Below are 72,089 nucleotides of genomic sequence, written 5' to 3'. Positions count from 1 at the left end.
AAAATTCTGAAAAGCTTTAGAAGCCGAGCGTGGCACCCATTATCAGTTGCTCTTGTTTAACTTCCTTATGTATGTTGAATATCATCTAAATAGAAACAAAATAGCCTATGATATTTTTTTTTCAGCTCCCTTACAGCTGTCAAATAATGAGGCCTGTAGATCGCTTGAACAGGACTTTAGAAAGGAGAAATTGATAGGTATGTGTTTATGTGTTAAGCCTTTTTTTTACTCTAAAAGTTAGAATTTCAATACAATCTATGATAAGAAAGTTAAAATGTGACAGCATTAGAAGCATTCTTTTTTCCTCAATTTGTGTAAAGGACATGACCTTCCATTTTAGGGATAAATATGGAACAACTGAGATGTTGGATATTAATAGATATACTTCAATTTTAAGTTAATCTGTCTCTGATGTGTGCTGAATTACAGCTTCATGTCTAATAGCAACTACACAGATGCAAACGAAAGTAATAATGCATGAGGGCATAATAGGAATGAAGTTATTGATTTCTTTGTTAATTAGGCAAATTACATGCGAAGAAAATAGGACGTGAACCTCCAGTTCAGCATTTCAACATAATGAAAAAGCAAACAAATAAGCAGAAAATAAATAGATTACAGCTACTTTCAATATTTATTTTCATATCCACACGTAATCATATTTAATAGATAGTTTCACTCGATGCTAAATGTTGTGATATATCATAAAAGTGTCTATATTTGTTAGCATGTTTACACATACTGCTTTGCAGGACAATGTGTACAGGTACACATCCGTAACTTGAGGGAGCCTTTGGCCGCTAGAAAAGTTAGGGAACTTGACAATGGACATGTTGAAAATCTGAGAAGAAGTTTTTTAAGCTCTGGGGTTCAACAAACGAAACTTCTGGCAGGACTTCTAGTTAAGGGGGGCCCAGATGATTTGCTTATACCAGGAAACGCAGAAGTGGAGGTGCTGGGAGGCAATCACACTCGAGCAGCAATCGAGTCCCTGTTCTCCAGTGGGATGATGGGAGGAACTGTTCTGGTGACATTATTTGAAAACCTTACTGATGAGGAGGCCTTGCTGATTGGAGTTAGCCACAATCAACAAGATGAAGAAGCCAAATTCATGTCATTCATAGACAAGGTGTTGATAATAAAAACCATCAAGACGATATCAAAACAATGGTCATCATCTGCAATGAAAATCTTTGGGTTCAAGGTAAATCACTCTATTTGTATGTATGAATAGTTTACATATTATTATATTATGATTTATAACATAATGCTTGAAATATGAGTTATTATAAACAATCGATCATTAACAGGCTAATGATATTAATTTTTAATGATAGGATCACAAATTATGTAATTTCATTGCTGTTGTCAGTTTTGCATTTAGAAGTTTCTTAATTCAATCTTTAGTTTTGATATTATTTGAATTAATCATCAATACAATTAATATTTTCTACAGTCACTTGCCGAGACTAGGAACAAGCTCAGGACAATGGCTGCTGTGGCAGATCTGGACCAGGAACTGTTCAAGAAGATTGTGGAACTCGCTCGTGCATATAAAGGGGTGACACCAATCAAACAGACTGCGTTCACAGCATTTGTTACCAAGTCTGTTGAAGAGCAGAGCAAACTTCTTACCTCCTGGGAACGTGAAGGGTTTGAACAATTCAAAAAAGAAATGTAAGTTCACGTGTTTTATAACTTTTTATTGAGGAGCTGACGTTTTGCAAATCATCTAACATTTTTTATATAAGAACTTAAGTTGGCTAGTTATACTGTAGCATTCATACTGTAGTGTTTGTGATTTAATAAAGACACTTACCCCGTTATAGTTGCAATTCTTTCATTTATTCTGTTACTTCAGCCGAAGTGATGCGAATCATGATTTATCTGTGGACAGTTGTTAAATTAGTAAAAAAAAACACACTGAAACTTTAAATTTAAGTTAACTATGTTTAAATTGTTATGTTCAAGCAAGTTACACATAATTGATTAATATATGGCTTGTTGTACTTTTTAATCTAATAAGGTAAACTGGATGTTTGGTGCAACTGCTGTTTTGAGTAACTGGACCCAGATTGATATTTTAAGGATCAACATTCTAAGAATTCATGTTGTTTTTTTGTGCCTTGTGTGATTTTAAAACTAAACACCTTTATTATAAGGTCTATTAAGTATCACATGAATAAAAGGATAATGAATGGATAAACATGACGTACTTAGCATGACTTATTTTAGGGCTCGACCTTGACATATAAAATGTTAATTTGATTTAATAAGGTGAATTCTTTAAACCCAACTTAGATTTTAATGAATACTTTTTGCACTTGCAGGAGAATTACAGGCACAAAGAAGAAAATATGTCCAGAGGTAAAAATGATATTCGTTGAAATGTCATATAAGTGCCATTCATCATAAATATTAAATGTTGTAAAAATATAATAACTTATCATATCATTGCTCCTGAGAACATACCTTGACAAAAGTATTCACAAAGTTTTGACATAACATAAATCTGTAAGAAACCACAATTAACATCAGTTCAGACAAGTGCACAAATGATTTCTTTGCACATATTTTATAAAAACCACTTGGTCAGACATAATGTTTACCTCACTGTATTTATTTTTTGTCCTCAACCTTACAAAATTCAGGAAATGAAACGGTCAAATATTCATAGAAACAATCATTTACTGAGAGCAGCAAATTTTCTTAGATAGTTTAACTTGTCCTCATTGCAAATACAACCATTATAGTGAGGAATAGCAGTGTTACTGAAATGATTCTCTACACGAAACCTTTTACCCTTATTAAATTGTAATGAAATTATGGTCACTTTTCTTTGTGAATAATTTCTAATTTTTTATGATGTTTTATTTTATTTTATTTAAGGAAAACGAAGCTGATGACAACCGAGATGATGATGAGACTGAACATGATGGTGGATGCAGTGCTGCTGATCATGCAAAGCAGGAAGAAATAGAAAGCCTTAAGGTGATTTAATGTCCAATAACCAAAGTATAATCATATAGGGTTTTAGCCAGACTAAGAACATGCCAATGGGAGGGGAACACTGAAAAATCGTAGTTTGAAAAAAATGTGTTCATTGTAGTTAATATATTGCGCTGTTTCATTTTTAGTACCTTCGTTCAAGCATCCATTTAGCTTATATTTCATGAGGTATGATCCTTATACAACTGTCCGATGCTAATACTAACTTCATCAGTTTGTTACTCTATCAGATTATTAATAGTTGTTAAACAGATGTTGGATGTGTGTGTATTTTCAATAATATTGTCAAATGAAAGAGGGACAAAAAAGGGTGGGGTATATTTAAGTGCATAAAAAAGGTGGGACAAAACAATGGAAGGGCCCCTCCCCTGCCATTCTGCCTTTGCTAAATCCCTAGATTTACAAAATATTTGACCTGTTATGGCAGCTATGAAAGACTAAGCAGAAAGATGGAGACTCTTGAGTCTCAACTGGTGATACAATAATTAAAATAATGTTTGATGATATTTCCTTTGAAATGTTTATATTAATAACGATTTTCCCTTTGGAAAATACAATATAAAAACAATACTGTTAACACACTTTGTTACACTATGATATAGAATATTGGACTTTTGGTTCATGTAGAGATTATTATTTTCTTTTTAGAAACAAATGGATGTTTTGAGGAAGAAGTTGAAGGATGCTGAGGAAGAAAACGTTCAACTTAAGGTAATAGAGATATTTTATCTGCAGGCTAACTAATAGTGCTATAAAGGATCTTACACCATCACATTGCATTGTCAAGGGTTAAAACATGATGAAGAGAAATACATGTATAATAATATACATCCTTTAATTTTGTTAACAAGTTGTCAGGTCACTTGAAGTGACTCACTTCTACTTACTATATAAGAAAAAACTTTACATAACGAATGACCATGAATCTCGCATATACAATTACATGAAACTTTATATACAAATTGCAGGGGAAATGCTTGTAATAATGTCACCATTTTGTCATTATATTAAGCACAATCAATAAAGTGCAATAACATTTACATCATCTTTATTTGAGTCATGCATGGCTTTTGCTACAAAAAAAGGGTATTTTACAGTGTGCAAGTAATATGTTTTTTCTATTCCAGGTTACAAAGTGATGTTCATTGAAGACAAGATTCAACATGAGGTTGAACTTAATGGGCTTCGACCATTTGGAAAACAACTTGATTGAACAAAATTATTTCTGAAAATTTGTTAATAGTTTGTAAATTTACAAAGTGTTGGAATAACCAAAGTTGTGCTTTTAATTTACAAATTATGGATTTGTTAAGAACCTTTGAATTTATCAAGTATTACTGTTTTTTTTTTAATTGTTAAAAATCTATGAATTTACTAAGTATTTCTGAAATTGTTTAATAATGCGTCAATTTACGAAGTATGGTTTTGTTGAGAAACTTTGTATTTACCAAGATTTCTGAAAAAATTTAATAGTGCGAAGTATGCTTTTGTTCAAAATCTATGAATTTACCAAGTATTTCTGGAAGTTTTTAATAGTGGGTAAATTTATGAAGTATGGTTTTGTTAAGAATATATGAATAAACAAGTATTTATGAAAAAAATTTATAGTGCGTAAATTTACAAAGTATGTTTTATGAATTCACCAAGTATTTCTGGGTTTTTTTAAGTGCGTAAATTTACGAAGTATGTTTTGTTAAGAATCTATGAATTCATTAAGTATTTCTGAATTTTTTTAAGAGTGCATATTGAGTAAATTTACGAAGTATGTTTTTGTTATGAATATAAGAATTAACCCTTTACCACTTAGATACGTATTTTTACGCATTTGTTATCCATAAGAAAGTTAAATTTAATTCAAGAACTTTCTTACTAAAGTTTTAAAGGCTTCCTTTCCGACCCTTAGATACTGAGGATCAGCATTGAACAGAATAAAACCTGAACAGACTGCAAGGTACTGGCAGGCTATTCTGGTTTAATGCTTTTTGCACATAGCCATTTTCACTTTGCTTCTGAGAGGGAAAGGGTTAAACAAGTATTTCTGAAATTTTTTAATAGTGCGTAAATTTACGAAGTATGTTTTTGTTAAGAATCAATGAATTCACTAAGTATTTCTGAAATTTTTTAATAGTGCGTAAATTTACGAAGTATGTTTTGTTGAATCTATGAATTCACCAAGTATTTCTGAAATTTTTTAATAGTGCGTAAATTTACGAAGTATGTTTTTGTTAAGAATCTATGAATTCACCAAGTATTTCTTTTTTTTTAAAGTGCAAATTCACAAAGTATGTTATCTATGAATTCACCAAGTGTGTCTGAAATTTGTTAATAGTGCGTAAATTTACGAAGTATGTTTTTGTTTAAAAAAATTCAGAAATACATTCTTATCATACCCCCCCAGAAATACTTGGTGAGTTCATAGAAATAGTGCGTATATTTACTAAGTATGTTTTTGTTCAGAATCTATGAATTTACCAAAATTTATGAGAAGTTTTTAATAGTGCGTAAATTTACGAAGTATGGTTTTGTTCAGAATCTCTGAACAAGTATTTCTTTTTTTTTTTAAGTTCGTAAATTTACTAAGTATGTTTTTGTTAAAAATCCCAATAATAGTGCGTAAATTTACGAAGTATGGTTTTGTTAAGAAAATATGAATTGACCACATATTTCTGAAAATTGTTAATAGTGCATAAATTTACGAAGTAAGATTTGGTTGAGAGTATTTCTGAAAAGTTTTACTAGTTCGTAAATTTACGAAGTATGTTATTTTTAAAGAATATGAATTTACCAATTATGTCTGCAAAGTTTTAATAGTGTGTAAATTTACGAAGTATGGTTTTATAGAAGAATATGAATTTACCAAGTATTTCTGAAAAGGTTAAATAGTGCGTAAATTTACGAAGTATGTTTTGAATAGATTCTTAACAAAACATTCTTCGAAAATTCACCAAGTATTATTGAAATTTTTTAATAGTGCGTAAATTTACGAAGTATGTTTTGTTAAGAATAAATTCACCCCAAGTATTTCTGAACGTTTTAAATAGTGCGTAAATTTACGCAGTATGTTTTTGTTCAGAATCTATGAATTTACCAAGTATTTCTGAAAGTTTTTAATAGTGCGTAAATTTACGAAGTATGGTTTTGTTAAGAATCTATGAACAGGTTTTTTTTAATAGTGAGTAAATTTACGAAGTATTTTTTGGTTAAGAATCTATGAATTTACCAAGTATTTCTGAAAATATATAATAGTGCGTAAATTTACGAAGTATGGTTTTGTTAAGAAAATATGAATTAACCTCATATTTCTGAAAGTTTTTAATAGTGCGTAAATTTACGAAGTATGTTTTTGTTCAGAATCTATGAATTTACCAAGTATTTCTGAAAGTTTTTAATAGTGCGTAAATTTACGAAGTATGGTTTTGTTAAGAATTTATGAACAGTTTTTTTTTAATAGTGCGTAAATTTACGAAGTATTTTTTGGTTAAGAATCTATGAATTTACCAAGTATTTCTGAAAATATATAATAGTGCGTAAATTTACGAAGTATGGTTTTGTTAAGAAAATATGAATTAACCTCATATTTCTGAAAATTTTTAATAGTGCGTAAATTTACGAAGTAAGATTTGGTTGAGAGTATTTCTGAAAAGTTTTACTAGTTCGTAAATTTACGAACTATGATTTTTCTCCCTTAAAATGTTCGTAAATTTACGAATAATTTCTTAGTTGATGTCAAATGTGTTCTTTTTGCATTAAAAATGTTCGTAAATTTACGCACTTTTTTAGGAAATATACAAGTTTGGTAATTCCTGTTCATGCATTTTGATTCAAGGTTCAATTTGTGTGCAATAAAAGTGAGAAAAAAACACCTGTTTTTCTTCATTTTGCAACGAAAAAAGGGAATATCAAAGGATATTCCCTCATAGAATTCCGATGCGTTATAAGCAATCCTCGTAGTGTCACACAATTTAACGACAGGGACATAACTTTCCAAATTATTCAATCGTTTCGAATTGCAACGAATTATAATTTTCAGGTTTTCGGATCGTCAAATGATGCATTTAATGGATATTTTAGAGCATGGTAAATGTTCCTTATTACTGTTTCCTCACAAATATCATAACTTCAACGAGAATTTGCGAATCTGAAACAAATTGTTTCAATTTTTTCAATTTACCAAAACGAGAAAAGGTCCCTTTAAACAATAATACAATTGTATATTTGCTGATCATGTACTGACCGCAGCTTCAGTAAAGTGTGCAGGTATGTCAGCAAACAAGTAGCAGGAGCCTTCAAATGCCATCCAGCCATCTGGACAATCGGTTCCCTCGGAGGCTGTTGACATTATTCGTTGTGTATGCCAAATATGCCATATATGGTAAAAATTAAAATTTCTTTATTTCGCTAAATGTTTGCATGATTTACAACAATTTGCAAACATAAACACAATTAGTGTATACCCGATCGTAACAATTAGCAATCGTACTATATTGCTTTTAAATAAATTCTCTAAAGACTAGCTCGGTCGGTGCAGTTCTCAAATGTCAATGAACAAATCCTGATTTTGAATCACGAGCACTACACAAATTTAAGCTATGGTGCTTGATTCAAATCTGTGTTAATTTTAAATGTGTGTAACCCCGGATGAATAGTTTTTTCTTGCTATATTGCTCTCTTTTGGAATAATATTGTGTGAAAAAACGTTCTATTTTGATTCAGATGGTCATAAGTTCTCTTATAACGGTTTGTAAACCGTATGTACAGTTAATTAAAAGTACATTACACTTTAAAAATAAGCACACGGTATGTCTGCATACATCTTAAGGAAATTTGATTTTTTCTGACTTTGTAAGATAATTGATTTGAAATAACGAATGATAAAATGAAATAAGGTTATATTATAGCTATTGGATAATACAATAAAACTTATTTTATTTCTATGTATCTAATCGTTTGTATAATTTTTGCAAGATTTTACAAGGTGTTGATACGGGGACAAGATTAATGAAATTGCAAAATACCCATAAACAATGGACATCGATAATTTTTGGTTTTAAACATTTACACGCTATTTCAAATACTTTTATTTTTTTACAAAAATGATTAGCCATATTGTTAAAATCATTACTTTTATCTTTTATGCAAAAACTAAATCATACACTACGAAAAAACAATAACATATTGTTTACCTGCCAAAAAAGCGAATAGAATAACAAGACCGTGTTGTTTCGACATTATCCCTTCTATATAATGAAGTTCGCGAACTGATAAGAGTCCTAGCGTGAAATAACGCGTACAAGTGTCCCGATGCAAAGACAAGTGATTTTTATTACGCCTTTCCATTACATACCATTTAAGCAGACTTGTCCACAAACATTTTCTGAATATTGACATGCATGTCGCGGCACTTTCGACTTTGACTGAAATGTTGCTTAAGTTATACACACAGATTGGACGAACATTATATTTTAATAAACATTTAGAGCAAATAAATAGAAGAGAGCAATACATACCAAGTGCAAAATATACGCATTTATTGAGTTATTTGAACATACGAGACTAATTTCAATGTACAAGATGGCGTTCGGAACACAGGTCAGGCAGAATTTAAATCTCGCATACAAAATCAAGCATTACAAAAAAGGCATACCACACGAACATGTTGTTTTAAACACGACCTGAGCAACACAGAAATCAATTATAAAAACAATGTTTTATGTATGTCTTATGTTTTCTAATTTTTATTTTTAATCTTAAACTGCTATTTAAATTGCTTTTCCTTATTCAAATATACGGTTAAAGCATGAAAACATTGTATTAAATCAAGACGCCGCATAAGCCGAAACATCGTCAGGATATTTAAAAGAAGCAAATATTAAACAACAAATGGACTTGGGCGTACGAAGTCTCGCACATTATCAAAGCATTTCATTGATATTGTTACGTGCCATGGTGAACACTACTGAGTATGTACAAGTAGTTTATGGTCTTATTTATCAATGTTTAAATAGTGAAATGTCTTCCCTAATTTCAACTTCATGAAATTTACAAATGTCAGACACTTGTGGGAGATCTTTCTTATCGTTCGTATCATGAAACTACGAGGTCAGTTCAACTTTAACGTTCATATACATTTGCTTAAAATAGAAAAACCTTTTCTTTTAATAACACAATATATAGACGTAGTACAATAAATGTTTATATTTTAGTAAGATTGCACACGGACCTAGCGTAGGATAATCAATTCGATTAAATGTAATTTAATTCATTTACAATATTAGCACTTTTTAACCTGAATTTTCGGCATGTTCTTATGTTTTGTTTATTATTTTTAAAAAGAAGTGTATTATGTGTGGGAAACTGATCAGTCCTTTAGTTGAATGGTTTAAACGGAGTCGCAGATGAGACATGCGTGAGTACTTTGTGAGGTGATAAAGAGACAACCATGTGAAATTTTACCAAGTAACAGAAATAATACAAACCATGAGATGGCCACACATGAGTGTAATTAATTGTTGAACGAGCATTAAGTTGAATATATATAGATTTGTAACTTATTATTCATTAAATGTTGTAAGTTTTTGGAGCTTAATACTTCCAAATCGATAAAGCAATTAAATGGATACTAACAACATCGTTTGTAGGTTCCCCAACAATTAATAATCAATGCCTGACTTATTTTCCCCTGAACAAAGCTGCCACGGCTCTGATGGGATGATAATATGGTTGTCATGTCTGTTACAAAGGTCTATTTAATATATGCATGTTTATATATATCACCCTCTATCATTATATATCCCTTAATATAGACACATATAAAATGCTTAACGTTCACACATAGGTGGCAAAATTTGAATATTGGTGCATTCATTAAAAAATAATCATTAATAGCTTTTTTGATAAAATATTAAGTCCGCTTGTATTCGAACGCACGCCTGTAAAGCTTGCACATGTGTAAACAAATATGGCATAATAACCTAATTGGTATCGAAAGTGCATATGTGGATGGACATGGTCCTCAATGTCTTTATGGGAATTATATTCGTAACTAGATTTCTTTTATGTTCGTTTTGTACAAGATGTTTTCGGATTATTATATTTGTGTCGCGGTTTTAATCGCTAGTTAAATTGGTCATGACTACGAAAGCTTTTTAAACGCATATTAATGAATAGCCTGCCCTAATTCTACAAAACAATTAATTCTAAGACAGACCGGGTTCAGTGCGTCAGTCTACTACTTTTTTAAACGTTGTCTTTTATCCGCAGCTTCAATTCACACGCGATTATTGAATTAGGCGTATAGTATTCACACTAAATTTGTTTTTAAACTTAACGTTTACTCTTCTTTGAGGTTTACAAATGTACCAATACACGAAATAAATCCATCATGTCAATCTCCACGCAGAGTTTTCGTTCCTTGCTCTCACATACGTGAATGTAATGTAACCGTCGTGAAAGAGATTGTCATCATGTCAAATTTTGTAGCAGAAAAATAGACGTAAATCTGTCAGTACACGAAACACGTTACTCTTAAAAACCCGTTTCAATGTGAAGCATACATAATTATAACATGAAACCGTTATTATCAAACCTTTACAAATTGATTTGTTTACATTATTTTGTTCCATAGAGCCTTCACGTGCGTGTACTAAATGAGTGTCTAAATAATTGCCCGCCTGTGTATACTCTTTATATTTTTGGCGAATGTCGGTCAAAATATACTACTTGTATACACACAAATAAGTAAATATTGATCTTGAAATTGGTTTTAAGCTAAAACATTAAACATCATAAAAATATAATTATCCAGGTCTGTAATATTTAACATATCAGCATACTGAAACGTTGTATATATGTCGTGATTTGTTATAAGCGTTACGTAAGAGTTATTTAAATAAACTTCCTGATAGATATCAAACTTCCTGATTAATGGTTGAAAGATTATCAATGCAGTACGTTTTATTAATTCACAAAAGCCTCATTGTATATCGTTGAAATACTCAGTTCTAAGACATATATCAGTATAAGCGGATATGATATTATAATAAGTGATTTTTTATATGAAATAAATTACTTTGTGATTGAATAATTGTATTTAAGCGCATTGAAAAAATATGGCAACAATTGATGCATTTGTCATTGTGGTTATTTGTGGAGCCATCGCGGTTAAAGGTAATAGTTTTGTTCAAATCATTATAATATTGTCGACAAAATCAACGCTATAAAGATCATGCTATAACACGTGTAACATTATTTCTTATTTTCTCATCGATAACCTTCTACCTTTAAATTGTGTATTTCATTGTAGGTCAATCAACGTGTTCCGATAAGTGTACAAAATGCTCAGGGCAAATGTGCGAACGCTGCATTGATAGTTACTATCCCAGTGGTAAGGACTGTTTGCAGTGACAGCTTCAACTGCAGGACATGTGACACGGCTGGTGTGTGTACATCATGTAAGACAGATTTCTTTAGTGCAATATGTTACAACCCATGTGGATCAGGATTCATCAATGGTACGTGTGATTTTCATGCAGGCCAATTGTCAGTGTAAAGACGGGTTTTATTCATCGTATTGCAGTCAGGCTTGCTCGGATAGATGTCAAGATGTGTGTGATAAAACGAGTGGTCTGTGCAGGTGTACACCCGGTTTCTATGGACTAGCATGTAACAGATGTATGAGTACTTGTGCCGAATGTACCAATTCAACGTCGTGCTGTGTATGTCCAGCCGGCAAATATAGAGAAACGTGCAATATGGACTGTGCTACAAAGTGCAGTAACGAAGCATGTGACATGAACACTGGCAAATGTGAGAAATCATGCACTGTCAAATGCCAGAATTGTATAGATGACTACAGTTGCACGAATTGTGTTAACGGATATTATGGAACAACATGTGAACATATGTGTCCTATTAATTGTGAACTAGGTTGTTACATGAGAACAGGTGGGTGTCACAATTGTTCCATAAGCTGGTATGGTGAGCAGTGTAATAAAAGCTGTCCTACCAAATGTAGACATGGATGTGCTAAGTTTTCAGGTAAATGTGAAGAATGTTATACTGATTACTATGGTGACCGCTGTGAATTTAGTTGTTTGGAATGCAACGGTGAATGTGTGCAGGAAAGTGGTACGTGCAATGAATGTTACCCTGGACGTTATGGACTGTTTTGTGAACACGCATTTCCTTTAAGTTGCCTGGATAATATGTGTGATAAAACAAACGGTCATTGCTTCGAATGCATACATGGATTCTCTGGTGAGCTATGCAATGTGTCTTTATGTCCTGCTAATTGTTTGAGTTGTATCGGCTTAAAGTGCAATATGACCGGCAGAATATGTACTAGAGAAGGTGTGTGTATTAACGGATGTGTTACAGACTTCATAGGACCGTCATGTGACAGAACGTGCCCCACACACTGTGCACAAGTGCCGAATGGAAGCAGGTGCTCTAGCGACGGAGTATGTAACAATGGATGTACGCTTCATTATTATGGCAGTTGGTGTGAGAACGTGTGTCCAGCATAGTGTCTATCGGTTGGTACCGGACACAGATGCGTTGATAATGGAACATGTAAGGAAGGCTGTATTGCAGGGTACTCAGGAGAAAGATGCGGTAGGATTAAACAAATTGATATTATGCATTGACCGTTAATAAATAGTGTGTAGCCCCTTTTTAGAAAAAAAGATGTATAATGAGGACCTCCGCGTCCAGAATTACCATGTCCGCCCTCTAGCTCGAAAATTATAAATCTCATCATTAAACTAGATAATAATAGATGTGAGCTTAGTGCGTCGACCGAGTGTGTTCACCAGCCAGGTGGCATTTTGAATATTGACCATTGAATTATAAACATTGTAAAACGTGACCAAATTAATAGCTCGCCCTCTCTCTAACTCAACGAGTTTAAATTGGACCTGCACCAGCATGACACTTGTTGATAAGAGTAGTACCTTTAATATCTCGCCCAGCTAGGTCGCCTAAAGCACTTCTGAATTTTTACCCAATGAATTAAAAAATCATGACCAAGTTAAGCTTGTCTGCTCTGTTACGATTTTGTTACCATTATATCTCTTCCAGAATCGATAAATAGAAAGAGTGTTTGAAAAACTTCTTAAGAATGTCCCATAATTAAACAGAATGCGCAATGAACAATTCCAAACGAACACTTTATTTGTTTTCATCGTTTTAGAATTAACGTTCGCATTATATACGTGGGCATTAAATCTCGAGCACAATTGATAACCGACCATATCACCTGAATAACTTTTGAATAATAACAATTTCATTACAAAACAATAATACCATTTAACGTAAGACAAAAAGTTATAATTCTGAATTTTATAAAAAGGCAAATTAACTGTTCCAACAGGGCAACGAGATGACTCACTTCCCCCGGACGACTGTAAATCTGCTAGTACAGCAGGAATCGTGGCAGGTTCGTTTTTGGTGGTGTGGCCCTAACAGTTGCATGTGGGGTGATCGCACTTGTAGTGTGGATGAAGAGGTATATGTTGTGTTATATTCTTTATAAGCCCTTATTATATAAAAGCAAAGACAGTGCACACTTTTCAAATCAATGTTTTATTTTCAAATATTAATATTGACTTTTGAACATATTGCATTTATACAATTTTTGTTCTGTTGGGTTTCTACCATATTTGTCACTCATATGTGTATAAATATGAGATATAAGCATTGATATTAATTTCAGGAAGAAACCTACAAATACTAATGAATATTATAATACACAGACATTTGGAGCCGGTAAGATATATAAATAATAAATGTTAAAGTTTGAGAGGTAGCCATTTTGTCATTTGGTGTTTTATTTATTTAAATTTGTTTAAACATGACAAGAGATCATTGCATTATTTTACGGAAATGCTAATAATTTAAAATCACACATAGCAAACACTCAAAACTGTAATAATTTGGGGTTGAAATCTGTTTACCTAGAAAGTTTTAACAATCTTTATTGCATCCAATATATGAAAACAAAATGGCTATTACGTAAAATTTATAATGTAATTTGTTTTCTATCTTTACTTAAAATGTTTTTCGAGCATTATTTATTTCCAATCACATCTCATATGAATATACCTGCGGTATATTTGAGCCAGATGCCAAAATTCAAGTATTATTGCCAAATATTTATATAAAGACCATTCCATTTTTGGTGATATAAGTGTTATTCATGGTGTCATGTGTTTTATCTATCGGATTAAAATCAATAAATTCACATTTCTTTTCATCGCAGCCAGATATTTAGTTTGTAATTAATAAAGTAATGAAATCCAATTTCATGCAATAAAAACTGGATAGTAATTGTGTATGTTAAGAGCATGCACACACTACAGAGGCATTTAATCATTAATCAACACGCGCCTTCCGTTCATAGGCAATAAAGCTTCCAATCCTGACAAACCTAGAGCAGATACCGAGTCTAACTACACAACTTTGGGCGGCAATCCGGAAGAAAAACATACCTATTCCAGTTTGGACCAATGATATTCGTGAAAAATGTTACTGTATTTTGTGTCATCTTCAAATTGACATAAACGAAACACCCCGTGAATCAATACAAACGCAAAAAAAATAATCTCAGTGTGGCGTTCATCTACAGATTCAATTTTATTTTGTATACATCTTCCTAATTTGGTCGTTAAGTTGTTAAAGTTTTATTTAGATCTAATTGCTACAAAACGCACAATGCGTGAAATTAAAAGAATTGTTGTACAATCCACTACTACTCAAACATGTTTAGCTTTAAACGTTATCAAATCGGTATTAAGCACGTTGATTGGGGTTTTAACAATATGAATATCGTCAAGACAACACAGCGGATACATGTATGTTTTTTATGTTCACACAATTTTACAATTACGCAACTTACCGTTTCAATGCAAAATGTGACTCTGGTAAAGCTTTTGATAAAAATACAAAAACAATATTTTACTAATCGTTTACGGTCGATACTTTTCTGAAAATGTTTCACAATTTACGCCAAATTTATACCCTTTAATATTTGGAATAACGCCTCGAAGATAAAGAACGCATATATGTTCTTCTTGACTATGAATGTTCCAAATTTTGATTGCATATCGCCAAGGCATGCTTTGTTCCGATGTTTTAGTTCATGCTATGAATATGATAATTATAATTTATATGTGTTTTTAGTACGTATCTTATGGAATATTATTACATATTTCTTCTTTGTTTAGAGTTATAATTTTTGTTGGAGCTTATCCAAGAGGCAGGTAAACTTAATTTATATTGTCCATGTACGAAGCTGACTGAACAACACAGAACTTATATCTACAAAAATACAACTCCAAAGATATCATCAAGGAAGAAAAGTCACCAAAAGAAAACCCTATTTTGAGACCGATGGACCGATTGCTTACACCTGAGAAGACAAAACAGATGACAACACATTACTATACAACACAATTATATTTAATTGACTTGATACATAAACTGCAATTACATTTTGCTGAAACATTAAACAATTTAAGTCCAATCAAACTAAAACGTAGTTTCTTGCTACGTTGTACTTGTATATTATAAGCAAACATTCTCGAACTAAGTAGGGCAATGTTGTATACACTTGTCGTTGTAGTGGTAATGGCAAACATCTATCATTAAACATTTCATTCGTAGCCGGTTTATTTAAAATATATTGTGTTACTAAATCAGTGTTAATATTGACTCGGCGGATTGCATCTGATGTAAAAATCGATATTCATATTTAAACTTTGATTCCAACTCTAATGAACGATAATAATCATAACTATTTAATGTATTACAAGTGAATATTAGAAGAACAAATCGTACTATAATAATCAGTATTGTTTAAATACATGAATTTAATACAAGCGAATATAAAGAATAAAAAACTATAATCAAAAATATGATTTTTTATTTCGTTTTCCAACCTTAAACGTGTTCGTGTAAGAAATATATTTTATAACTGACATGCTCTATATACATTTAGTTTATTAATGAAACTATAATGTATATAATTGCGTTATGTGTTTGCATTACGAGACTTGAGTCTTGATAGAAGATTATTTTCTCACGAATGGTACAGCATTGTATGCAACTAATGAAACATGTAAATGCTGTCCCATATCGCCCTGGTAATTTATATGAATGGGAAAAAATAGCACCGTGCTTCAAAGAAAACACAGCACATCAACGTAGCTCATAACTATGAATGCACTGTGTTGTCCATGGTTTTTAATATAACCTTCCTATGTCAACAAAACACATCTCTACAAATAGCACTTCTAATGCAAATGTTTAATAATTCGTAAGAAACGGATCGTGATATCAACTTTGAGTTGTATATGTCGTTATTTGAGATCACAGTCTACCTGGCTGTTTTTCAATCATTCAAATACAAAGCTAATGCAAGTATATAACTGGTTACCAGGTTCAAAGAAAGTTTGACCATTATCGATATTTTTTTGCAAATTTTTGAAGTGCATTCAGATAACTAAATCAGTTCAATTATTTGATTTAAAAAGACATGTGTGCTATACAATGATTTTCGGCTGTTGGATAATCTTAACAGCTTTGTACTATAATACCAGCTCGTAACGCACGTGTAAAGCATGTATATAAAAAGTATCCTAATTGAACGTATTCAGAATCTGACACGTTCTGTCATTTTATATCATACTTTATAAAAGATATTATGCAACAATATTAGTCGGCGAGAGATTAGAGAGCTTACACACGCAATTCCTAGATGAGTTTAATAAGGCATGGTACTAATGAACAACGTTCTTTGTTGTCACATGCTTTTAAAGAAGCAATTAAAATTTAATATTTAGGTTAATGCTATGATAATATCCTGACAGATGCTAACAAAGCGTGACGTCTCTTTACGTAGAAACGTCATTTCAATGAACTAAACTAACGCACTTTGCCAGTTGTGCAAAAAGTAGCCATTATACGCTCAAAATCTATATTACACATGTTCATTAAAAATATTCATGTTCATTAAAAAAAAAAATTTGGCATGTGATAAAACTAACATCATAAACCAATTAAGTTGTATTAAACATTTATGTAATTTGTATCAAACGGTTGTATAGGCGCGACCAACTACTACGTGTACCTTTTATAACAACTTAAACGCACCCTTATTCCGGAATAGTTGAACCACCTAGTAAACTGGCTTTAATCATAATTGGTATTCGATGAGATGAGCGTGCCAATATTTCCTTAGAGCAATATGTAAACATTCGTGATACAGAGAAACATGATACGATTGTTGATTTGGAGCAATGTTAAAATGCGCTTAATTTTTCAAGGATTAATTATGTTAGAAAACAGTATTACGTTATGTGATTGTGTGACCTTGTTATTAAGAGTGATATTGCTAGTTTACATGTTATTCATCAAATGATGGATCGATTCGGATATAATGTTTAGGATATATTAACCAATGATTTTAGAGTTCATCAAACAAATGTGTACGAAATCCGTACATTTATAATCGATACCCTATCTAATGAGTAATTCTTCGTAAAAAAAGGCGACTTAGTGGGCAAACACCTGTACTATGTCTTACATTAATAATACTGTTTCAGGAAATAAAGGCTTCCATCTAATTCTGATGTTTATGTGTTTCGTTTTTAATGTTAATAATCTTTATATTTGAAAAATTACTAACGCGTGCTTTGTTTTGTATGATAAGTTACCAACTACCCATGTACCATATGTTATATCCAAGTAATGCATACTATTACTATTTTTAAATATGTTATATGTTAGTAATATGTAAATTTTACTTGTCATGAACGTTGTATTATGTAAACATACCTTAAATAAACGGATGTGTATTTTGTTTCATATTATCAAATATTCCTCTAAAGTCAGAATTGTATGTTCCGTTCTCCGCCTTAATGATTTACTATACACAACATGGATTTTAATGCCCAAACAGTGTTTTTGTGCAATGATTTTTTTTATTTGTGTAACTCCCCCAACGTCAGTTTATATTATAATTGTTACTACATGTATATGGGATAGGGACTTGTAAAGTGTAGCGTAAGCAAGATACATGTGTATTAATATGATTAAAGTTTATATCCACGCACTTAAAATATGACAATCGTGTATACACCTTTTATTATGGCCTTGATATCGACATTTAACAGAACATGCGTATTTGCCAAGTTAGCTAATCGAACTGTGATATTGAAATTAAGATGAAAGGCGCATTGATCAACATAATAATTTGACAGGAAGACCAGGATCTCTGGCGAAACATATTATTCGTCCTATTTACGAAGTAAGGTTACTTTTACGTTGTAAGTTAAAATATAGACAACTAACGCAATACATGACCCGACGGACGACATTGAGGTGATACATTCGTCGACAATAAGTAGTTACAGAAAAAAATCCTTCGTAATAAAAGACAGTTTTGTATAATTTAAAAAATATCCCACGATTTAATACGATTGACCTCCATATCTGATAACAACGATCTGGCAGGAGTACAATTACAATGTTTTTAATCTGTGAGATAATCGTGATATTTGAACATACGCATTACATAAATTACTGCAACGTCGATATGGGGAGACGTTTCTAAATGATGCATCACGGTGTATCACGGTGTTTTAAAATACTTTTATTTTTCACGATGTTTCTTAAGATCACACTAGTTGCATAAAACAGTATCTTGATATTTGGTATTTAAAAAATATATGTTCGAACCAATCGGTAAAAACTAAATTAATATATCTATTCATTCCACCGTAATCTATATTAATAGCATAAACATAAACTATAGTATTTTTAGTTACTATTCAGGACTCAATGAAACAATCATGCCTGTAAGACACGTATTGTCTCACGATTTTGAAATATTAGCAGACATTTTACACTTATGCATTAATGGTAAGAGCATGGTGCCTGTATGCATCGTGTAATAAGAGTGTCCTTTTGTATTTGAATTTATCCGACAGCTGAAGAAAGGTTTACACAGCGATGACACGATGACACATATATAGTAATTATATTTATCCTACAACCCGGTCCTACAATGTCGATTTAATTTTTATCGCACACACAAATTAAATTAATTGAATCGAGCAGTGCAAAGTAATATCAACATGATTTGTGATCTGCCACGCAGAATAGTCTTCAACAATTCAATGAAATAGCATAGTAACTAGACAAAATACCGCCATAAGCCTACACTTTAATTTAATAAGCATTACACATGTTACACACTCACGTAAAAACAGACGGTTTTGTTTTAATTGTAATACTTGTTTCCCCTAAGCAAACAAACAAAGATGGCTGCCATTTTTCAACTAACAAATGCCTACCCCTACGCAAAGCATGATGCAGCATTTATCACTGTCAATATTGTAAAATATAGTCTATACACAATTCCTACTTTGACTTACTTTTTACTAACTAGAATATACAAGTCAAACCTCTACTGGTTTCACCAGATATACATATTTTAAGTTCTACCGCAAATACATATCTTCCGGGTGAGCGATTTGTACTAGGGTGTTTAAAAATCGAAAATTATGCATGTTAATAAATATCTTTATATGACGCTGTGAAATGTCTAGCAAAATATTGTTTAAAAATTTAAATATTCGCGTAATATATGACAAAGCAACTACGTCTTATCTTAAACACAATACTGTACTACCATCACATAAGTTATATGTAAAGAACAAGCTATCGCAAAATATTAATATTATTTGATTTGCACATGTGCATAGATGTATATATATTAAAATAAAGGTCCGTTTTACTCGGTGTATTCACAATTATGAGACGTGATTTCGTATCATGTTCATTTGAGCATATTCAAATAAGCATTTGAATATATATGAATTCTTCGGTACTTGTTTTTCTTATATAAATGCCAGGATGGTTTTCAGTATAGGCATATACAGTGTTTTGCAAACGTGGCATGTACATGCATCGATACATAAACATGTATACATGTATACATGAATTCGCCACTTTATATTAAACAAGTTAGTGTGATGGAGTATGAATAACAACTGTGACACACGTATTTATTTTATCATTATTTTCACATTTTACACATACGCAAAATAATGTGTTTATAAATGTATATTGTTATTTAGCAATTTAACGTATGAATCCTTTTATCGCACTCCTATTAAATGTCCTGTGTGCGACAAGTTGCAGTATGGAATCTGGAATGTGTCATAGTTGTGCTATTGGACTATTCGGTGAAAATTGTGACAAATACTGTGTAAGTAAATGCAAAGATGGATGTGACATGTATTCTAGTGAATGTAATGAATGTTACACGGGATATTATGGAGATATATGTGAGCACATATGCCCACAACAGTGTTCGAACAAGAAGTGTTATCAAACAACCGGCTACTGTTATGTATGTTCACCGGGATATACCGGCGTGAAATGTGAGAATAGAACATGTCCGTATAACTGTTTAAATTGCAGTGGCCAACTTTGTACAAATTGCACAAGTTGATTTTATGGTGAGTTTTGCCAGATTGCATGCAGTACAAACTGTTCCCAAGATGGTTGCATTATGAGTACCGGTAATTTTTTAAATTGTAAGATTTCCAGTTTATACAGTGGTACTTGCAATGAAACATATAGCTCCAACTGCCTTGCCAATATATGTGATCGCAATACCGGTGAATGTGCAAATGGAAGCTTGAACAATACTTTCGGGAATAAATGTGATAATCCCTGTCCTGCAAACTGTGTACGCATTGGAATATAAATTGCATGTTCAAGAAAAGGAACGTTTACCTATGGATGTGTGAACAACTACTACGGGCCTTTGTGTAGCATGCCTTGTTCCCGCCACTGCGAAGGTATTATGACTAGCAGCGATGGCACTTGTATTAACGGCTGCAAGCAAGGATACGGCGGTACACAGTGCAGTGCCGAAGTCGCCTCTGGCAACAGATGTTCTGATAATGGTTCTTGGTCTGCAGGCTGCATTGATAAATATTCTAGAGAAAGATGTGGTATGTGTACTTATATATTTATAGGAGGTAATAATGAAAATATAACACTTGCACATTCCATCCCTGACACAATTGTCTCCACGTTGCGACTTAAACCTGTAATCTGCATTTTACAGTACAAATACACTGTACCTGTAAATGGCTTGTTTTATAGGGTATTTTATAGGGTAATGCACATATTCTAGCATTTTATTTGCACTGTACTATGGAGTATTGCAGTATTTAGAGAACTCGAACCGGGTTATATTAATTAAGTTTGGTTTATATGCAACAGTTTTGTTTAGTTTCTTCTCTTTACATGGTAGTTTGTACATTTTGTCTGCATCACGAAACGTTTTCTTCCACTGTCTTGTATCCCGTTGTTTAAACTAACACTGAACACACAAATATGTAATTACCCGAGACAATAATAATTTTACACAAAGTTCTTCATTAACAATTTTTGTTAGAATATTTTTTGTTTTTTAGAAGATGTAGCGATATCTTCAGCTATTTTCCTGTGGTGTAAATTGCAAGGACAAAAATTTAAATCTTTATACCAATGGAATATTTGTAATTTTACTTACTTCTTTTTATACACTCTAAACACAATTTAGCATAATAAAAAAAGTTTGAACAGTCGTCAGTCAGACAATTATGTTCCTCAGTCTTTTTGTAGCAGTATTTAATCTTATTTTTTTATTTAACTCTTTTCTGTGATATTCGAAAATTGATGGAGGCAAAGTTAATAACTAAACCAATTCAAATCAAAAACGTTTCAGCGTTTTTGTTTTGAATACAGGGATTAAGACTTTAAAGTATTAAACAGATACAGCGCTTTATCAAAACAGAAAAAAACACATTATAACAGATTGTTCAGTTAATTTCCATTTTTAGAACGCTCTATTTAATGTTAAACTATACAATGTTTTCTGCATAAGATATATAATGGTTTTTAAAAACTAATTATACAAAGCAGATATCTCAAATATGGCTCTAACGACGCCGAGGAAGGAAAATAACCGTCATTTAATGTTAACTCCTTAAAATTTAGTCATGTCTTATATTGACTCCGTGTACCCAACATATAAACCAAAGATGCCTGTGGATAACGTGGACAATGCAGGAAACTCTCTTGAAAACAAAAATGGAATCCCAGTTCTTGTCTTCGCAGGCTCAGTTGGCGGATTGTTGGTGGTGATTGTCATCGGTGTGGTCATAGTGGTCGTGAACAAGAGACAGGGGAAGATTATTTAATACAACTTATTTGAAATCCTAGGCACATTATTGTAGATCATACCATTTAATTACACTACCTCGTTATATATCTTGAAAATGGTAGTGGGAATCAAATAAAAAAATATTAACACTAAACCAATAATTGTATTATAAGATGTTCATTTGTTTAATTTCAATTTATGTTACACATTTCAACGTTCTCCCATAACTCCTCGATCGATAGTGTTTTGTTTAGTTTGGAAAATAGAAAGTAAAGTAATTTTTAAACACGTACCTCGATATTCAATTATAAATGAGGTAGAGTAAACACACGCACGTTCAGCAAGTTAAATAAGAGATTATACAACAAATCATTAAAATACACATAATGCGGGTCGTTACAGATTTCTACATTTCCTTAGATCACCTTAAAATTATCCATCGTCGGATTACATTTATGCGTATATTAACCCATCCATGGTTCAAATCAGGGTTTTTTCTATTGGATATACATCTAAAACAGTATTTAATAATGCTCAAAGTCCAGTTTATATTACGACGTCGTTCACGGTATGAGCCGTATTCAAGCCTGCCCCCTACCCTTAACTGTATCGTATCTGTTAATCTGTTGTTTTCTTTACCTTTAACACTTTTTGTAGCAAAAGGGATTTCGTGTTTGTGTTAATATCAACACACTACAATGATTCAAACATTTACATCGATCTATTTTGTAAAAATTATCGTAACAAATATTGCGTATTACATTATTTTCAGAAGACAACACACAGATGCGAATGAAAATTATAATATGCCAACGTTTGGAACTGGTAAGACTTTAACAACATGTAAAATTTAAAAAGTCTTTGTGTACCATCTGCTCGTATTTTGAATATCTAACTTTGTAATTGAAACTCTTTCGTTAACATAAGACACCATAATGAAGTGTATATGCTGTAAATATTAAGATACTAAAATGTCTGCTATTTCATAATTAAATAATTTTACATTCTCCGTTAAAATCAAAAGTGATGCTTCATAAATATTTTTCAGGTCTTTAATGGCCTAACTTGAAATGATCATTTCTGAGGGGCAAAATAAGACAGATCAATCGCTTAAACTCGGTTTAGGCAGCACATTTATAATTTCAAAAATTTATCTTTACAAATTGTGTAAAACATTTTTTATCTACTGGCAATTCTGTTTCAAAAATGTCAATTCAAGCCGTTTCCCAATTTGTTTTTGACCAGTTACAAGATTTGACTATCTTCATGTATTCATGTAATGCAGAGGCACCACAATCTTTCAACCGACATGTATCTCACGTGAATTCTCATTAGTAGGTGACACGAATCCCAACCAACCCCAAACGAATGCTGAGTCAAACTTCACAACTCTGGGAGTAAACCAGGAAGAAAAACATTTGTATTCCAGTCTCAACAAAAGCCGTCTGTAAATGTTGGTGTTACCCGATCGACACTTGTAAATTTGAAGCGATTCTCCCATCTTCAAAAAGACATCGTGAGCTTCGAAATTTCAAAAGAACATCCGTGCAAAAACAGTATTGTTTAAGCCTGCTCAGAATTGTAAATTCCTACACAAAATTTAGCACAATTAGTTGTTCAACGGGCTTTTCAAGATAAACCTCTATTAGTCAACAATAGCCTAGCATTCGCTATGCCTAATTATTCGCGAAGATTTCGTTATGCTCAATTATTTGGAAACCCTTTTGCTTATAAACGGGCTGTGCTTAAGTGTAAAAATATCGTTTCTATCATTAACTGATACTCTATTATATATTTACTATATATTTAGCAAAAATGTCATACTATGAAACACATGCTTAATTTACAATAATGTGTAAGCTTTGTGCGTGCGTTTACAACATTTGGAATTGCACAACTCCAGAATAGCATACTATGCTATTGTTTTAATTGTATTTTTCTTACTATTGACGTTACAGCTCTAGTGCATGTTTACTACTATTAAATGAAATCAGGTGCTGTAATAGATTGCCACATGGTACCATAACTGTTAATATGCTTACGTGTTTAATAAGAAAGCTAAGTGTTATATACTACAAGTAATAAAAGTAAAAAATATAGTTCTATGGTGTCGTTGTTTTTTGTGTATTGCATATAGATATATATACTTCGTTTTATAGTGTAACCAAAGATTGCCCGACTCTTAAATACAGAACAAATGAGCACACATAGGAGATGCCCTAATGTTTGATTCATGGACATTTTTAATCAATTTCATTTACAACAATATTTTTCGATATATGTATTCCTTTATCATTTTAGTGATTCCGTTGCTTTTTCGAGCATAAATGCATGGTCAGCTAATCTGAGGAAACACTGAAATTACGATTTAATATTGTTTTAAGAAATACCTGTTAGGGTCTATCCAGCGCTTTAGTACCATCACAACTGGAATATCAAATGGTTCTCGCTGAAGGCCCGCCATATTTAACAATTACACATATTGACCACTGTGCTGCAAGTCTTAGCTAACATGACAAACAGACTCTCTCTTTGTCTCTTAAATGCCCATAAGCTGTTTAAGTCTCAAGGGACATTTTGTTTTTCATTTTGAATCTCCTAAATTTGTTTGGCTGTTCAGCTTCGTTTTGCTTCATATATATTAGGTACTTTTTAAATAGTAGGATTATCAATCCGAATTTCAAACCATTGTTTTTTTCCAAATTCAAAACAATGTCTTAAACGATTGATGGCAGGCTATACTTTAACTTTGGTTTCATCCAGGCGTCTTCTGATAATATGACCGTTAGTTATTGTTAACCACTGACGGAATCAACTAGGCTTGGATCGGGTCAGATCGTCGACGAGTAGGTCTTTCGAGTTGTGTATCGTGTTATTTCTAAAATTTGACCCAGCAATTGTATAAATATGGCAAGAAATGTACATTTCCAGAAAGAAAATTTATTTCGTCGTTTAATAAGACCAATTTCATGGAAATCGCTGTTAAATTGATGAAGTAATGGCAATTGAAAGCGATGCTGCTGTTGTTCGGGTCATTTCGAGTTGAATACCTGGTTATATATATATTTTACAGTGAATTTCTTATTTAGAAAGGTTGGTTTTTTGTTATAATTTAATTATTGTTAATTCAAAATGATGTTTGTACTAACTATTATCATAGCCACACGCTAACCAACTGTGTTAAACAGTATGGGCTCGTGTGCACCAACAAGTATTGCAGTCATGTTCTGGACGTACTCGTTGGACTTGTGTTCCGTGAAGGAGATGCGGATCAATCTTTGGGGACATTTGTGTTCAAATGCATGTATGCTGGGTTCCTTGTCGTGAAGCCTCCAAGTCTCGCAGCCGTAGAGTAGAATGGAGAGTACGTGGGACATATAGAGCATGTTCTTGGTGGGGATGCTAATATAACTGCTTATTCACAACCTGCTTAGTCTGACCATTGCTGCGGTCGGCATGGTAATTCTTATTCGGACCTCATCGGAACTGGTACCATCCTTGGACAGGGTTGCGCCCAAGTATTTTAAGATGGTCACTTGTTCAAGCTTCCCGCCTTTCATGGTGTTTTTTTAACTGTGTTTTGTTGTGCTGTTCACCTTGATCTTCGACTTCCTGTGCTGATCTCCATCCCGTATGCTAGTGCTCTGTCATAGAGTCTGTTTGTGAGATCTTGTTAAGTGCTGGTACCACCCATGAGGTCAATATCATCAACGAATCTAAATTTTTGAAATGGATAGGTTTGGTGGTCATGGATAGTCTCTTGCATTACCTTCTCAAGCACAAAGTTCAACAGGACGGGAGCGAGCATTCATAACTTTCGGACGACCAGTATGTCCTGAAGAAATCCCCCTGCTGTCCGTTGAGAAATACTTTGCTAACGGCGTTTCCACACATTTCTTGAATGTTTTGCACCAGCCCTTCGTCAATGTTGAATCCTCTTATAACATACCATTGGCCATTATGCTAATCGCCATCGAAAAATGTCTTAAAGTCATCCGTAGCATGACTTTACTGGGATGGCTGATGAGGCTGATGTTGCGGTAATTCTCGCACAATTCTCTGGGTATGACCAGTGATATGGTCCACTCTTTGGGTAACGCCTTCTCCTCCAAGATCGTTTGGCAATGTACCGTCATTAATGCAGCAGTGGCCTTTCATCTATTCTCAATCAGATAGGAAGGGGCGTAGTTTTTACTCTCTTAAGACTATGCACTGCCTCCTCCACCTCTGCCTCAATTATGGACGGACTTTCGACATCCGCTTCTGGTTTGGGATCGTTCTGAAGGAATATTGATTCTGGTTGAGGCGGATAGTTGTAGATGTCACTGAAGTATTCATTCCACTTGTTTAGGACTGCGTAACTCTCGGTAATGCGATTCCCGTCAACGTGTGATATGACACTGGCATTGGGCTTACTGGTCTTCGTGAGGGTCTTGATGATGCCTAGCTGCTGCTGCTTGCGGTCATCTTTTTGGTCTCTTTCAACTTCGTCCTTAACTACAAAGACTATACAAGTTCTATTAATAATCATAGTCATGGTCCCCAATAAAGACATCCTCAATGTCCAATGCAACTGAAACGGCAATGTTGGACCAGACGCATACGAAGAGTGGTCAGGGACAGTAGGTAGATTTGATTTAGGAGAGACTAACGACTAAAGATTAAGACTCTGTGAGTTCGCCAGAAACTTCCAACTCACCCTTGCCAACACGCTGCATCAACACAAACCGTCTAGATCAGCGACCTGCCGTGCTCCAACCGGGCAAGTACACAATTAGATCGATTTCATATTGCCGCCGTAACGATTCAAGTCCAGCCTCAACAATGCGAACACAATAACGTTTCCTGGCGCAGACATCGACAGTGACCATAGCTTAGTTCTCTGCGCCATCAAGCTGAAGTTGAAGAGCAAGCGAAACACGGAGAACCCTCGCTTTAGATTTGACTTGGAGAAATTGAACGATCCAGTGATACATGTAGCAGACCTATTTCAAGCACAGATAGTTGGCCAGTTTGCAGCCTTGAACATCTTAGACAATTACATTGACACCATAACCAACAACATCAAGGATGTCCTACTTTCATCGGCCGAAGAAGTGCTTGGGAGAGAAAGAGAATTAAAAAGGGAGAGAAAGAGAATTAAAAAGCCATTGTTGTCGACCTAAATCATGGACCTTTGTTGCAAAACAAGGAAGCTGAGGCATGAGAATTACCGGTACACCAGACGGTATGGCAAATAACCAAAACGAGAACATGGAGGTTAGAAAGAAGAGCTGTATTTACATATGTCCTTGTGTTTTGTAAAGGTCGTGGTCAGCTGCACCGATCAATCAAACTCAAAGCAAAGGCATGAAGCTTGTGAAGTTTGATTGTAAACAATGCATTATTGCACGCCTGAAACATGCGCATATATATTTAATAATCAATCCAAATGTTTTTGAAACAAGACAGTGAGGAATATTGATGTATTGTACAACCAATATTAATATTAAATTTCTAGTTTCTAGTTTTAAATGTCTCTCATGGGCTTCTGGCAAGCATAGAAAAAAACATAAAGCTAGTATTCCATAGATGCTTCAAAACACACAATCATCTGCATCTCGTGTGCCATTCATTCATATCTGACGAACTACATTCATATTGTGTTATTCCATGTGTGTGTCTTTGGAGTGTTGAATAACAACTAGCTTCGAGCGATTTTTATCACGCAGACCCACGCTATCGTGTACGTCTAGTATATATACAATCCAAGATGACCAAATATAAGTATTTTAAATAACATATTCAAATCAAATTTGAACGAAGACGATTCAACACAATGGACTGAACTTATTAATGAACAATATCTAATCATGAAAAAACATGTATGTTGCATTTCAGTAAAGTAATTCCCGAAGATTCAACTTTGTAGCATGTATTAACATTAATGCCTTAATCTTGATGAGCTTTTGTAAGACCTTTTATCTTGTTACATGTACTACCTAGGTCAAGTTCGAATCTCGGTCTCATGTGTCAACCAAACTAGAATAACATGTCAAGTTTTGACCATTGAATTCGCTCATACTCAGGTATGCCGTTTTGTTTAACATTATTTTGATATCGCAGAACAAAACATGTATTAATCATGTAGGCTGTAGAGTACATCCTCTACAACTGTTTAGAATGAAACTTCTTTTGGACTTGCGACTTGCAATCATTTAAATCCTTTAAAACATATTGCCTTATTAAGTGCAAACTGCAGTGCATTTTACCACACGAATATCAGAATGGAGAAGATTATATTTACGTATGTATGCTTGATAGAAATACGTGCTCAAGCCCTTTGTAACGTACGTCCAGTGATAGGTATAATGTGTTTCATGTGTTTGGCTTGTTCAGATTGAACAATATAGATGATCGCGTGTCAGATCTCTATCGTGTAAAGCTTTGTAATACATATATCGAAAACATCCTGTTTTGGTGTTTGGTATTTCATTATCAAGATAGTATCTTCCGTGCGGTTGTTTTTTGTTGTACTATTTCTGAAGGACAGATAACTTCCCTTTATGGGTGTTAACTCAATTGCTCAACGAGGTCCGATTCAATGTCAGAATGCATGCTGTGATTTTCAGTTGCTATGTCCTCGTAAAATCCGGGTAATAAGATGGTAATTCATAATAACACATGTATATGTGTTGGGAATTATATTAGTACATCATTTTGTCCAATAAAGTGTGGTCGGTGTCTGTGTGTCAGTCCTCAAACCTTTTCGGACTGTAACTTGCTTGGATACATGTAAGAATATATTGTCCCACAAAGAAAATAATAGAGCATTTTATATCTTGGTAAATCTATGTTACCATACCACAAAGAGCGTTGAAATTTTGGCTATTGCTATAAGGATTGTTTAGGTGTTAACTTTATGTTTCCGAAATATTGAACGAAATATTCTTAGATTTTTAGTGCTTAAGGGCTTTTCATTTTCAAGGTCAATTGATAGTTATTTTTCGTTTTTAAACTGTACGATTAATTGAAGACAAATAGAATACTTGTAACTTTGCACATATGATATCTTGGATGAGTCTGTGTTATAAACAAAATAATCCTATCTCTATCACAAAGGTCAAGAAAATTAAAGGTAAACAAAAATGTACTAACTGTTGTTTGCATTGATAAACATTTAGTTTGTCCACTTTATAACCACAATGCATTAATTGATTATATGATATCGGTATTTTTAGTACACGTAAGCTTGATTATTTTTATGAAGTTTTGAGAAAAATGGGGCTTTGAGAGTGTTGTAAATGAATCATTACAGCCATATTACTTTCACGCCCCCTGGTGTCCATGTTTTAATAAGGACTAGAGCCATGTTTCAAACTCAGCCGAAATATCAATAGAACAAATGTTGGGAACAAGTTTGATGACGATTAGACAAACGTACGAATAATGGAATGTTCACAAGCGTTTTATTTATTTGTTACTAAGTGACCTAGTTTTTATACCCTACTTAACGCAGTTTTGAAATCGGCTGCGATATTTTATGGACAAATGATCTCAACAAGCTTTTTGAAGATTGGAAATATATGCGGCCTCTATAATGTTCCCAAATTAAATTTGACAGACAAAAGATGTAACGAAATAAATACTGGACTACGTGAAAACTGGAATGCATAATCATAAAGCAATTTGTTTCACGCACTAACGAACTCAATTCCATCCCCTTTCGGACAGCATTACTAAACAAACTTGAAAATAAATGCATGAACATTCAAGCAATTTACTGATTAATGTGGAATTGAGTTCCGTCATTTTTAGCAGCTGATAAATTCCAAAGAATATGTTTTCTCACGAAGAATGTGCAACTAAAACTGAAGAATGCTATAACTAGTACTTACTTTAGCATCAATACGTCTTTTTTACTCAATTCCCACTGAAATTCTGGCGTCTGAAAACACACCCTTAATTTATGGACAAAATATCCATAGCAATGAAAGGAATCATTTAAGTGTAACGTTATATTAGTTCAACGATAGCCATATGTAAATTTCCCGATGTATGAAATCTAGATGCACATGCGAACACACGGAAAAACGAGAGTCCGACTATTCAGCTTAAGGTGAAAGCCATTAACAAATGCCGACATATCATCTCTTAGTGACGATTTCATATACTATGTGTTACATTATTACTAATAATATTCTTGCATAAGGAAGAATCATTGATAAAGAACATTGTTAAAGGATTGCTGTATTATTGAATGTTCCATCTTTTAACGAATAAGCTTTAAGCCTAAGCTTTAAGCGCGATCATCCGTTTAAGGTAGCGCACCTCTAACGATTTCCCGCGATTTATTTTACGATCATTGCCGATCTTCAATGATCGGTTATTTCCGAGAAATGCATTTTTTTTTCAAACTTCGAATTTTGATATATGTTTACGTAATTCCTTTAGAATACATTATTTTCACAATAAATATTGACTTTGATCCAAATATCATCTGAAAAATACGATTTCGCGATTTCTTCAAAGATCGACGAACCTTTTTACCTGTTTACTTATGGATATCTAATTTAAGCTTGCAGAAATGTGAAGTTGTCGTGGCCGAGTGGTTAAGGCGATGGACTACAAATCTTTTGGGATCTTCCCGCGCAGGTTCGAATCCTGCCGACATCGCATACTTTTTGCGACGCGTTTTATTTCTTTTCTACCGTAATTTGATTTAATATAGCATATAAGCTATGTTTATTGTTTAATATGTTGAAATTTTTATGCACATCCTTCAATTTTTAAAATTAAAACAACGTTATGGCTAAATTGGGTGATTTACTGCTGAAAATACGAATGATGCATGTTGCATTTTTATTTTTATTTCAAAAAGTAAACGGTAAATCTGTCTATTTCTTGGTATTTTGCTGTTTATAGTGTTTCTATAAAAACTACGTTCAAAATATAACTTAAATGATACTATTTTGAATTGTATGACACTTTGTTTTTAACCGACCCAATTTTTACTTGGCTGAAATCACTTACATTTCATGGCGCTCTTCCATACATAAAAAATTGTGAAAAATAAATGTCTGTAAAAGAATACTTATTTCATCTTGTTTAAACGTTAAACACCTTTACTGCATCTGTACATACCAACTGCATGCCCATATTTGGAAATTTGAATGAATTATGGAACTTTTATATACCCCAGGGGTGAAAATAAACTGGACAAAAGCCGAGCGTGGGGGTGGTTTTTAAAAAATCGGTATATTTTTTTTAAAAAGCATGGAAAGCCTATCTACAAATTTGCATGTAGTTCAGTGAAATGGTGCTGATTAAGAAAATAATTAATTAGATTATATTTGGATATGTGCCGTTAGGGGAGCGCTACCTTAATGAGAGTGTGCTACTAATGTGCCAATTAAGGCAGAAATGCATAAATATAATCAGCCATGTAATCGTTAAGACAAAAATGAATTTATTTAGTCGATTTGCAATGATTATGTACATAGTTCTAAATGTTTTGAGTTTGTAATTTTCGTTATTTGTTTATTTACGAATATAACACTTTTATTACAATTAGTATGGTGCCAATATGATTATTGTGGATCTAATAAGCAAATGACTGTTATAAGCACCAATGTCCCGATACCAACTGTTTATTTTAATTTCCTCTCGTTAAAAAAAACCAACTGCTTTAAGTTTGTTTTTTTTAAACATTAGTGCGCTAAAAAAATATAATTAAATGAAATATATACGCTATTATCCATAAGGTCATGCTTATTAACACTGATGCTTATAGAACGCAGTCGAATGTTAAGCTAAAATCTTGTCAACACAATTTTAATTTGTTCACAATACATGAAAACTACGTCTTATCTATTTAAAATATATATAAATGCCATCAAAGAAGTTAACCGTGAATAACGAGCTAGTTTGGAATACTGTATTATATAGATGAACTATTAATTAAATTGTTCATCATGTTCATTGTTTGTATCATTACAGAACAGTTATTTATTACAAAATAAATTGATTGAACGCCATCATGTTGTGTTTTGTTATTTAGCATTCGGTATTTGCTTATGCATTCGCTAATTAGCAGCAGCGGTCAGTTGTCGATATGTTAGATTTAAGTTCTTCAATCAGCGTAATGTGTTGGCTTAACAACGACTTATACATTTTTACATCAGGTAAGTTCACCACATTGCACGATTTGTCCATGTATTTGTTCCCTCAATTTCTACCTCCCGCAATCAAGGCAAATACATAATTAATACACAATTAATGATATTTCACAACTGCCGGTCACTTACTTACGGCTGAAGCCGAATGGGAACCGAACCTGCGACCCCAAAAATATTATTATGTCACTCTACCAACTAACATATTGATTGAGTCAAAATAATAATAAAGGCGTGTACTAATGTTATACTGGTATGCTTCAAACAGACAGTTAAAGCCATTGTTACACTTCGTTTTGGAAATTGAAAATAGTTCGTGACATTATCCAGTACGATTTTGTCAAATATTTATGATTTTATATAAAATGTGTTAAAAAACTTTTTATACATATAGTTCAATATAAATTAAATAAAAAGGTAACGAGAACATGTGTCGAAAAATGCGAAATAAGCCAGATATTTTATTCTGAAATCGAAAATGTATGTACAGTCGAATTCACCAGCATGTATATCATGCATGTACGATGTGAATCTAAATTTAGTTTTACGGATCATCTTAATTTCCTCCAACGATATCTATTTAAACGATACACGAACACTCACCCCGATCCTAATAAAAAGGCGAATGCTTCGGTTATTGTAGGAAAATATGTACGAAATATATTCGTCACAATCGGCTCGGGGCGCTAATTAGTCTTTGCTGCATTTTATGGAATTCGTCTTCAATGTATTTTTTTTTCTTGCCTATTTTGTGTTATTGTAACATATTTTTATCAATATATTACAATTTAACACATATAAAAATCGTGCATACTCGCTTTAACCACATTCAGTTTGGCTTTTGAATATAAATGCATGCGACTGATATTTTACACTGTTATATTTATGTTCGTTTTTATTAAAAATGCGGATGGTCTTGACTACATAAATACACAGTATTTTTGGTGTGCATTCATCAATTCATAAACATGGAAACGTGTGGACATACATATGCCATACAGCATACACAACTTAATGCGGTTTTATGAGAATACATACTGAACTTATACAGTACTAAAGTAACAAAAACGCAATATAATTGTTTAAGATTAATATTGTTATTTTGTTATTTTACTTCTGAAATAAAGTATCCCTTTAAACGTGCTCAAATTGAAATGCATGCAGCACGCCTGAATGAATTTCAATGAAGTACAAACATGTTAAATAATCAACAAGGATGTTAACTCAATACTCCACGTTCGTTAAAATATTCGCTAAACGTCAGTTAATTAGATAAATATCAGCCTCGGAGTATCTTGTTACGTTTTGTGACTCAAGGTGTTAAACATTTTAAATGTGGCTTCCGTTTGTGTATGCAGGTGAATATGACGTACTGAAAAATATGGCAAAAGTATAAACCCTTGTGGCAATTATTATTCGTAGAATCATCTTCTTGAAACATAACTTACGTTGACTGCAATCCTGATTATCAGTTTGTATCATAACATGCCACGTCGTTACTACCGTGACAAGGTATATCTTTATTTGTGCATAAGTTTTGTTTTCAGCTTGCCAAACATATATTGATTCTTAAACTATACCTGAATACAGGCGTCTCACATTAAGCAGGAAGGTAAAAAAGGAATAAAACTATTTCTTTGGTTCGAAATACATGCTACCAGACCATAACGTCGAACTCGTTTTATTTTGGTTATTCATACTCGAAAGTGTACTCGAATGTTTCCTTCAAGAAATATGCTGTTGTCGGTGTTAATGCTGCAGCTGCCACTTATGTGGTGATTGTGATATTTATACTGGTGGTCTGTTTTTTTTTAATTATGAACATTTTAATCATCGACAAGTTATGGCTGTATACATTGTACTTATAATAACCATTTTACTAATTTACAGCCAAGTGCTCTTTTGGTTGTACAGCTTGCAGAGGCACTACGTTTTATAGTTGCACTGAAGGTTACTATCTCTGCTGGCAAAAGTGAATGAAAAGTGAGGTGTGTCAATCTTGTACGCAAGGCTATTGGGTTACATCATGTGTTTATACTTGTCGAATTGGATGCTTGAATTGTTCGTGTAACATTAGTAGTACTGAATGGGTTCTTTTCTGCTTGTTGCTTGTTGCAATTAAGATTGCGCTCCATATTGTCAAGACGGTTGCGACATCGCAACAGGAGTGTGTCGTTGCAAACATGGCTTTCATGGTTTCGCTTGTAGAATGAGGTGTGGGTCATTGTGCTGACTGTACCAATTGAACATCATGTGTCTTTTTCGTAAATATGCAATGACATGCCAACGACCATGCAAGTCGAATCGCAGTGATGGATCTTGTGACATATACACTTTTGAGTATATAAACCATGCAATACGTCCTTCCACTTGTAACACCTGAAATGATGGGGGTAATTGTACAAGTTGTATGAATGGCTTTTACAGATCAATTTGTGAAAAGCCATGCTCGTACATGTGTGATAAATGTTGCTGTAGGGCCACTGTTCTTTTACGGTGGCGCTATAGGCAGGTTTGGTAATGGATGTGACCAAAAATGTTCAGGTCAATGTAAAAATGGAAGTTCCATGTATACTCATAGATGTCAAGAATGTTTAACGGGATATCATGGATATCAATGTGAACACCCATCCCCACAGCAGTGTTTGAACAATACGTGTAATAAAACAACTGGTTGCTGCTATTTACATTCATACATGGTATATTGGCGTTTATGTTAAAGCTTAACATGTCCTTCTAACTGCTTACGTTGCATTGGCCATTTATGAACAAATTGAACAAGTGAGTTTCATGGTCAGGTTGCATGCAGTACACATTTTTCTCAAGATGGTTGAATTATTGCTATCGGAAATTGCATATAACATAATATTTCAAGTTTATACGGTGCTACTTGCAATGAAAGATGTGCTCCAGCTGCATTGACAACAAGTGTGACCGCAATACAGGTGAATGTACAAAGGGTTGTTTACGAAACAACGGCTATAGGCTTGGTATACAGTACAATGTTACTCGTCCAGGGACTTGTGCTGAAGTCGCCGCTAGCAGCAAATGTTCTGATAATGGTTCTTGTGATGCAGGCTTCATTGATAGATACTCGGGAGATAGATGCAGTATGTTGTACGTTTGTATTAATACATGGTTAAAATTATTAATAGGTAATATTTTTTTCATGATTTGACTTCTGACAAATACCTTTAACTGTTACCAATATATTTTTCATTGAGATATCATTATACCATAATCTTTAATCTATTTGTTTAACGACGATCAAATGTGTGGTAATAGTTCATGTACACGAAACGATATATATTAATTCAGTTAATTGTGGGCAGATTTTTGTCGTTTCGTTTCTTTTCTGACACGGGCAATTTTCACATTTATTCTTACCCACAAATAGATTTCGTTTTCTAACTTAAAATTATTAGTTTGTCAAAAATTGATTATTTATCGAGACCATTATTATATCCAAAAATACTCTTACACAAATGCATATACATTTCAATGGTAATTGAAGAAATTTAAGTGTTAAGTTCAAACCGATACAAACACACCTGCAACACCCCATCCGATAAAGCTCGCACAGTCACATACAAAACGGTCTTAATACTTAAAAACAGTACCCTTAATTTCACCTATTACGCAACCCTGTTTAATAGGATAATTTCTAAAAAAAAGCTTGTATTTACTTGAACTGTCATATTGTTTGTGATCATTTTCTACATAGTTGACTTCAAATGATTTTCATCCATTATTCTCCAAAACTATGGACAACGCGCGTGTTGAGTTGCCTTGTGTAGAGCGTGCAAATTACAACTAAGCGAACAATATTTATTTACTTTCACGTTTTATGTTTATCTTCGGAAATTGTTACGAAATTATATGTTCAAATATTTTATTACACACATAACGCATCACACAAACATTTGCTTTGCATTTAAAAATACCAGATCCAAACATTCTTTAACATTTTGTGCGTGGCCCACACTCGCATCGCACAACCTTCAAACCTCGTTCGCACATTGGAACTTAAATGCACCCGCGTTCTTGCAAGGATTAACAGTACAACTGCTTTTATGAGATAGTATGGGATATAAATGAAATCAATTGTTCCAACTTCTCATCAGACCATTTTAGTGAGGTACCAAATGATAAGCATATACGGACGGACACTATTTAAGCGCAAGTTAAACTTAAGTTGTTTTTTCAATTTAAGTTTTTTTCTATTTAGCTATGTTATGGGTTTGTTTTTATTTGATTGAGCTTGTGTTGTTAAAAGTCTAATTCCTTGAATCATGGATCAGTTCAATTTTCTAGGAGATAAATATAGAGGTCCTTTGTTATTATTAATACGTAATGCATTGGGCAGTTAACAAAAAAAACGGCTAGTCCGAATCGACTGGACGGCTCCGAAATTTGCATCGAAAATGTGACAAAAAGCTATAGCCCCTCCCTTGTGAGTGTAGAATTGCAATTTATATGAAAACTATATTTCAACATTTACTTTTTCTGCATATGAAAACTATATTTCAACATTTTCTTTTTCTGCAGCTTCAGAAAAGTATTAATACTGCAGCCCACGGAGATTAACCACAAAATAATAATTATTGAAACAAATAAAGAGTTTATCATAGCAATCCTAAAGAAAATGTATTAAGGAAAATGATCGTACACAAGTAGAAACTCGTCCGCATCAGCAGAATCTGTTGTTGCTTGATGTTTGAGCATCACACAGTTGATAAATAGAGGTACATGGATGTTTTATTCGCACCATATATCTTTCTCGATTACATACTACAGCTAAATAGAAATTGCATGTTTCTGTCCGAGTTTAGGTTCTCACCAATGGTAGTTGTTCAATGATATTTGTGTTCGCGTTGTGTCTGATAAGTGAACTTCCATGTTACGTCTGTATAGTCCACCAGTAAATATGGTCGCAGTATAGCTAAGTATTAAGGCGGTAAAACGTATGCAACTTATTACAATGATTTGCAAATCGTCTGCTTATTACACCCCTTCGTTTTTAGGTCACCATGTCCCGCGTCTAACTAGATGTATAAACTTGGTAGTGTGGAACCCTTAGATGTATAAGAATATTTGCACAGTGTGAATTGGCAGAGTAGACATTGGAATAAGGTGCATGTTTCCAGAGGATTTTGATTTATATATCTGATGCGGTGGAAGAATTTGTGATAGCGATGAACGAACATGAAACAATTGACTTTATGTTCTTTTATTACAAAACACATAACAATAACTCTGGTGGAGATCATGTTTAAAGTAAAAAATAAACCTCGCAGTTTTATTCGAAGTGTTTAAAAGTTTAAATTTGTTTATGGTATAAAACCATATTATTTACATTTAATTTTAGTAAGGCAGTGTAAGTTTAAAAACATTCATGACCTGGGTTTTTTGCGTGTAAGGAAATATCGATACCAATACGGAGAACTTATAAATCAAATCGTTTTTACATAAGGGTTTTGAGAGATGTATGCAAATATTGTCTTCCGATATCATGGACTCAAGTGGTGACACATGTTGCCTATGACACAGAATTCACAAATCATTACAAGACAAGTATTCATATGTTGTGTATATATTGGAATGTATTGAAGGATGTCAAGATGATAATATTTTTATTATTGATGGCACCATCGCACGAGAACTGTTTGTTTCAGTAATGCACATTTCAATATGTAATATCTGTGTTTATAATAATACTGATTATTAATTTATTTAGGATTTGATTGTTGTTGTGTGTTGTTGTTTTTTGTTTGTTTTAATCTACGGGAATACTTTCATAAAATTAATCGCTAGCATGTGGTAATACAAATTTGTAGAATGCCTTTATGCCAAACTAATTTCGGCCGTATGGTAAATTCTGGGTTATTATTTTTTTGCACATAAATTGAATTTTGAACTATCGGATAAGATGTGAGTTTTTAATAAATTTTCCATTTTTCTTTATTTCAGACAGAAGAAAAATGTTGATAACAATTATGACAATGTTAGGCCTTTTGCAGCAGGAATAACATATTATGTTGAACATTAACCATAAGATAAGTATATTAAATACAAACATAGCCCTCTTGATTTCATAAAAGGTGCACGCTATACTGCATTGAAACCTGATACGATAGTGTCTTCATAATTTGGTTGACCGCCCAATAGATCTTTTTCGACTCAGGTACGACATAAAAGTACCCCAGGTACTGTTAAATATACTTAATTATACCCCGTGTTAGGAAAATGCGCTTAAAGGAACCCGGGCTTATTTAAGGGTAAATTTAAGTATATTTTCCCGGGTACTTTGTTGAATACAGACGAGTACCATGGGTCAGTGTACGTAGTACCTGACGCGACAATGGCCAATTGGTAGCACCCCGGGAACTCATACGTATGCAACAATATACCAGGGGTACGGGAAATACGCTTTAAGGCCATTGACCATACCCTGCAAAATGTTAAGTATATTTTCCTTACATTGCGTTTGTTTTAGAAATAAACAATGACACTTTGTCCAATTGCTTCCTGTTGCTGGTTATATCAGAATTGTATGACTTTGGTTATTGATGATTCTAACGTAAACATGAAAATAAGTTAATTAATCCATATAATAAAAACCCAATAAATTACGGATTTATGTATTTTACTAGTATGAATGAATATTTTACAAGTGAACACACATAACACACATTGCAACACATTAAATGGTCGCGGTAGTCTATGACTTATAAACGAATATGAAGGATTAGCAGCTTTATACATGCAATTTTAGCAAACACCTCTAGAAAGTGTTACTGCTTAAATTTACCTTAGACAATCAAGTCGTTCAGGTACAGATCCACGCAGACATATCAAAAAGCACATCTTCATAAGCATGAAAGAAAATAATAAAACCCTAATCATGTGGGGTATTTTTAAGGAGAAATCCCGGCAAATTTATTATTATGAATTTCAAACAAAACAAAATTAAAATAAACACTCAATATTTTGTTCAACGGTTCCTCCCAAAGCAACCTACAATGTACTGACATAACATAAATAATATTATTATACAGATAACCGCTTCGTCTACTAAAATATTTCTTATCAAGATATAATTTAACACGTTTTGTTTAACATATTTTCAGCCGATATCATTCATGTTGCATTAAGTTAATGTCTATTCAAACACATCGGGTCGACATCGGATCAGTATTAGTAAATCAATTGGCGTCTGTTCATAATGATTAATTTCGCCTAAGTTGTGAAATGACAGGGTTTAATTTAGCCAAAATGACCCCTAGTTAAGAGAAATCACATCACTTCAGCAATTTGTTTTTCTCTTATAAAAATGCATTGTGTTTAAATTCTGAAATATAAACATTAATGAGAACATTTTACACATTATGATAGCCATAATCAAAGTACAGACACACAATATGAATTCGTCTGTGTTTTAAATATAAATATGGAATTATATTTAGGTAAAGATTACATTAATCATGGTGACTATTTACATAATGACTGATGTTTATTCTAATATTTCATGACAATTCCAGCATGTTCCAGATTGTTGTCAATTCGTTTATACTTGATGATTGTTGCAACATGCTTGATGACTATCAGATGTTTGTGTGTTCAATATTCCTAATTCATAATGGAATAACACATTATCTCACGTCATAAAAGTGTACTTTTAGATTCTAACAAACGTGATGAAACTTCACCTGTCCTGATGAAACCAGAAATAATCGGTTTTGCCACTAAGCGTCATTAACAAAGGCAGTTAGCAACAAGCAGTAAGCATAATGAAACTACGGCGAAGCAACTTACCAAATTATTACAGCTGGTGGCGCACGTTTATTGTCCGTACGTTGAATAAATTACCTTTATGGAGAACAAAAAGAGAGAACATCCGAACATTTTTGACTATTATAATGAATAAACTTCATTAGTTCTTTTTGTTTTATAATCTATATTAAACTAAACACGTTTATTTTTGCATACTGGGTTCTCAAAAATATGACTGCCATGATTGTTGTTGATGTTGGTAAGTTGCAGTTGGTACTCCAGAATGTTTACATGTATTTGATTCATGACATAACGGAGCTTATGTGTTTGAAGTGTGGCCCATCCTTTGTTCCAAATAAATACACTAGACGTAATCTACCGATTAAAGGGGCCGACCAACAGATTTCACGTTTTGGTAAATTGACAAAATTAAAAATAAGTTGTTTCAGATTCGCAAATTTTCGTTTTAGTTATGATATGTTTTAGGAAATAGTAATACTGACCATTTACCATGCACTTAAATATCAATTATATGCATCTTTTGATGATTTGAAAACCTGAAAATTATCAAGCGTCGTGCGACGCGAAACGATTGAATAATTTGGAAAGTTCTGTTGTTGTCGTTTATTTTGGGATACTACGAGCATTGCTTATATAGGAAAAAAATACATCCACTCTAAGCATGAACATGGATGGTCGAGTGGTCAAGGCGAGAGACTTTTTACTCCAGGACTCCAAGGGTCAGTGGTTCGAGCCCTGTTGAGGGTTACTTTTTTACTTTTTAAAATTGTATTATTGTTTTTTTTACTGGAGAATTTTAGGTCAAATGTTAAAATTTATCAATATAAAGCATTTAATGACAAGCTTCAATACATGCCACAATCTGTTGGACGGCCCCTTTAAAATGTATATCGACCTGATATTTATGAAGTAGCCCAATCCCGATTGCCACACACCTGAGCGTGTAACTTTCAAATGTCTCCAGTCTGTTTACCACGCTATAATTACAATGTATATAAACACATGTTCATCATTAATCTCTGTGGTATAAAGAGAAACCTGATAGTTAGAGTACTCATGTCTATTACAAAAAGTGTACCCTTCGTGAAGAAACAAATGGTTTTCTACAATTAAAATATCATAGAACATAATTTTCAATCAATTTGAAAAAAATACATGTAATAAAACAGGCCCTGTAAAGGTGGTGTCGGGGACTTTGTCGCGCGGGCTACCGAGCTCGCCAGGCCTGAACGCTGGGCTGATTCTCGCGGACAGCGGGTAACAGCGGCTGAAGCCGGGACTCGCCTATGGTAGAGGTGGTCTCGCGGGCCTAGTCGGGTTAACGAGCTCGCGAGGCCTGATCGCCGGTATATCTCGCTCGGGATCCATGGTACCGTCTGTCAAGGCCTTGGACCGCGGACATCCCGCCGAACACAGCGGGCCGATTCAGCGAACGCGACCGGAAGGCATCGTCTCAGCGGTGGCTTCCGCCTTTTTCTTATCGGCCGATAATCTATCGGTTGCTGAAATTTCCGTGCATCAACAAGGGCGACAGTCCCAATGAGCTGGTTGAACCTCGTTTGGAACGATACCGGTGGAGAAAGCATTCCTATTATTATATATATGGGAGAAAAATGCTTTTGTTTTGTCTCGCGACGTGCCTAGTCTCCCGGGAAGTAGCTGATCGTCGCGGGCCGGCGTTTGAGAGCAGGGACATCGTACGTTTGTACAGTGCGAGCCAGGCCAGGGCCCTAGCAGCGGTGGCGACCAGCCCGAGGAAGGGCTTGGCAAAGGCAAGAAGCTCGGCCGCCGAAGCGTCTGGAAGTGATCCTGGACGCATATACACCGGCCAGCGGGACAAAACACAGGCCTGCCTTTGGCGGTGCGAACCGGTCTAGAACTAGTCGGTCCCGAGACGTTCAATCGAACACAGATTCCGTGCCTTTGATACGGAGAGCCTTGACGTATCCTGCAAGCTCGGCTCGGTGTTTCAACCGAAGCCGGGCAGTCAACAGTCGAACGTACGAGGGAGCTCGCACAGCGTTTGCGGAGAATCGGCTCCAACTTGCATAGCGTAGCTGCCTTATGGGTTGGTGAGTCGGTCGGCCGACACATTAATTTTTATGTTTGATTCTTTAACATGCAAGTTTCCGAGAAACAGCCGCCGACAAACACGGACGGAGGGAAGAACGACAGACGGAGGTGACAACACCAAACCAATATCCCTCCACCTCCGGCAGAGAAAACTATTTTTAAAAAGATATGTTGATACATGTAGATGGGAACAAAAATTATAGGTTTAATCTAAAGTTAAAAAATACACAGAACATAGCAAGTTATATAATACATAGCTAGACGATAGTGCTGTAATGTTTACCTACTAAAGTAGATAATCTACCTAACATTTCAAAATTAGAACCAACTGATTATGTCTAAAGGGGCCCAACTTCTGCCATAACATACAATTTCGGAGATATTGTCCGTTGACATCGTTGTATCATGCATTATTGTATGATGCTTTGTGCGTGGATGAAACTCACATCTTGCCATCGCGTTAAACTAACATACACATACGCAGCTTTCAATTTACGAACAAGAATGCTGCAACTGTACGCATGAATGATACCATTAAGCCGAATGTAGAAGACATTCGTCAACAAGCACGGTGTAAGTGTCATCAAGAATGAAAAGGTGTCTACATACAAATTGAAAGTACAATCAAGATTCATGAAACAATACCGTTCCAAACATAAACAAGCAGCCCGGGTCCGACATGTACTTTTTGCTACTAAGTTATTTTAAAATCCATTTATACACGACCAAAACGAAACACGTACTTAATCTTAATGTCATAGTCGTCAACTCACACACAATAATAAAAGTCAGTATCTGGAAGCATTTTGGAATAAAATCCAGAAAAGTGTAATTGTAAAGAAAAATTATCAAAGGCCCATAACTTTACCAAAAATCAATTTGCCGGAGCGAAAATCGAAATTTATCTTTAAGTGATGCAAAAAGATTCAGACATTAATAATAAGATCAGTATATGAAAGCGTTTTAAATTACGTTTATAAAAAAGTCCAAAAACCTGTAACTTCGTTAAAAATAGTGTACCGGAACGGAGCACGAACATGATCTGAATATAATGTATTTGGACTTTATTTGTATGGTTAACGCGTATGGCGAATCTATTTATCTTTTTAAATTTTGCTTATGAAATCTAGTTCCCCTTTAAACTTGTTTTAATTTAACTTCCTCCTTCGCGGCTGAATGATTCTAAATACAGTAGAAGCATGTTCAATACCCAACAAGGCAATTAATCCGATACTTCCCGTTCGTTAAACTATTGCGAGCTTCAGTTGATAATCGGTATCTGTGCTTCTTATTACGTTTTGTGATAGGTATTAAACAGAAACCAAATGACGTTGCAGCTGTTTTATTGGAGTGAAAATTAAAGGACTGGAAATATGGCAAAAGTGTATGTTGTCGTCACAGTGGTTATTTGTAGAATTATCAACTTGCAAGGTATATGGTCGCTTAGTGCTGTTAAGTGTACCTTTCTAAAAGAAGAAAACGGGGATTTTTCTCAAATCATCATGGACGTTACTCCGTTTATCTGTCTGTCTGGTCTGTTTGTTTGGTCTGTTGGTCTGGTCTGGTCTGGTCTGGTCTGGGCTGGCCTGGCTGTCTGTCTGTCTGTCTGTCTGCCTGCCTGCCTGCTTGATTGCCTGCCTGCCTTCCTGCCTGCCTGCCTGCCTGTCTGTCTGTCTGTCTGTCTGTCTGTCTGTCTGTCTGTCTGTCTGTCTGTCTGTCTGTCTGTCTGTCTGTCTGTCTGTCTGTCTGTCTGTCTGTCTGTCTGTCTGTCTGTCTGTCTGTCTGTCTGTCTGTCTGTCTGTCTGTCTGTCTGTCTGTCTGTCTGTCTGTCTGTCTGTCTGCATGGATAGCAAAAAGATGGATGAACAATTTTCTACCAGTTCGATTCGAACTACAGATTACCGGAACGTCGAACTTATTCCGGTCATTCCTGTTCAAACATTTACTAAAAATGATTCTTACATAAAATGTGGTATTGTTGCTGCGGTTGCTGATGACGCTGATGTTTCTATGTTAGTGGTAGTTAGTAGTAGCAGTAGTAGTAGTAGTAGTAGTAGTAGTAGTAGTAGCAGTAGTAGTAGTAGTAGTAGTAGTAGTAGTAGTAGTAGTAGTAGTAATAGTAGTAGTAGTAGTAGTAGAAGTAGTAGTAGTAGTAGTAGTAGAAGTAGAAGTAGTAGAAGTAGAAGTAGCAGAAGTAGTAGAAGTAGTAGTAGTAGTAGAAGTAGTAGTAGTAGTAGTAGTAGTAGTAGTAGTAGTAGTAGTAGTAGTAGTTGTAGTAGCAGTAGTAGTAGTAGTAGTAGTAGTAGTAGTAGTAGAAGTAGTAGTAGAAGTAGAAGTAGTAGTAGTAGTAGTAGTATGAGTAGTAGTAGTAGTAGGAGTAGCAGTAGTAGTAGTAGTAGTAGTAGTAGTAGTAGTAGTAGTAGTAGTAGTAGTAGTAGTAGTAGTAGTAGTAGTAGTAGTAGTAGTAGTAGTAGTAGTAGTAGTAGTAGTAGTAGTAGTAGTAGTAGTAGTAGTAGTAGTAGAAGTAGAAGTAGTAGTAGTAGTAGTAGCAGTAGTAGTAGTAGTAGTAGTAGTAGTAGTAGTAGTAGAAGTAGTAGTAGTAGTAGTAGTAGAAGTAGTAGTAGTAGTAGTAGTAGGAGGAGTAGTAGTAGTAGTAGTGTTGTTGTTGTTGTAGTAGTAGTAACAGCAGCAACAACGACAACAGCAGCAGTAATAGTAGTAGTAATAGTCGTACTTATAGAATTATGTTATGTTATATCAGAGCCTTGCCTGCTGTGACCAGGTATACATATGCATTAAGAATATTTACACATGTTACGCAAAATTTGATTGGCTGACAAACTCGGGATCTCGAGATAGCGAAAATTCTCTCCTCTTTTGTTTAATGCACTCTGCCTTTATTTACTGCACCGCTCTTGTTTTAATTGCACTCCGCTTTTATTTAGTTTTGCACTCCTTTTTTCTATCTCGTGGCCACGACATAGCTAAATCTTGGCCACGAGATAGAAAAAAGAGAAGAGCAATTTAAAACAAGAAACCGTCGGAGACGGGTGATGCTCCCCAAAGGTTTTTTTGTCACAATATTGCACTATATATTCAGATAAAAGGAAACGTCTTGAGGGGCATAACTTTGGACAAAATAATACGATGGATGGTTTAGCAATTTAAAAATTTCAAAGGGCCATAACTCTCTAAATAAATCATCTAACCAGAACCCACAAATAACTTGCGCATCTCCTCAAGGTAGTTAAGCTTCCCATAAAGCTTCATTGAATTCCAGTCAGTAGTTGGGGAGAAATAGCCCGGACAAGAATTGCACTATATGTACAGTTTATAGAAAATTTCAAAGGGCCATAACTCCGTAAAAAATCATCCGACCATAACCGGCTGATAATATGCACATCTCCTGTTGGTGGTGAAGCTTCCCATAAAGTTTCATTGAATTCCCGTAAAAGTTGCTGAGAAATAGCTCGGACAAGAATTGCACTAAATGTACAGTTAATGGAAAATTTCAAAGGGCCATAAGTCTGTGAAAAATCATCCGACCAGAACCCGCTGATAATATGCACATCTTCTCTTGGTAGTGAAGCTTCCCATAAAGTTTCATTGAATTCCGGTCATTAGTTGCTGAGAAATAGCCCGGACAAGAATTGCACTATATGTACAGTTAATGGACAATTTCAAAGGGCCATAACTCTGTGAAAAATCATCCGACCAGAACCCGCTGATAATATGCACATCTCCTCTTGGTAGTGAAGCTTCCCATAAAGTTTCATTGAATTCCGGTCACGGACACGCGGACGGACGGATGGACGGACGGACAGACGAAGCGGCGACTATATGCTCCCCCAAAAATAAATTTTGGGGGAGCATAAAAAGAGAAGTGAATTTCATCTCTATGCCACCGTACATAACAGATGGTTACACGATTTTTTTCTCACTTTGGTTCGAACTACAGACCACCGTATCAATAAGTCGAAATTGTTTTCTTCGTGTTATTCCTACTAAAACTTGTACTCAGTAAGTGTTCTATATAAAAGTTGTTTTAGTTGTGATATTGGTATGGGGGTTTGTCTTTAACAACTATTGTATTTTTCAACAGCGAATATTTATGTTCTTATTATTTATTATTATTTTATCTTTATTACAGCGGATGCGTGTTCTGTTGGTTGTTTAGCTTGCAAAGACACTACTTGTTCTAGCTGTAGGCAAGGCTATTGGGGCGTATCGTGTTATAACCTTTGCGCACCTGGATGTTTGAACGGTACGTGTAATTCCAACAATGGTGAATGTCAGTGTAAGGTCGGGTTCCATGGTAATTGCAATCAACAGTGCTCTCTAAATTGTCAAGATGTTTGCGACACAATAACCGGAGCGTGTAAATGCAAACCGGGATACCACGGGGACTATTGTGCCAATACATGTTTAACATATTGTGCTAAATGTACCAACGGGCCATTGTGCTCTGTCTGTCCCGTCGGACAATATACATCGACATGTCGAACGCCATGTAAAACCAAATGCATTGATGGATCTTGTGACATATATACTGGTGAGTGTGTAAACAATCTAAACTGTACTGCCAATTGTAGCATCTGTATTGGAGGATACAATTGTACGAGTTGTGTTGATGGTTATTACGGATCAAGTTGTGAACTTTCATGCCCATACAGTTGTGTGAACAGTTGCTTTAAACTAACTGGCCATTGTTTCAATTGCACTATTGGCTGGTTCGGCAATCAATGTGACAACAACTGTTCAATTCAATGTAAAATTGGATGCAACAGGTATACTGGTATATGTAATTAATGTAAAACGGGATATTATGGAGATCAATGTCAATACAGCTGCTCACAACATTGTTTGAACAATACGTGTAATCAAACAACTGGCTTCTGCTATTTATGTCCGGCGGGCTTTGCTGGCGATAAATGTGAAAGTAGAACATGTCCACCTAACTGTTCAAGTTGTAATGGACCGTTATGTTCCAATTGCAGTAGTGGATTTCATGGTATCAGTTGCCAGATTGCATGCAGTACAAACTGTTCTCAAGAAGGTTGTAGTATTATTACCGGTTCTTGCGTAAAATGTAAGATGTCCAATTTATACGGTGCTACATGCAATGAAACATGTAGCTCCAACTGCAGTTACAGCATGTGTGACCGTTATACAGGTGAATGTACAAAGGGATGTGTAGGAAATTATTTCGGAAATAAATGTGATAATATTTGCCCTGCTTATTGCACACGCACGGGGACAAACAATTCATGTTCACAAGACGGAAAATGTATAAATGGATGTGCGCAAAATTACTACGGGCCTCTATGTAGTATGCCTTGTCCTACTAATTGTGCTGGAGGTGCGGATGGCAGATTATGTTCCAGTGACGGTACTTGCATTAACGGATGTAGACTTGGATTCGGTGGTTCACAGTGCAATGTTACTTGTCCAGTGACTTGTGCCGAAGTCGCCTCTGGCAGCAGATGTTCTGACAATGGCTCATGTGCTGCAGGCTGCATTGATAGATACTCGGGAGAAAAATGCAGTATGTGTAGTTTTATATAACAAAAATATTATAAGAATTAATATATGGCATTTTTTACATATTGGCAACTCTGACAAATACTGAAAAGTGTACCCTATATTTACAAAACCAATCGAGAGATTGACCGCAAAATAATAATAATTAAACCAGTAATTGAAGCTAAAATGGACATTATTTAGAAAATTGATTAAGTTGTGATTTTGCTAACAGAACTTCTCACCAGTACAGAATCATCAGCGGCTTACACAAGTGGAAACGCAGCGGCCATTGCAGGTCCTGTTGTTGGTGGGGTTTGTTTTATTGCTGGATGCGTGATCATCACACTGCTGGTGATGAAAAAGAGGTTTTTGTATGTTTTTTTTCGCACTATAGTTCTTGTTCGACTACATACTACAGCTTTTTTATATTTACATGTGTGTGTCTTAGTTTAGGTAAACCGAAGTAAGTTGTTCAGACGATAATTGTTTTCGAGTTTTGTCTGATAATCGTATTTAATGATACGTCGGTCTTGTCGATCAGAGTATGCTTCAGTCGCAGAATGTCTTATTATCAGTCCTGGATTACCCATTACGCAGAGTAGGCAATTTTTAGGGGCCACATAATACCGTTAAGAAAGATTTTTTTACTAACTTAGCCTATTACAATGATTTGATAAAGCCAATTACTTTATATCAGTGTTATGTTCCGATTAAATGCTTTGTCACATTTTATGTCTCGCCTGCCTTAGCGTTTGAAGGAAAATTTGAACGAGTAAAATCGACTGGGCACCGGCGCTCTTGTAAGCATATGACCGACAATGGGCCTGGGACGTGGGTCCCAAACGTTTCACTGCTTATGGGTCTCCACGGTGCCTATCTGGCAATTCTTAGTATAACTGGTGGAAAGCTAATGAAAATTAGTACAAAAGCATAAATAGCATGTGTATATGTCGTGTGTAACTAGACGTTTATAATTTGACGTGTGGTTTACCGTTGATTTGTAACCATATTCATCTAATGTGGACATTAAAGCATAGGAATTAAGTAAGATGTTAACTTGTTTATTATTGATGTCACTTAAGCACCAGCAAAGTTTAAGAAATTAGTATATACATATAAAATTTATTTTTATGATGTCACTGTTTTGTGCGTTAGGTTGGAAATAGGTTTTTGATAATATTGTTTATGTTGGTGGGTTCGATCAAACCGACGTGCATCCAATCATACGTTTTAGTAAACGCAAGCATACTGATAAGCTAACAGTTTACCTTTTCATTAATCTTATTTCGGTCGTAGGGTTAATACTGAAGCATTGTTTTAGAAACAAATATCGTTTGAATTGTCGGCTAGAATGGGAGATATGATGTGTAAGCAATGTTATTTCTTTTCAGACAGAAACAAAAAGATACCAACGAATATTATAACGTAAGGACTTTTGCAGCAGGTACACATTGTTCTAAATATCTGCTTCACGTGAAATTGAATCAGATGTATAAAATTAAATGTAAATTGTGTTCACAAATGCACAAATTGATTAATATATTGTGTGTTTTATGTCATATTGGTTCAACGATAGCCAATAGCGTTTGTGTACTTCCATTTGTAGGTAGTCAAGCCACACCTGCTAACACACAAAAAGATGCAGAGTCCGACTATACAGATTTGGGCGTCAGTCGCGAGCAAATGAATACGTATTCTTCTCTGCGCGAAGGTTAATCCTGTTTGTTTATGCTATGTTTAACATAATTTTAAATACTAATCTGGCATAAAAAATAATCTTTTTTTTTAATGAACTAAAACCTTAATTATGGATGCTGTATCAGTGTGTTTACAATTAAAGTTTTTTTACAAACCAGTCTGCTAAAAGACTGTGTCTGAGATTTCATCTCATTCATCCTTCTAATGCGACCGTACACACACTCTTCCAATTAAGGCAGGAAGTTTATCATGTGTTCACATATTTCTACTCAGAAATCTCCCTGCTAAAATATTTCATTTATTTCGTCACTTTGGCACACTATAACCTACATTTATAAACGCGAAAGCGTTTAATTGCTTATAAGAATAAATCAACAACATTAATGCCCACCGCCCTGTTTCAGTTTACATCGCAAGCCATTGGTTCGTTCAAACTAAATTTGCACATTAACAAAAATTCCGTGAAGTCCTATTTTTTCTAATTTATAAGCAATTACAAACATCTACATGGTTTAAATGTATCAACATTATAACATTGTTCATATGTCAAAATTTAAAGAGAATCTCTTATTAAAACTAACACTCAGCAGTCTGATTTTTGTTTGACTTGTTGCAACAAAAGACAGCAATATGATCATATGCATACATTAACATGTTCGTCTTAAATAGCGTTTGATTTAAACTTACCCCTGGTATATTTTAGTAATTGGTACAAAAACATGCTCATTTGGTATTCCTAATGTACAACATTTTGTAAATGCATTCTTAATTAAATGAAGCTTCAAGCTCCAGCAAATAGTTGTATATAATGCTTATATAAAAACCATTTAGTATGTATTGATTAAACCTAGATATAAATTAGGAGACGTTGATCAAATCGTATTGACGAATTCAAATAAACTGCTTCATGTGTGTAATAGCAAATTACTCTTAAAAATGTATATACCAAACAGTCGGAACACGTATTTTCAGTCAAGCAGATTCTAATCAATCTTAAAAATTGAGTATATAACTAAGATTGTTATTATTTATGTGGAATGTGTACTGCATTAACATAAGTGAAATTGTGTTTGATTTACATTACTTTTGTAGGTTCTCACATTTTAAATTCCCAACAAACACACAGAGACGCCGAAACTAACTATACAACTTTGGGTGACAAGCGGGGAGAAGGACATACGTATTCCAATCTCAGCGAAGGAAATTCGTTATCTTGAATTAAACTACCTGCATAATGGCATTTACTTTGAGCTCGACGATTAGACCCATCTTGGACCATATCTTTTTGAATCCTGGAATCTTCCACTACTACAACTTTGGTTAAAAACCTAAATAATGAGTGAATATAATAAGAATACACATATGATTGTATTTGTAATAATGATACATATATATTGTGTACATAGTTAGTAATGTTTATATTTTTCATGTTCGTAGTTTTTTAAGCGCTGCACATTTGATTAACATACATTTACTATAAAACTATTGAAATGTGTATATATTTAATACGTATTTTGTGTAAAGTAAAGGTATAATGAATAGCTAAAAAGCACATGTCTTTGACAATAACAATTTCAAGTGTTCAAACACCCATCGTTTATTTGATGTCCTTATATTGAATAGAAAACTTTTCCAAAAATTTATTTAACAGAAAACACGAGTGATTTTAACAGGAATTATTATTTTAAACAACACAACTACGTTTGGTGAATTTATGCATACCTCTATAGCCACTGTTTGATCGTATTTAACTTCAGCCATGTGACTTTTAGACAGAAACGGATGTTCCAATCATACATGGTTTGCGATAGCGGATGTCTGCTCTTAAAGGATTTTAAGATTAAGACTATCTCTTTTGTGAAGTCATAATATTTTTATTTTAACTAGCTGTTATTATTGTATTCACTTGAAACAATGAATCAATTTTGAAACAGTTTAACTATACTATTTTTGTAGCTAACGATGAATATAAACAACCCAGCTATGCAATTAGGCCTTTTAGAACTTTATTGCATCGGGGATTGCAAGACGATAATCTTAATTTAAAAACTATATGATGCCAAGTCTCTGAAGCTTTGTAACAAAGGGACAAGATGTAGTTCATACTCGTGTTGGATTTATTTCATCATGCCTCAGAAAGTTACGGTTCTTGTGCTTATTCTGTATGTAATTGAAGAGGAGTTAAATAGTTATTAAATCAAAATGTATTCTCTTGTATTGTTATCGGGATACCATGATGTTAACATTATATGCACTTTATTATTGAATATATCATTTGAGCAAAGTATGAGGTTAAGAGCTCCTTGAAACCGGTTTAAAACATAATTTCGTTTGTATTCACCATCGCAAGGTATTGACCACAATTATGTGCACGCGTTTGCTTTTTTACATTTTGTGTAAGTGTGTGTGCGTGCGTGCGTGTGCGTGTTCGCGCGCGCGTGTAAGTGCGTTCGTGTGTGTTAATATGTTTTTTTTAAGTAAACTTCGAGAAAAGCAACGCAATATGTATCATGTATTTTAGGAAAAAAAATGTTTATCACAAGTCAATACGTTCAAATAAATCACTCGGTGAAACACATTTATAGATTGTGGGACTAGAACTTCAAAATCTATACTGTGAGTGACGAGCAGGATACCACTAGACTTTTTGCTTTCCAATCGAATGAATATAGAAAATACCGATGTGTTAAAATCAATGTTTGCATTTATTTTACAAAGATGTATTCAAGAAATCACGAATGTGTTTCGTGTTTATACATATCGCATTCAACCATAGTAAAATTATATATTCGTTTACCGTTGAGAAAAAAGGACTATACATTGTGTTATAAGTTTAATTTTACGTCAAATAAATCTCATGTCTAAACAAACTTCATTGCAAATAATTACTCGCAAATAACCGTGAGATCGATAGCTATAATAATATGTGTGTTCATTATAGCACTGAGGAAGTACACACTTTGGAAATTATCTGTATAATGTTGTACTGATTTTACGACAAATAAAACAATTTGAGGTTTTTCTGCAAATTCGTATCAGCCTTGTGCGCTATTTCTTCCTCAATTTCCAAACTTGAAAGTTATACTTGCTACCATTTATGTTAAAATTGCGCAATGCAGTGTTAATTAAAAAGAATGTTTATAAAAATCTGTATGTAATATATGGAAAGAAAACATAGAATAATATAATTCACATGCATGCAAGCTAAATTGGTATTGCCTCTTTTCTTGCTTATACGACAGAAAGGTCTCGAATAAAAGAAAAAAGTGTTTGGCATATACCTAATATCGATTTAAAAACATAGTTACATTTATACATAACGTGACACCACAAAATTATTTTTGTTATGCGGTAGAATAAAAATACTAACTGCAGTTATGTTGAAAACCGTTTCATTTCAACATAATTCGAATTACAGATTGATGTCTCGTTATTTTGTATGATTTATTATTAAGTCCCTTTAAACACGATCAAATTATACTTCCTTCTTCACGACTGAATGACCATCAAAACTGTCCAACATTGTTAATTATGCACACGGCAGTTTTTTCAATACTCCACACTCAATACAATTTTCTGAACGTCAGTAAATAAAGTTATTTTCAGCATCGGAGTATCGTTTTACGTATTTTGACTTGTTCTACTTACTGCGCCGGTAGTATGAATAGCAGACTTTGTTCCAGCGACGGTACTTGCATACATGGATGCATGCTTGGATACAGTGGTACACTGTGTAATGTTACTTGTCCAGAGACTTGTGCCGAAGTCGCCTCTGGCAGGAGATGTTCTGTTAATGGCTCATGTACTGCAGGCTGCATTGATAAACATTCTGGAGATAGATGTGGTATGTGTACTTTTGTTTGCCAAAAATGTTAAAAGAATAAATATATGGCATTGTGTACATATTGGCAACTCTGACAAATACCGATAAGTGTAGCCTATATTTTCAAAACTAATCGAGACATTGACCGCAAAAAAAAAATAAACCAATTATTGAAGCTAACATGGACATTATCAAGAAAATTGATGACATTTTTAGTTTACAGAACTCGCTAGTACAGAATCATCAGCGACTCACACAAGTGGAAACGCAGCAGTCATTGCAGGTTCTGTCGTTGGTGGAGTTTATTTCATTGCTGGATGCATGATCATCACAATGCTGGTGATAAAGCAGAGGTTTTTGTATGTTTAATTGGCACTATATTTCTTGGTCGACTACATATTACAGCGTTATTTTTATTTACTATCTATGTCTGAGTTTAGGTAAACCTAAGTAAGTTGTTCAGACGATTTATATACTCCCAGAAAATTTTCGAGTAGCATATAGTTGCCAGTTTGTCCTTCCTTCCGTCACACTTTTCCGTCACACTTTTGTTACAGCTTCACATAGCGCTTTCAATATTTAACCGATCTCTTACATATTGTGCATGTATGTACCTTGCATGGACCTCTACCTTTTGATGAGGTTTGATGTCACTGGGGTCAAGGTCACCGAGGCTAATAGTAGATTTTCTCAAGGTCACACTTTGGTTACAGTTTCTCGTAGCGAACGAAAGGGGAGCATCCACCATTTTCAACGATTCTTGTTTTCGAGTTTTCTATGAAAATTTTATTAAATTATACATATGTCTTGTCCATCAGAGTACTGAGTATTCTTCAGTCGCAGTAGGTCTTAGTGTCAGTTCTGGATAGCCCATTAGGCAGAGTAGGTAACCACCTATGCGCCCCGCGACTTTTAGGGGCACCATGAGACATTGACATTGTACTTACTAGCCAAATATAATGACTAACAAAGCCAATTATTTTATATCACTGTTATGTTCCGATTAAAGGCATCTTCACACGTTATGTCTCGCCAGCCTTGGCATTGGTAGAATAATTCGAACGAGTGAAATCGATTGGGCACCGGCGCTCTAGCAAGCACTTTGCCAACTCGGGGCCTGGGGCGTGGGCCCCAAAAGTTACAAGGCCTATGGGCCTCCACGGGGCTTATCCGGCACAGCTTAGTATAACTGGTGCCAAGCAAATGACAATTAGTGCAATGATTAAAAAAAAACACCTTGTTCATTTTGTGTTTTTTTTTTCTAAGCATAAATAGCATGTGTATGTGTCGTGTTAAACTATATGTTTATGATTGGGCGTGTGGCGAGCCGTATATGTGTAACCATATTCATCTAATGTGGGCATGTAGGCATGGAAATTAGGTAAGTTTTTAACTTGATTATAATTGATGACACCTTGCGCCAGAAATGTTTAAGAAATTATTATCTACATATGAAAAGAATTTTTTATGATATCACTGTTTATAGCGTTAGGTATGATATAGGTTACTAATAATTGTGTTTATGTCGTTGGTTCAATCAAACCGACGTTAATGCAATCATACGTAATAAGTACACGCAATCGTACTGATAAGCTCACATTTTACCGTTTTATCAATCTTTTTTTCGGTCGTGGGGTTTATTCTGACGTATTGTTTTTCGATACAAACATAATGTGAATTGTCGGTTTGAATATTATTTATTATGTGTAAGCACATTTCTTTCTTGTCAGACACAAACAAAACGATACAAACGAATATTATAATTTTAGGACGTTCGCAGCAGGTTCACATTGTTCTAAATATCTGAATTACATGAAATTGAATCAGTTGTTTATATTGAATTTACACAATGTTCACAAATGCATAAATTGTTAAATCTACTGTGTGTATTATATCATATTCGTTCAACGATAGCCTTAAACTTTATGTATTTGCATAAGTAAGTTATCAAGCCGCAAATGCTTACACACAGAAAGATGCAGAGTCCGACTATACAGAGTTGGTTGTCAGCAAATAAATACGTATTCTTCTCTTATCAATTATGTTTGTATGTGCTATTTTTAACATTATTATAAATACCGTTCTGCAATAAGAAAGAATCCTTCTCTAAAAGCAACTGTAATCATAATGAAGGTTGCTGTATCAATATGTTTATAATTTTTCCTCATTTTCATAATATAGTCTTTTAACGACTGTGTCTGATATTTCATCTCTTTCATCCTTCTTATGCTAACGAACACATAATCTACCAATTAGACAGGAAGTTCATATTATGTTTACAGATTTCTACTCAGAAATCTTCTTGCAACAATATTGCATTTATTTAGTCGATTTAACAGACCATAATCTGCACTCATAAATGTTTGTCAAAGCATTACAGTTACATTGCTCATAAGAATAAATCCAAAACATAAATGAACCCCTTGATTCAGTTTACATCGAACTATTTTTAAATGAATGTGCAAATAGACACCGATTCTGTGTAGTCGTATGTTTTTCATATTTATTTGCAATGATAAACATCTTCATATGTTTGCATCGTATCAAAATGATGAAATTGTGCATCTGTCAAAATTTTAACACAATGTCTTTCTTAAATAAGCAATGAGCAATTAGTAGGATAGCAACATGCGTTTTAAGTCAACCAGCTTCTAAGCAATCTTAAAAAATATATTATATAACTAAGATTGTTATTGTTTATGTGATAGGTGTGATGCATTAACTTAATTGAAATTTGCTTACCATTATTTCTGTAGGTTTTTGCATTTCAAATTCCCCACAATCACAAAGAGAGGCCGAGACTAGCTACACAACTTTGGGTGACCAGCGTGGAGTAGGCAATGCGTATTCCAGTCTCAGGGAAGGAACGTCGTAATCTTGAATTGTAATACTACCAAAAGTACATTGACTTTGAGATCGATGACCATATTCATCTTGATACATATCTCGTTGATTCGTGGAATCTTATTTAACTACAATTTTGAGTTATGAACCTATATAATGAGTGAGTATAAAGACAAATACACCCATGATATTTTGTAATAATGCTACATATATATGGTGTAAATACTTGTTAATGTTTTTAATTGTTCGTGTTCTTTTTTTGTTCAGGCCTTATTTAATTAACACCCATTTACAATAAAAATGATTAAATCTGTAAAATATGTTAAGTGTTGTGTCTATATGTAAAGTAAATAGCTAATTACCACATGTCTATAACAATAGCCAATTCAAGTGTCCCGACACCCGCCGTTTATTCGGATTTCCTGACATTAAATATTAAATATCTCTAAGCATTTCAGACAAATCAAAAGTGCGTTCAAACGTAATTATTATTTTTATAAAAAATTCATGTTAGTACGCTTATTAGTTACATTGTTTGCAAACCTCTATGACCACTGAACGTCATTTACCAGCGTTCTGTTACCATAACGTTTAGATAGATGGTTTGTGGAAGCACGTATTTCTTGCTTAAAAGCTTTTAAGTTAATGCATCTCTGTTGTTTCTGAAGTACTACTATTTTTATGTTAACTGGTTGTTGTAATAATAATGTTTATTTGAAATAATTTAACTTATTTGAAACTGTTAAACAGTGCTCTTTTGTGTTATTCAAGACATACAAATCTTAGCATTGGAATATTGCTTTTTACAACTTTATTACGGCTTCTTCTGGCATTTCATGACGATGATCTGTTTGTAAAAACTATATGATGCTATAATTCTTAAGCTTTGTAATAAAGACGAGATGTAATTCATACTTGTCTTGGTTTCATTTCTTATAACGTATTTTTTGTTTAATTTCAATGGTGATGCTATGATACTAACTTTATGCACACCCAAACGTTTAATGAATAAATATGGAAAAACTTTGAGGCTTGGTGAAAAATTTACCGTCCCAAGGCGATGACACCAGTCCTGTTCATGTTTGCGATTATGTAATGTGCATTTGTGTCTTGTATAATAAATTTATTGTGTGTCTAACTGAATTGCAATTGCAGCCTTGAATTTTTTTAAGTACAACATAGTATAATACGTTTTTTTCTCCTGTTTGCGCAGCTGAAGTTTATCTTAATGTATTTGCATCCTTAAATGTAAAAAGCTTTTGATCGATTACATTATCAAATTAAATTGGGAGTAGACGCTTACGAGTTGTGAATGAGAATGAGAAAACTCTCATTAGCAACACGATGTTATGTCGTTTCATTGTTAGATTTGTGTCCGGATTCAAGTTCACAATGCATCTTAAGCACTTATGAGTCATGGTTCTATGTACACAACACCGCTGGAGTGATATTTTCCTGAAAAAAATGCTTCGTATCAGCGTGTTATTATTATCTTTTACTTTAGTTTACCTTGGCGAAAATGTAATGGCATTGTGAAAAGTCTAAACAAATCGCCTACGGAACCGAAACAAAGAAAGAAAAAATAAACACTTTAGGTACTAACTATCCAGTTAAGATTTGTTAAGACGAAAGAAAAAAAAGTGTAAAATTACTAGTTTTAATAAATTTACCTATCCAGTATTGTTTAATACATATGATGAAAAATGCGGACAGGTTAAAAAGACAATGTATTGAAATAGTGCAGCGGTGTTAGATGTAAAATCAATTTGAAGCAGCAACTGTACACTTCACTGCCTGCGTTACCCTACAGTAATTAATATGGCTTCGTTTAGTCGCTTGACGGGTTTGTTAAGTACTATTATTGTTGTTAATGTGTGTGTACACATATGCGCGGTTGTTATTCGCGTGGTAGAACATTTAACATCAGATGAGTAAGCTAAATACATACAAATAAGTCATTACCACTTTCATGTTTAACCCGCGCTGTACAGCCGAGAAACTTCGTATTATGGTGTCTTCATACATGAATCAATTATTACTTTTAATGTCAGTGTATTGACCGTTTTATATCGACTTTCAAAATATGCATACTTTAACGATTTTTGTGTTATGTTTCACATTGTTCATGTCATATTATTTCAGCGTGGTGAATTTTGTTTACAATCTATTCACTACGATTCTCCCCATGGATGCGATTGATAAAAAATTTACCATTTAACTATTATCTTTCAAACACAATGCAGATATCAAATACTTATTTACTGATATTCCTGGTCGTATATCATAAATAACATGGATTTTGTACCCGACACACGAAGTGCGTCATCAAGAAACCACACACGTTTGTCAAGGACATAAAGACCGCATTAGACCGCAGTGAAATAATTTATGCTTTAATAGTATAGAAAAAAAACGACTTTTTACTGTGCTTTAAGTTTTTAGTTAACGTCAAAAGAATGGTTTACTCCCGATTGTCCCATATTTTGATTTTAATGATATAAAAAATCGATATCGGAAAATCCAGGTAAGTCGCATGCCTGGGGCTAAAATCCAACTACAGTAAGGTTCAGATTGGTGTCCACGTACTGAACTACATAGTGAAGTCGGTCTAGATCTGCGGAGTTATTTTCGAATTGTTTCTTGTATTTAGTTCGTGCATTAATTTATTTTCATTATACATAACATAAACACCAACGTGGAACCAATTGGCAACTTTTCTAGAGAAACAACAATTAAGAAAAAAACTGTCTCTCTTAAATATCAGTTTCGGTGTAAATACTTTTAAAATACCAGAAATTAATAACACTGTTAACCACATTATTATATTAATGCAATACTTCATATTCAGCATGAAATACAAAAAAAACAAAAACCCTCTTTGAACTGTTTTATAAATTATTTAAAACTAAAGATCCAAATTGAAAAAGAAATAGCCCTCAACAACGATACACTTAACATTTTTGAACAAAAATGGAAACACATTAAATTTTCATAATCTAGTTTAGTTGTTTATCTACCCCACTTTATGCAACTCATCTATTGTTTAAGTATTATATATTAAAAAAACATTTATCACAACCCACAAACCAACAACCTTTAAATCTTAAGAAAAACACAAGGTCAAAAATATATAAATATTAGCATATATTGTATAATATGTTTAACATTATCATTGCTGCATGTTATAACTTTGTTCTTGCTTATGCACATGTTTACATTATATGTTTTATATTGAATAAAGAAAAAATAAACACCAACGTGCTTCTCGATTAATATTTTAATATTTTAGTTTTATTCTCTGTCGTTGGAGAAAATATGTACGCATTTATAAACATATTATATAAGCTGCTGGTCGATGTTTCTGTATATCATCTTCTGGATGGGTCAGGTGCCCCCCTTAGAGCACTGTATCTGTCTTACATAGCTCACGGATTCTATTTCTTCGTGTGTCCGGATTATGCTATATATGATTGGATGCGGGTGTTGAATCACTTTCTTCAGGATACAATGCCATCCCTCTAGATTGTTCGTTGTTTTGGGAATTGTGTTTTATGAAATGGTTCCAAACTTCATTGTCACTTTCGACAAACTGTTCGGTTACCTAGTCGGTAAAGCTCTCTACTGCTACCAATCACCGGTTCGTAGCGCAGTGATCTTTCTTTGTACATTGTTAGAACTGGTGTAGGTTTTTTTCTTAGCATCGTTTCCGTATATTCTGCATCACCCTGTCGGACGCTATATCTTTTTGATTTTCCGCGTGCGTATGGTGTCTAATGTTTCTGACGATGATTCTTGTTCTCGTAGTTGCCTGTGATGGAGAGTCACGCACAGCAAACGTCCAATATATGTGATTACCTCGTCGACTTTGAACTTGTAATTCAAACGACATATATATATACATAATTTTGATTGAAAATGTCCAGTTAACCCTAAATCTCGATTCCATGCATCAATCATATATTGACATACTTGTATATTAACATATGTATGCTTTAAAATCTGTATTTAAACTTAATATTTCGATTTCATTTATCAATCGTCCATTTTTATTTTCCATCTGAGTGTCGGTTCTGTATACTTAACGGTATGCTTACCACACTTCGCATGTAATAAAATCGATGAGTATACTATTATATACTTGCTACAAATCTTAAACCGTCAAGCTCAATGCTATTAGTAACCAAATCAATGTGAAGTTACGCATTTGCAATCTTTTCTTATCCGAAATTTCGAAATAAGTGAAGTTAGATTGGTTTGTTACGGCACGTGAGTGTGAGTTTTATATCATCAACGGTGAATTTATTTGTTACGCATGGATGTAGATTAATGAATGCTTGTGATTTTTGACCGTTATTTAATTAAAGTAATGTTGTTGTTTTTAATAATATTGTATTTATGTAACAAACAAATAATAGATAATTATCGCTTTATACTTTGATCGTAGGTAATCAAAATAAAGCCCAGTTATGATCTTTGTAATTATGTTCATAACGCATGCAAGTTTGTTCAATACTTGTGGAATGCGATTCGTGAACCGACCGATAATTTTTTCCTTCTAACTCCTCTTCACACCTACTTGAACGGTGTATTGGTTTCTAAATGTGAGGCGATCGGTACAACACCACACCAAAATCACACGTCTCCATTGAATTCCAATAATGAGTCGCAAGTAATTGAGATCGATCAACATGGCTCTCTTTTTATGTCTGTATATTTCAAGGGAAGTAAACACTAGGGAAATCCCTGTGGTAATTACATTATTTATTTGTTAGCATCGACACATTTTAGGTTTTGCAACACATATGTTTTGTCGTGGTGTGCGGTTTTTACTTTATTTTTCAAAAGAATGCTTGTTAACAATAATGTTTTCAAAATGTCATTACATCTTTAGCAAAATATGGTTGACACAAACATGTATTAGAAGCGTGATATAGGGCATACGATTCTTGTCTGATCTAATTTTAACATAGAAACTTGTTTCTTTTTTTTAAACCTATTTATTTAAGCTTGATTGCATAACAATTCTTATATTAAACGCTCTCGAGTCCGTTTCTTTGGTGTCTTTGGAGGAGATCTAAAGAACGCTCCCACAGTGGAGATCGAACCCGTGACCTCACGATCCCTAGGCGGGCACCATGTCCACTACGCCACGGCGACCTAGAAACTTATATTTATTATTTATAGTATGTTTAGTTGTATTATAATTATAAATGAAATTTCATTTGAGTTTGTGCAAAATTTGCTAAAGACACGTGTTCATATTTGAAACTAACGAATGTGACGAATACTTCATTGATTTATAAAATGTATTAAATATTACTGAAAAGGGCTGATAAACCTTCTTTTATCTCGTATATCCGCCAACCCACAATCCATCCTCTTGCAAATAGGGGAATTGATAAAGTCGGTAGACAGGTTTTTCGTACAGCATTATTATAATGCTACAGTAAGTAGCGGGATAAAGAAAACACTTATATTGCACCACATAACATACAATAAAACTATAATATGGAAGATACATATTGTCTTTATTAAAGGTTGGTAGGTTTTCGTGTCAAATTCTTTAACATATGAAACAGCTGTTTGTCATTTGAAAAGCAGGTACTAAAATGTGCTTAAATGAAATTCAGCTCCAAAGGGGGGGGATATATACCGGCGATTAATTAATTTTTAGAGATAAAACCAATTTGAGAAAATAACTTAATAGTAATTTTTGCTTTGTTTTACAATACACATACGCACATACTTTGTATCATAAAGGAAAATGACTTAAGTACATTAAATTACTCAAAGGTCACGTAAGTAAAACAACACATTTGTGGACGATTTTCATACAGTATTTTTTTTATTCCGACGTCTACGATCTTGCAACAAACACGGAGGAAAGCTCACACCGCAGAGCCGAAAGGAGTATTCATTTTAAAGGAATATTCATTTTAAAGGAATATTCATTTTAAAGGAGTATTCATTTTAAAGGAGTATTATTTTAAAGGAGCATTCATTTTAAAGGAGTATTCATTTCAAAGGAGTATTCATTTAAAAGAAATATAAATATGAAGTGGCTAACCAAGTGAAAATGAGAGTAACTCCTTAGCGACAATCATCAAAACGAAACCACTTCGGAAGTCAGTTCAAACTATCCTCATTTAAACACAATCAGGTCCCCCTACGGATTATAATAAACATTGCACATACGCATTGAACCAATAATCATAGTAAGTGTTGTGTTCTTTGGGTATATACAACGTATTTAAAGTAGTTAAAGTATATTATGCATGTATGTATTCTATTTCTTCAAGCTTGATTATCACCCGCATGTTGTTTTTACGAACTACTTATGATATATTCAAAATAAATAAGCGGTAGCCAGATATATAATTAATATGAAACAAATATTATGTGATATTACGAAAAAAATTGGTCTCGCAATTTTATTTTAGCTTTTCGTCTAAGAAATACCTAATAGTTTGTGTAACTTGCCGGGAATTTCGTTGACTCCCTCTTCAACACGACCCTCGTTCTTTCTCACCTATTCCAAAGTAACTTAAAAGGTAACTTCTCTTTAACTATTATATGCTATGTTATAAATAAGGTTGATTTATTACGTGGTTGCGTTTTGACGGGTTCGACAGTTTCAAACACGACAACACGTCAAAATGGTAAGCATACCCACGAGATCGACTGAATGGGTGATTAAGGTAATAAGTATCGTATCGGCGCCCATTTTGTCGTTCTGGCAGGTATATTTGTCGATGCAACAAAGATATACTTGCTGCATAAATATGCCTACTTGCTTCATAGAAAAACGCCCACTCGCTATCTTAATGAAACGAATAATGTTAAATTTAACAAAACTATGAAGACGAAACATTTAACGAAACTTCACACTTTTAAATATGACTGTGTCATTTAAAAACAATGTCGAGTTGTTTTCTGCGTGAAGGAACTTTAAAAATTTTCGGTTGGCTAGATGTGTAAAGAAATTGGGAGTATCGTCTTGGATGCGACTGTTATATGTGAACGGTTTATAATTGAGTTTTAAAAGAAGCATGATCTTATCTCTATCGAAGCCGACTGATAAAACTGGTAACATACACTTTTTGTTCATTTATTCCAATATATAAATAAGAATATGCAAACAGGATTGCACCTAAAACTGCATGATGTATAATGCACTCTTTTAATCTATATAATGTATAGGGCTCATATTGAATCAATTAACAACGGCTTCGTCTCAAAGCCTGTATTGGTGTTCAAATTGAGTTATGTTGCCTGCTAAGCCGATCCCATTCTAAACATTCGTGAAACATTAATACATAATGCGACATATGCAACTAAAGTCCAAGCATATGTTTAAGTATTAATCTATGTTTGAACAGTGATTTTTCACTTTTCAAGTTTTAAGCTATGCGGAAGGTATTCAGGTTTTGCGGATACAGTCTGTGTGATAGCTAGTTGTTCAAAATATACTTCGCAAAGTGCCGAACAAAGCATATGGCACATTATTATTGTGTCAGATTTATGTTCATATTAGAAAGGTAAAACGTCTGTCGCATAAGCAATATTGTCGTGACAAAATGATCCTGTATTATGAATATGGATAGTGTGCGATTACCATATAGTTTGACACAAGACGCATTCACTAGACAACGGACAAAACAGACACGCAATACATGACTCACTCCTTAAGTTCTGATGGCCTTGTTTAACAAACGCGCTATGGGCAAGACGAAATTGGATGTGTATTCTAGAAAGGTCTTAAATTAGTTGTGTTCCAGACAGATCTTTAAATTGTCATCACTTTAATCAGACGAAATATCTTTCCTAAACATGCAACTAGATGAAATAAAGTATTTTCAAACGCAATCAATATTGCACAATATATGCGGATAAACGTGTTGAAATAATGAATTAAATGTTTTTAAACCTTGTTTAAACACACTTAAAACCAATCCATGTATTAATTACAACATATCTAATAGTCACATACAAAGTCATTTCACGTAGAAAATGGTTTGCATAAATTTCATTTAACTTTTTTCTTCAGAGGCATCACCGACTATCACCTGTACATAATCTATTGAATAATAATGCAGTAATGTTAAATTTCAAAAAGTTCTATTAAAGTCTGGCCGCTAAGATATCCATTAAAACGATTTCAACGAAACCCTTGTAGTATATTTAAAGACTGTGGCTTAAAGCCTGTGTGAGGTCATTATTGTCTATCCAGTCGTTTGTCTGTTAAGCGACATATCTCAAGGATGTGGATGTTCACATTGACTCCACTATTAATTTGCACAATGTGAGACTGATGATCACAGATTTCGCCTTTCATCTTTGGAGATGTATCCATCACCTGTAATGCATCGCAATTTACTTAGAGGTAATATACGATAATGTTCTTTTTCTAAAATATATAACTTTATTATGCAATACATATAAATTAATGTGTTATTGAGAATTAAATTAGAAAACATTATTAAGTCTTAAACATATAAAATAAACTTATTTACGATCCACTCGTAATTTTAAACAATTTACAAATGCATGTGTATTATGTCCAATTCTCATTCTTGGCAGTTCGTTATTTATCTAATAACATTTTTTGTCGCTTTAGCAAGCAATCTATTCAATATCGATTCTATAAGCGCTTAATGAATACTACCTGATATTTATGTTCCGGAAATCAGTGTTAACATGTTCCAGCCCCAACAAGCGGTATACTAAACATTATAATACGGGATACATTCCAACGTCATCGCATATAAATAGTATGCAAGGATGAGTGGATCGACTTTAAAAATGATATACCAAACTGAGGTACAATAATATATACTATATTATACTTATTCGTGATGTGCACGCCATCGTCACTATTTCAATTATTTCAATAACTTTATAGTCCTATAAAAGAATCATTCACATGCACCAGCCGAATTTAGATATGTTCTCGTTCAAAGATGCCCAGTTGTCATGTTATTTAAACAAAGATCGCCCATGACGGATTTATCGCAATTCATGTATCAACTATACTTACCGTCTGTGTCGAATATTTCCTTCACCCATTCATCAAGTGTGCCATCGCGTTTATCACAGAGATCAAGAATAAACTGGATCTTCAGCCTGTCTAAATGTGTAAGAATTATTATACGAAAATATTCTATTAGTACATTTTCTAAACAAACCTTTTACTGCTTAACTAAACTGGTAAAACGTATAAGTTGTATTCTTACAATATGTGCTAATTATATGGTTCTATTTTCCATAATAAATAATTGTGTTTGACAATTGGTTAGTTAGTTTTATTTATTTAAACAAGTCAAGCAATTAATAGTTCAATATAATCAATTGAATACAATATCGTAACATATTAATATAAATACTACGATATAACTAACATTCTAACTTCAAATTTGAATGGCTGCATTAATCACATATCTAACTAATATTATGACATGATGCATACACAGGATAACCCGTAAAGCCTAGACATGTTAAAATGAATAAGCTTATTTCCAACGGGCCCCTCGGTTTTATCAAACATATCATATAAACGGCTATAAATATATAGGTTTTTTTGGTTCTTAATATAAAATCGAAATGATCTTACAGATTGTTTCTTTTACATATTAAGTGAATCTTTCAAAGGTTGACATTATAATGCACAGACACAAACAAATTAACATAAACATAAGGAATTTCATAAAATAAAACCAATCTAAAAGTAAAATTACGTGGAATTCTCGTCTACCTTCATAATAGCACATGCTATTAATCTTTATTATGCATGAATAATATTTGCATGAAAAAAGTATTGTAAGTCGTTTCATTATATATAAAAATATCAGGAATAAAATAGTGTCTGCTGGTCTTTAAGGAACTAAAGCATTAAACGTTATAACTTATATACCCGGAACGTCGGTTAAATGGTGTTCAAGCGCTTTAAAAAACTGTATTTTCCCAGTTGGATGTTTGCAGAGGGCGTGCGTTGCAAAGTGATACACAGTTCTGAAAATACAACGATCTTTAATAATAGTGCAATAGACGTTTTACATTTCTAACATACTTTTCTGTTTATTTTGACTGAGGTAAACTTAAATAGTTTAGCTTCATATTTGCATTGAAATGTTTGTATTATATATTGATTTCACTATAGATACTGTCATAAAAACCATACATAACGCAATGCAGTTTTATAGATGTGACACAATGAGAACCAACTATAAATGCAGATTACCGGTATGTGATTTTGCAACGTGTTTTGATTTATGTCTTTTTTTATTACAAAAAGTATCTCGCCGGATTATCAGCGAATGTTCTCACATGGGTATTTTGTCAATCAAAATATGCGTTCATATCGCGCATGTTCTGACAAAAATGCCACTCACAATATATATGTATTATATATAGTTTAATGTCTACTTACGGTTTTTTAGTGTCGTCATATTGTCTGATTATATCCCTATATTCATTTAGCAAAACATTGTTATTTACATCGTCATTTACAGACATCATCCCTTGGTCCTGAATTGCGCAAACAGTAAACCTCGCCAGGACAATGGCGCCTAAATATGTCAGCGAATTCCACATGTCTCTTGTTCTTATCAAGGTAACTAAACGGAAAAAAACAACTGAGTATTAATGTTATAATGAAGATATAAGTCCATGAAGGAAAAATTGTGTCATCGAAAAATTCAATTTTATTTTTTTTTAATGTGTATTTCTGCTCAGTGTTTATAGTGTTTCAATTTATATTCAAAACGAATCTTAATCATACAAATAAATTAATTGGCGATAAACACGTACAGTCCGCTGAGATGACCAACTAATTGTATCCAGTCAGTCCACTTATTCAATCACTCCGGTCACTTGCAAATGACCCATATCGGAGATGCTGTATGCTTTTGCTGATAGACAAACCAGAGAAATGTAACCATTGGCCAACGTATATTGGATCAAAGCAGCAGTAAAGTTAGAACGTGAGAATATGACGGGTTGATAATGCAAACGACTCATATCATACATATGAAAGAACCACTAATAATATTTAATTATTCATAACATATTTGCAAACATTCGTGAAATGGTTTAACTGAAACTTTCTTCTTAAATACCTACAAAAAGGTGTTTATTTAAAGGAATAATTTAATTAATATAATTTTGCACCATAAGCATCACGTAGCATCAAACGTATTTGATACGCATTCATATAACATATTGCTCATATAAATAGTAACACATTTGAGACGCGAGCGGGTGGTTATTCGTATTAGAAGGACCTAAATGATCAGATTGGCCCATGGGCCGATTTTGTTATATCTAAAAATAATCTGATCGCGCGGCTTCAGCTGAATCTTCAGTTTAAGCCAACGTTGCAATATCGATTGTTACTGTATGGTATATTAGATTTACTACATTGTTCGAGCTTTAACAGGTGTCATAAAGTTAGTATATGACACGCTCACCTCAATTACAACTTAAATCCAGTGTTTAGATCTATAACCTATATTTTAGTGCAGAAATAACATAGGATGACATGGAATATAAACGATAACACACGACAGAGCTTGACCGGACGTATATTGTCGGCCCTAGCTGCTTATTCGCCTAAGGGCCGTTATGACCATAGCGGGTCGATTATTGACATCCGGCCCAACTTTTCCGTGTGCTATAGTCTAAATACACAGAAATCCCTTGGTGTCTTAATTTTAGACAATATGTATGTTAATGATGCTTTGTCACCATGTATTAATAACGTGTTGTCTGAAAGCATCGTGAGTTTCTATATTTGCCATACCCATTGCCGTATTCATTATTCGGTTTTAATGTTCTCTTTAAAAACGGTCATGTGGTTGAGATCTCTTTCGACTGTAATTCAACTTCAGCCAACTAATTTAACACCAATAATAACGACTTCATCCTGAATAACACTACAGTAAGCATTCCTACAATATCGAGTGTAAATGATATCGTTTAGCACCTTGTTGTCTTTATTGAATAGGAAAAATGAATGACCTAACATAACTGTCGTTGAAATGCATTGGAGCTATGATTTTATTGAATTGAATTCATTTTTGTTATTCAAATTAACGTATTATAATGTAAACAGTTCATTCCCATAAGAGCTGCGCATCATTCTTACATTCCACCGATGTAATGTATCTTCCATAAAATTTGTAGGAGTTTGATTAATTACCTCTCCCACGAATATGTACTAAATGTTCATTCACTATCACACAAACAAGATTTATTTAATGTCAGGTTTCTATCATCATCTACCCATTTTTCGGCACCTGATAAAGCTCTTGGTGATACTTGTAAATCTGTATGTGTCTATGATAATGTGATAATACAATCGGTATGGACTTTAAAAAACCAAGAAAATTAAATCCTGTCAAACTATGATACCCACTTACGACATTAAATATGTTCGTTTTAACGAATTACGGTCATGCAAAAGAAGTGCGGCTCATTACGTCTACTCGCATAATGTAATGTATATATATTTTGTTATCTTTGAAATCTGACTTAAAAATAATACACATTTTCGCACATTTTTCTTTAAACGAAAACAATTTTAAGTTTTTAATTATTATCTATAAAAATATCGTAGAGACTTGGTGCATGTGTCACTGGGCGATCATATTTCAAAGTGAGCGTGATCAATATTATCAAGGTAGAAATATCATACAGCCTTAGTAAACATATGAAAATATCGCGATGGCAACGTAAGCATCACTTATTCATTTGGGCATGTCATTCAGCGGTTAAGTTATTAAAATGCGATGTATATACCCTACAGTAATTTATTTTAATAATTGCAAAACAATATTTGCACGGAACATGTCGTCTACAGACGTTAACATTCGCAATGATACGTTTTAACATTAACAGAGCAGATCATATTTCATGTTTTATATATCTTTCATAGACGAGCAGAGCAATGTTTGCAAAATGAGTTGTCTTTATGGCCTTTAAGGGTCCCGTTTCCTTGGTGTTAAATGTTTTTACTCCATATAAATCTGCGGCAGTAAAACACGTTCGTACATTTTCCATTTTAATTTCGCTGAACAAGAATCTATAACATTGCGCTATTGTCAATACCATTATTAAGACTTGCCTACGTAAACATAAACTACATACAAAACAACGTATGTGCATTCTAAACATAGCAATATATCGCCCTCTGATAAAACACCCAGCTCTCCTTTCAAGGTTGAATTTCAGCCGAAATAATAACGGCAACAACACAGCATTAAACGCTAATTGAATGAAATAATAACGGCAACAACACAGCATTAAACGCTAATTGAATGATATATATTCTTAATTATTATAATCATGTTAGTATACTATGTCCATATTTTAAACACACACTTTCTAATTTGGCAATACCAGCTTTACTACGAATGCCTATGTAAACCACGACATATATATCCCAACAAAACGAATATATGTTTATGAAGATTGTAGTGAATATAATTTTTTACTTATTTGAAGTATATGTACCACCTTGTGACTGAATCTCAATATATAAAAGATATATTCATGAAGAATAAAAATGAAAACACACAGTGGAAACTCGTGTGCTGTGTCTACGTTCAACCACCCACGCGCCCATAGCACACACTAAAACAGATATTGGTTCGCAAGTTTAAGTTTACATTTAATCAATCAGTCGGCATTTCGCAATTTAAACATGTAAATATAATAGTGTACCGCATGTAAAATTTCACTAAATTCGACCTACAGTACATCGTCATTAACTCTATTAACGTGTTCAGGTCTGGCGTAGAATGACGGCATAGGATTATACTTCGTTGCCTGTTACGCTCGTTTCATTTCCCAGACGCTCTGCAGCCAATTGTATAAACAATTTAACCACAAGGTAACCGCAAAATCTCGGTAACCCCTGTGGTTACCGCGTCTCGGCGGTTTGTTTAAAAAACGACGTTGACGTTAATCGCCCTATTACCGCGGTTATTTTTAACTCACCTCTACGAGCTGGGTTAGATGCTGGTTACCACACGGACTACTGACCAACATGGCGAACGTTCTCTATTTTAGACACAGACAACAGCGACGATTTCGACGATTTGACTTACAAACGAATGGACTTGATGACGACGAACTGTGCCGAAGGTATAATTTTCTGCCCAGAGCCTAGACAGACTTGTCGACCTCTTGGACCCTATTTTACGACGACAGACGCGACGAAACAGGTCTTTGTCAACACGACAGAAGTTACTTATAACTCTTCGATTCTTGGCTACTGGGAATTTTCTTCAGGTTATCGGCGACACCTTCGGCGTTGACATAGCTACTGTTTCTCGGGTTATTACCGCTGTCGTTGACGCTATTTTCGAACTGAAGGACCGTTTCATTAAATTTCCGACCAGCGACGAAGACCGACGCCGAGCGACTAATGACTTCTTCCGGGTTCGGGGATTGCCTTGCGTCATTGGTTGTATAGACGGAACCCACATCCGTCTTCTTTCACCCGGGCAGCCCGACGAAGCAGCGTACGTCAACAGGGAACACTATCACTCGATCAACTTACAGGCAACTTGTGATAGAGACGGTAAGCCTATTTGTATCATAGATCTCCAGGAAAAACTGCGTTAATGTTTAAATTTATTCTTATTCAAAACACGGAGTTCATATTTCATTATTTTAATGATGTTCACAAGGCAAAAATTTCGTCTTAATATATTAAACAATCCACCATAAAACGAAATGATCGCATCATTTGTCAATAAGAAATCATACTATTCACTTTGAACATAAATGACTGCTGTCCATGTGCACATCCACGTTTATTTAACTCCGTTTCCTTTCCTATACAAATGCGACTATATCTGCAACTTAACGTGTGTACACTGGCTAAATCCACTTAGTTTTCTCTGAATGCATATACAAAAATATGTACAACACAGTTCGTGTACATTGTAATTTTGGACATTGAGGTTCCCTATGGGGTACCTACTGAAAAATCTTTTACTGACCCATATGTATAATGTTTAAATATTGAAAGCTAAGGTTTAGTTTGATAATTTGATTGTTTATTATCAGTGGAGGTAGATATTACACTATGTTTATATTGCAAATGTGTATTAACTAAGACAATTTATATTTAAGAATTGAATTATAGTTAAATTATGATGTATACAAAATATGATATTTAAATTTGGACAAAAATCTTCACTGAACATTGTAATAACTTTTTGTGTCTTTGAACAAGACATAAAAATAAAATTTCCCAAGAAAAGGAAATTACACATTTTGTAAGTGTTATCTCTGAATATTCTTAGCACATTATACATTTAATTTGTTTCATCTAATTGGTTATTGAGAAAGATTATATAAGATTATTATTGGTCGCATACAAGTGCATGTAAAGCACTATTATCATTGAGTTGTGTATGTTTTCAGAACACAAATAATTAGTTGTTTATTTCTATGCTGATAGAAATATAAAATTAATTATTTGTTTTCTAAAAGAATTCTAACAGTTAAGACTACTGCAAAGCTGCTTCACATTTAAAACAACATTATTTTCTCTTTTTTAACTCAAGATAATTTTCTAAAAATAGTTCATCTATTGTAAATCAGAACTGATGCAGTAATAGTAAGGACATCCATTAAATTTAACAATAGATTTTAATGTTAAAAAATCTTAAGTTACATATTTACAAATTGGAAATCAAATAAATTTTACATGTTTTCATTATTAATTATTAAAATACTGTTAATTTTGTTATCTGTTAACAGAATCTATCAACGGACATTGCTATATTTAATCTACTTATAACGACTTCAGCTAAAAATAAAATTCACATCAAATTTTTAGCATAATTAAACAAAATAACAACCCTGAGATTCCTATGTAAATTAATTATGATACACCGAAAAAAATGTTTAGCTCATGATTTAAATCCATTCTCTATCG

The 72,089-nt window shown here is 33.8% G+C and overlaps 4 protein-coding genes and 1 non-coding gene across 5 annotated transcripts in view; 4 read left to right on the top strand and 1 right to left on the bottom strand.

Annotated features, from left to right (window-relative positions):
- The window catches only part of LOC127848969 (uncharacterized), a 10,864-nt gene extending 6,716 nt beyond the window's left edge, over nucleotides 1-4,148 (top strand). Inside the window, exons 5-11 of the mRNA XM_052381696.1 lie at nucleotides 126-197; nucleotides 753-1,204; nucleotides 1,457-1,677; nucleotides 2,331-2,367; nucleotides 2,890-2,991; nucleotides 3,658-3,720; nucleotides 4,137-4,148. Coding sequence (XP_052237656.1) covers nucleotides 126-197; nucleotides 753-1,204; nucleotides 1,457-1,677; nucleotides 2,331-2,367; nucleotides 2,890-2,991; nucleotides 3,658-3,720; nucleotides 4,137-4,148 — 959 coding nt within the window. The remainder of the gene's footprint in view (nucleotides 1-125; nucleotides 198-752; nucleotides 1,205-1,456; nucleotides 1,678-2,330; nucleotides 2,368-2,889; nucleotides 2,992-3,657; nucleotides 3,721-4,136) is intronic.
- Nucleotides 4,149-12,149: 8,001 nt separating this feature from the next.
- LOC127848968 (uncharacterized) lies at nucleotides 12,150-13,741 on the top strand. Its single transcript, XM_052381695.1, has 3 exons — nucleotides 12,150-12,621; nucleotides 13,379-13,513; nucleotides 13,721-13,741. The coding sequence occupies exons 1-3, from the start codon at nucleotides 12,442-12,444 to the stop codon at nucleotides 13,739-13,741; spliced, it is 336 nt and encodes a 111-aa protein (XP_052237655.1). The 5' UTR covers nucleotides 12,150-12,441.
- A 17,063-nt stretch (nucleotides 13,742-30,804) lies between these two features.
- On the top strand, nucleotides 30,805-30,886 carry Trnac-aca (transfer RNA cysteine (anticodon ACA)). The gene has a single exon. It is a non-coding gene; the product is annotated as a tRNA-Cys (tRNA).
- Nucleotides 30,887-47,067: 16,181 nt separating this feature from the next.
- LOC127848967 (multiple epidermal growth factor-like domains protein 11) lies at nucleotides 47,068-52,106 on the top strand (the record flags this gene model as incomplete). Its single annotated transcript, XM_052381694.1, has 5 exons — nucleotides 47,068-47,797; nucleotides 48,008-48,140; nucleotides 49,167-49,219; nucleotides 49,382-49,486; nucleotides 50,566-52,106. Coding segments are annotated over 5 exons (1,146 nt in total), but the record flags the coding sequence as incomplete, so codon positions are not given.
- Nucleotides 52,107-63,396: 11,290 nt separating this feature from the next.
- Nucleotides 63,397-66,684, bottom strand: LOC127848882 (uncharacterized). The gene is made up of 4 exons (XM_052381548.1): nucleotides 66,567-66,684; nucleotides 66,051-66,148; nucleotides 65,178-65,267; nucleotides 63,397-64,496 (listed from the first exon to the last, which is right to left on the bottom strand). Exons 1-4 carry the CDS (start codon nucleotides 66,653-66,655, stop codon nucleotides 64,456-64,458), a joined length of 318 nt encoding a protein of 105 aa, XP_052237508.1. The 5' UTR covers nucleotides 66,656-66,684; the 3' UTR covers nucleotides 63,397-64,455.
- Nucleotides 66,685-72,089: the final 5,405 nt, after the last annotated feature.

This window comes from Dreissena polymorpha, chromosome 10 (genome assembly GCF_020536995.1).
Source record: "Dreissena polymorpha isolate Duluth1 chromosome 10, UMN_Dpol_1.0, whole genome shotgun sequence".
In the NCBI taxonomy this organism is placed as follows: Eukaryota; Metazoa; Mollusca; class Bivalvia; order Myida; family Dreissenidae; genus Dreissena; species Dreissena polymorpha.
The sequence above is the reverse complement of the archived record's forward strand: the minus strand, read 5'-3'. Positions and strand labels throughout refer to the sequence as shown.

Coding starts and splice junctions, on each gene's coding strand:
- LOC127848968 (XM_052381695.1), top strand. CDS start 12,442: ATGGAAGCAGGTGCTCTAGCGACGGAGTATGTAACAATGGATGTACGC. Junction 12,622..13,378: donor GTACTCAGGAGAAAGATGCG/GTAGGATTAAAC, acceptor CTGTTCCAACAG/GGCAACGAGATGACTCACTT. Junction 13,514..13,720: donor CTTGTAGTGTGGATGAAGAG/GTATATGTTGTG, acceptor TATTAATTTCAG/GAAGAAACCTACAAATACTA.
- LOC127848882 (XM_052381548.1), bottom strand. CDS start 66,655: ATGATGTCTGTAAATGACGATGTAAATAACAATGTTTTGCTAAATGAA. Junction 65,268..66,050: donor CCATTTAACCGACGTTCCGG/GTATATAAGTTA, acceptor TTACACATTTAG/ACAGGCTGAAGATCCAGTTT. Junction 64,497..65,177: donor GGAAATATTCGACACAGACG/GTAAGTATAGTT, acceptor GATGCATTACAG/GTGATGGATACATCTCCAAA.